We start from the raw sequence: 72,089 nt of genomic DNA, 5'->3' as shown, positions 1-72,089 counted from the left end.
TTTGCTAGAAGTAGAACTTCTTGTATTAAAAACAATCAAGCCCTGCTCAAAAAAAAATAACGCAAAAGTAACGTAACGCATTACTTTCCATAAAAACATAATTAGTTACTTTTTTAGGGAGTAACACAATATTGTAATGCATTACTTTTAAAAGTAACTTTCCCCAACACTGATCACGACCTGCACCTACTTTATTAACTTTATAAACTGGATCGCTTTATGAGCAGAGCAAACAACAAGCCCAAAGATACTTTTTAAATGTTGCTTATAAGTAGACATGGCAAACCAGCCTTCCAAACATAAACAAAACACGACAGCTCCATCAACAGTGGTTTAGATAAAATTGGCGAACATAAGTCTTAGGTCCTTGTAATATTTGTATACAAAATGCCTGAGATGCATTTTAGCACTTGTGTGTTTTTTTAATTGGATTTTGGTTAAATGCCTGAAATAAATTCTCAAGTCTTCACATTTTATTCTATGACATAAAATACACCAGTAATACCTGCTTGTGATTTTAAACTTTCAGGAAAAATATTTTAAAGGTTGAAAGAGTTGGAAGCTAAATGGCGGAGAAGTCATGTGACCATATTCAGTTTGTTTACAGCCTATGTTTAGTTGTGTACTTCTGCAAATTATATTTAAGCTTAAAAATTCATAAAAAGTTGTTAAATTTTGAACAAAACATGCAAGGATCTGTTGTTGGTCACAGAGCTTGTTTTCTGCAATAATCCAAAAGCTAATGGAAAATATTTTTCGTGAGAACCAGTGTGCTGCAAACTACGGGGGGGGGGGGGGGGGGGGGGGGGGGGGGGGGTACCAAAATGCATCATCACTGCAGTGCTCATATTTCTGCGCAGCTGTTTTTGACACCCTGCTTTGACCTGGCAGGGCTTTTTTTGTTGTTTTGCAGGTGGGGTCCTGGAAAATGAACCTGAAAAACAAGAAACCAGCTAAAAACTTGCCTTAATGAAACACTCTGTCACAACTGTTAGTAACTATTATTAATCTGTGTGAAGAAAGCTTGTGGTTTAAATAAATACAACCTGTCTGATGCTCCAAGAAAGCTCAGTAAAGCAGAAAGACAGGACGAACTCTGTGACCAATCACTGGAGGTCTGAGAGCTTGACTCAGCGGAAGACCAGGCTTATGTAAAGGGGATTTATTCAAACCTTCAGAGGGATTCAGTTTGGATCAGAGAATTGTGAAGACATACTCAAACCGAACTGCTCCTCTTTCAATAGAGGAAACCACATCTGAGAGCAGAAAGGTCATACAAACTCTTTAATCTCATGTGTGTCAGTTTAAAAAGCCATATTCTAGAATTTATTTTTGGACTTTTTCCACTTATAATGTTAGTAAAGACTGCTTGCGCCATGGTTAAATGACAAATTAGACAACCAACTAACAAAAATATGTTCTAGGACCGAATGTTCTCTAAATGTTTTGTAAAAGTTTTTGTTTCTTTGTTATATACGAACGTTAAGGGAACATTCCATTTTATCATTTTGCTGGGAAAAGTCTGGAAATGTTACTTCTGAATGTTAACAATAAACTTCTTAGCAACTAAGTTGTTTTAAGAGAGACCTATTTAACACTATACATTAAATATGGGTTATGAGTAACAGATGGGTAAATATGGGTAACAAAAATCTGAACACTTGGTAAAATGCTTGGTAGGATAGAATAAAGGCAGGATAAAATTATTGTTCCATTTTATTGACATATTAGAGTCTACATTTTTTACAGATGGGATTTTAGATCTCCATAACTCCATAAATCAGAAAATACTGTCAACAGACAGAAAAAAAAATCACAATGTTTTTGAGAATAAAATGTTATATAAATCAAGTCAGTGATATGAATAAACCCATCTGTATAAATAAAACAACAGTGTATGTAAGTGCTGAAGAGGGGATTTCTGGCTCATTTTGAGATTTCTTTTTTTTTTAAAGATATACATTGTAATTGAAATCTACAGATGCAAACACATAAAGTGTGATAAAATACACACTTAAATGTGTATTTTGGATGTTTTCTTTCCACTAGTCTGAAAGAAGCCATGTTATGGAAGCAATGAATGAAAGCAGTGCATAAAAAAACAACGATTTTGACTTTTAGTGTTTTGCCTAAAAATAAAAGACAAACCACAGATAACTCCCAAATAACTTTTCCTTCTCCAAACCAGGAAAAGAGATAAAAACATGCATGCAATTACAGCGATTAAAGAAACAAATACCCGCTTGCTCAGCAGAAACATCAGCTTATTAAGTCCAAAGAGAGATAAATCTTACTCGCACCACTCTTGACAGAAAATCTCTCACATCCCCTCTCTCTCTCTCTCTTGATCTCGCTTTCTCCATCTTTATTAACATCTTCTCCATGCTGACCCCATCACTTAAAGCCGCTGGTTTGTTTGCTGTGCACCGAGACCTGATTGATCACATTGGTATTTTAGCCTTAATTCACCTCACTTGCATCTAGATGGGAAGTCTGGCCATAACCTGGGTGCAAATTAATCACCCAGGAGGCCAAATTTACAGCTATGTGCGTTACAGGCCAAGACGAAGGATTAATTGTAAAAGGTCACAACTTGAGTGGGGAAATTCATCATGTGCCCAAACAACACACATTTGTTAACATGCATAAATGTAGGTATTTTGTAGCCTCGCGTAGCGAGTGGAATCCATGGCAGATTTCATTGGCCAAGACCCGCCCATGAGGCCATTTGATTGACATGTCAAAAAAAACAATCACAGTTCATTTCATTCAGTGTCACATTTCGGGGCTTGGAAATGTCTCCATATGGGTTTTATTTTATTTTATTTTAAAACATATTTTAAAGATTCTATGCAGCAAACTTTAAATAGTTCACATACTTTTGAAAATCCAGCGTTTAGTTGAACCTGATAATCACTTGTTGTCACAGTTGTAAACACAACGGCTTTCTTCTTTAGCAAGGGGGTTTGGCTTGTCACCATCTTTGTTTCCAGGTGGAACGTTAAAGAACGCGACACACACTTCTCCCAGAAATCCTGTATAATTCAACCAATCCAATGACGACTTTGAAACTCCTGAAGTGTTTCCACTTTTGTGTGCCATATGCATCAGACGTTCAGCCAACGGTCCGTGGGCATGATGTCTGAGGCTGAGACTAGGTATTTTGTGGTTAATGCTGGTATTTGTCTTCCATTTGTGCCTTATTTGTTATTATAGCGTTTCACATGGCAGACTTTAATAATGCTAAATGCAATCAAGATTTTGTGGTCTTGTCCAGTTACATGAAACCAGCGCCCAGAAGTCCCAGAAAATCTTTAAAATCAACATGAGAACCCATTTGCAATCCACTTTACTTCAGTAATGTGACATATTTCCAATTGAAGCCTACAGCACCTGAAGAGAGCCCATTCATCCCAATTGCTTTGTACAATTGGAACTTTTTGCTGACTTCAAATGAACAGTTAAAAGCTGCAAAAGTCACTGCAGTTACTTTATACCAGTTAAAATGGGATATTTTTTTTATTAATTAGTCTTGACAGTACATTAAGACTGTTAGCTCTGCTTCAACCTAGTAATCTGTCTTCTATAGAGTAATAACAAATAACTCAAGACATCACACACAATTTATTTCAGTTATCACATTGCTAAGCTAATGACACAACATCCATAAAAATACAGTAACACGCACAAATATTGTTCAGATAATGTCTAATCACAATTGTCTTGTTACACTTGTGGTGCTCCCAGTCAAAATGACCTACAAAACATTCAATTAAGACAGGTTTTATGTTTGTTTTTGTAACTGATAGATCGTTGGCCTCATTGATCTGAACTTTGGCAGCTGAGTTTTTGCGTCAACATTGGCAAATTATCCACAAATAATGTTGTTGTTTTTTTTTCACTCAAAAACTGGGGTACTGCTACCATCAATCAGTTCCAAAAAAGATATATCAGTTGCCTGAGATTTATAAAATGTCAACAAAAAACATTTGTCCATCAACCTGAAATCCATATCTTTTTGCTAGCATGGTCTGAAGATGATTTGGGTTGAATTTGGTGAAAATTGGACCAACGGTTTAGGAGGATTTCGAAAGAGTAGGATTTCAATGTAAATCAAAATGGTGGACAGGCGACAATTTCAGCTGATTATTGCATAATTGGTATCAATGTTCTCGGCATAAACCAAGGAATCCAACAAGCTATTAGCATTTTTTTAAATATCATTAGTTATGGTTAATGTTTTCATATTATTGGTTTATCACTTTGACCAATATATGGCACTGTTACCAAATTGATGTGGCCTGGTCAGTGTGAGGTGACAATGACATAGGTACATAAAGACTGGTGTCAATATATATTACATACAGCACCAGATGCAGTTTGGCATCATGCCATTAAATGTGTTGCTGTGGTAAATAAAAACCATTTAATCTATAAACCTGAATTCAATAATAATAAATAAAGAACCACTAAGGAACCTTTATTTTTAAGGGTCCATTTACTCTATAATCAATACTGTATCATTTATTGATTAAATTTTTACTGTATAATTTGCCCATCGTCTTTTATGAATTTTTTACTAAGGTTTTTGCAATGTATTCAGGGATCGTCTTCTCTACAAAGGATACATGTGATGCCGCATTATAAGATGTTATTTTAGAAGGAAGCATAATCATGCTGCCTACCGTTTGGAACAGGCCTCTCGTCAGGAACACGCACCCATAATGTCTTAAAATGCTGCCTACGTAAGCAGGCTTGAAACAAATCCAAAATTGCAATCGTTTTGTGCTTAATGCAAGTCTCCTATTTTATATTTTTTATTAGGAAACAGACTTTCAGTAATGCTAAAGGGTTTTTATATTGTTGCCTGACCACCATGTTAGGGAGACACAAAAAAAAACATTAAGCCTGACACTTCATTGTGAGCTGGGAAGAGGTGTTTTGTTAAAATTACGTGTGAACTCTTACCGAGGAGTAAGTATTTCATCCAAAAACCATCACAATGAAAAATGCTTCATCTAATAGCTATTAATCTCCTGATAGTCCACATAAATACCAATTTATAATATATTGCCAAGCTCAAAAGTCAATTTAATTATTTAACAGGATCAAGTTCATAATTTCCCTAGAGGAAAATTAAGTGCTCCATCTTCAAGTCACTCGGCATACGGATGTTTGTACGATGGATGTTTCTCAGGAAACTGAGAACCTACATATGTAATGCAGGATGATTTCACACTGCGGAGGCATGAGAAGAGAGAAACCCCGGCTTCAGACGCCACTATATCAGGTTACACGGCTCATGCTTTTGTCTGTGAGCGATGGAGGGTAAATTCCATGTTGACTTTCACTGTTTGATTATGTAATATTGTGTCCAAGGGTGAAATATGACTAGAGGAGTGGGAATACATGGTGGGGTTCAAAAGTCTGAGACTGCATTGAAAATATGATAAATTTCTTCCATGTAGACCTGGAAATAAACAAAAAGTATTGGAAATTTTAAAAGAAAAAGTTAAAGTTTAGGGCTGCTGTTATTAAAGCAAAAGAGAAATACATCATATATTAAGACATTCTTATTTTTCTGATTAATGATTCTAATATTTCCCTTAAATTGACTGCTGATCACATAAATTAATGGTGTTATTGGTAACTAACAAACAAACAAACAAAATAACCTTTATTAACAAATCTGAAATAGAATAAATAGATGAAAAACATAAATATCTTAAAAAAAATAGACATGTTGCATTGGCAACTGAAATAAAATAAGTTTATTTAACTTCATGTATTAAAGTATTCATTTACTAACTAAATCTAGAAAAAAAGAATTGTAAAGCTAAATAGAAATATTAACGTTTTTGTCCTTTTTAATTTGAGAAAATTTGGCAGGAAAGGCAATTAAACTGGTATATAAAAAAAAAAAATAAGAAGAAAAGTTTAAGTACTAAAAAGATTAAAAGTAAAAACTTACAAGCCAACGTTTTCTGTCAAAGTTTTTCTGTTGTAAGGTTTAATTTGAGGTCATAATGTTTTTGTTTTGCAGGATGCCCTGAAATTTGATAAATATGTTTAATAAATTGAGCTACTTAGACTGTACTTAAACATTTACATTTTAAATTGTGTTTGCCAAAGTATTTTACAACTGTAATGATAATCCACTGAGGCGAGAGTGTAGTGAATCCAAGTGCAGATTTATTAAACAAGGGTGCAATCCAAAATACAAACAAAGACTTGACTTGACTTGAAATAAACACACACCGACAGCAGGATTAATACATTCAATACACGACAAAGAAACAAAGGCTAGGACATGGCTACTTATAGTAAACTGTGAGGGTCACATGACATGAGCAAACCAATGGGGACAAGACACATGACTTAGGACAACCAATCAGAACAGGACACATTGAACAAGGGAACCAATAGCAAAGGAAGCATAACAGAAACAGGAACTGAGACTAACCTTCAAAATAAAAGACATGAAAACAAGAACATGAAAAAAACAGACCTTACAACAACACATGCTACATCGACATACAGCACCTGAATTATCAGTCTAATTAAACAACAACGCCTTCCCTCTCAGATGATTTGTGATTAAACATGATAGATAATACATCAAATGAGAGAAAGTCCCGAGGCAAAACTGTCCCAACCAAAGTCAATATTAGAAGAGTAAATTCTGTAAAGCTGAAATTACAGACATGAAAGAATTTAGTTTAGGGACCAGTTCTTATGATTAACTAACTATTAACTACAACATTTGCCTCAATAAACTCCTAAGGTAGTTGTTAAGTTTAGGTATTGGGTTGTGTTAAAGGATCTAAAATATGGTCATCATGCAGAATATCTGCTTTATAAGTATTAATAAACAGCCAATATGCTAGTAATATGCATGCTAATAAGCAACAAGTTAGTGAAAATTGGTCCCTATACTAAAGTGTTACCAAGAACCATCAACAACTCATGCAGGGAGAGAGAAATGGGAAAACACATACTAAAACTAGAAACTGGACATTCACCAGTGTTATTTTAGCATTATGTATATACTATTATTTTAATTCATATTTTGAATGAGCTTTTATTTACATTTATTCATTTATCTGACGCTTTTATCCAAAGCGACTTACAATTGCTATATATGACAGAGGTCGCACGCCTCTGGAGCAACTAGGGGTTAAGTGTCTTGCTCAGGGACACATTGGTGTCTCACAGTGGATTCGAACCCGGGTCTCTCACACCAAAGGCATGTGTCTTATCCACTGCGCCATCACCACCCGTGCGTTTATTTGTGCATTTTCAGTGTTAATTTTTACTTAGCAATCATGTTACAGGTTTTTGCCATTTTAAGAACTGTTAAATAGGTTTAATTTATTTCCGTTTTGTATTTATTTCCAGTTAATTTTACTGCTTCAACTTATTTAGTGAGCTGCCAATTTCTAATTTCCATTTAGTGTAAATTTTATCATCATCTAATATTCATATGTTATTTGAGTTATAGTTAATAATAATAGCCCCGGGGGTACACAGGTGTTACATCCGACTCTGGTGATAATTCATGTTGCCCTAAACAAGATATGGCATGACCTGTACCATCCCAAAGAAACACAACTGCTATGCTGAAATCATGCGCATCGGAGGCTGTATTTTACAAATGTGGGAGTATTTTGGTTGCTTTTTATTTTGTGATTTCACTGGAACGGAGAGTGGGCCGAAAAGCCAGTTGGAACAAATGTCTGAGAGAAAGAAAGAATCATTCCGGCCCAATTTAACCCCTGGAGACACACACACACACACACAAAACTGCTCTTTTAGATTACAGAACAAATAAACATCCTTTAAAGGGTTAGTTCACCCAAAAATGAAAATTAGCCCATGTTTTACTCACCCTCAAGGCATCCTATGTATATTACTTTCTTCTTTCAGACAAATCCAATCAGAATAATATTCAAAATTATCCTTGCTCTTCCAAGCGTTAGAATTGCAGTAGGAGGGTGTTTTTGTTCAACAGTCCAAAAGTAGTCAATAAAGTGCATCCAAACATAATAAAATGTGCCTCACACGACTCCGGGGGGTGAATAAAGGCCTCATGTAGCAAATCGACGTGTTTTTGTAAGAAAAATATCCATAAATAAAACATTATAAACACTTTTCTCTCACTTCCACTGCCGTACGTCTAGGAGTCTATTTAAAGGGAATGAATGCGATGGGGAGTTTGGTCAAACTATATGGCAGCGAGACAGCGAATAGTTGTCCTAAATCAAAGATGGCTGCGTCCGCGGAGCCAGTAAGTGTATGTGCACTATTTCATAAAAGAAAACTTTAGTCCCCTGGCTTCCATGTCAGAAAATAAAATGCTACAAAAATTTTGCCTGCCACGGGAGCAAATTCAGCAGCTTTTACATCTTGTTTGTCCAACTTTGTCAAGACAAACTCGACAGAGCTACCCCCTAAGCCCCGAAATTCAGCTGCTAGCATCTCTCCATTGTTATGCTGTTGGGAGTTTTCTGGAGGTGGTTGGGGATGGATATGGGCTGAGTAAGACCTCGGTGTGGCGGTGTGTTCATTCAGTCACAAACATCCTGCTCCGTCATGCCACCGTTTATATATGTATGCCTTTAGCCAGGCACGAAGTGATGGAAGCACATCAAGGCTTCCATGCCATTGCGGGTGTCCCGTGAGTAATTGGCCTTGTGGACGGGACACTTGTCCCCATCAGCGCTCGACCAGGCCTTCGTAATACACATGAACAAATGACCCTTTCAAAAGCAAGCGAAGCCAAACATCCAGTTAATGTAGCTGGTTAAGGCAGAATAGCCTACTTTCGCACACTTGCAAAATTATACATACATAGCATATATGATATCCACGGTTGCATTTAGTTTGCAATTTGGATTATTTTATAAATGCAGTGAGCCCCGATAAATGCAATTTCTGCTATTTCTAAAGTGCTTCTTTATAATGAACATCGCTTTCACAATACTTTACCCACTCTATAATGCCAGGAGCTCCTGTATATAGTGAACAATGAATTATCGAACCATCGATATCAACCTATTCAGTACCACCGCCATGGACAGCACCTGCTAACATCACACGAAAGAAGGTTTACCTTAAGCAACATCCTAAGGTATAGTTCGGGGAACACACCTAGGAAAGGTATACCCCTAGTTAAGGTTAGATTTAAGTATGTGCAATTCTAACAAAAATAAATTACTAACCAAAAATAAAGTATGTACTATATTCTGCAGAGTATTCAGTGAGAATTCCCTATGAGAAGCGTCAGGTTACAGGAAAACAATGCGTTTTTCTAAAAACAAATAAAAAAGTAAAACACATAAATAAATAATTTGATGCTCATTGACACTGACAAGTTATATTTACTATTAACTGACCTTCCCAAAGTTTGCGTCTCGAGAATTATCAAGGGACGTCACAAACAACCGCACTGACTTTCAAACAAACATCATTCCACTTCAGACTTCAACACATTCATCTCATCATGACGCCATTTCCTCCAGAGTGCCAGGCAGCTGTTGCAAAATTAACTTTTACTCTGGGGTTTTACAGAAGTGATGTTTAAAGGCAGAATTCATTACGATGCTGGACCCGGCGGATATGAATTATGCAACATTTAAGCAGCCATCTTTGCTGGCGATAACAGCCTGGCACAACGCTGTAAGAACGGTTCGCCCCAATGTCATGTACCCCGCTTTGGTTGTGTGGAAGATTCCAGGCGGTCAGAATCAGAATACATTAAAGGCGCAAGCTTGGCAGATATATGAATTATATATCGCTCTGGTACCGGCTGGCGCTGACAGTTTAAAAGACATACAGCTGGAATTTACCTTCACTTCCTGCACTACAGCCGTCTGCGGGTTTTTGGAGGAATGCAAAGTGAATATAAATTTACTTGCACTTGTTCAATACAGGAACCATTATATCATTCTTCCTTTATTTTATTCCTGAAAAGGAAATTGAGGTTGGCTTCTCAGGCCCTGTTTATGCCTGGTATTAAGATGTGATTTGGTCGATCAGATCACAAGTAGACAAGCTGGATCCATCAGTTTTGACCGCTTTCCTGATTTCTTTGAGGGGAGGGTCTATAGTCAAGTGAATGAAATGGCTTTTTCTGATCTTTCAAACTAATATTGCCAAATACGCTTGTGCAATTTACTTATGAATGTGAAAGAAGACAGCTGAAAACTGGAGAGCAGCAGCTTTCGTTTCTCCTGTGGTAATCTCAAACTACGATGAATGCTGTGGGTTTGTAAATCATTCAGGGCTGTGCTAGTACTTTTTACTATTTTTTTTCTCCTTCAAACCAAATTTAAGATTTCAGTCACCAAGGGCTAGCACGCTTCAGCAACACGTCCCATAATGTTTAAGAATTAGTTGAGTAGGCAGAAAGGAGGTGGTATTTGGTGGCTGTTTGAACATATTCGACCTCATCAGTGTCTACACTATTAAATCAATCCGGTGGAGTGTGTTTTGACTATCTCTGGAACAGGTCAAAAGTGGACAAGTTCTAAACATTTCAAACCCCATTTAGCCTCATCTACTTGTGATCAGATTGACAAAAAACCTAACCCTAACCTATGATTTACTCACCCTCAAGCCATCCTAGGTGTATATGACTTTCTTCTTTTAGACGAATACAGTCAGAGTTATATTTTAAAAATGCCCTGGCTCTTCCAAGCTTTATAATGGCAGTGAATAGTCATCAAGATTTTGAAGCAAAATGAAGTGCAGACCAGACCAGACCGAATTGCACTATGACGAAAATTATTCGTCAACTAAATTAACACTGTTTGCTGCTATGATCCACATTTACTGACCAACCAATAAAAATGCAACATGAAATCAACACGGCATGGCGCTAAAACATAAAAGCTCTTATGCCTTCCTCTTTCACCGCTTCCACTTTTTTTCAGCACACATAAAAACTACAACAGCTAAAGTCTGATTTATCATGCTTTTTGTTTACCACTAGTTCATGGTGATGATGTTATATTCTTCTATAGTAACGTTTTGTTTTGTGTTTTGTTTTTTCCTTTATTAATGAAAATCAAATAAAGTACAAACAAAACGGGCTTTAAATGAACAAAATTAAGACATCAAAAAAACACAGTAGCAGATACAAGGCAGACATATCTATAAGTTATATACATTGTATATCATTAATATCAATAATTAAATATAAATTAGAAATTAAGATGAAAACTATTAAAAGATAATAAATAAATAAAATAAAATAAAATCAAGACAAATAAACGCAGAAGGGGTTACAAGATATTATGAGTGACTAAATTTGTTGAAAAAATTAGCTAAATGTAATAGCTTTATTGCTGTAAGGAAGAAGCAATACTTTGAAGTTAATTTATGAAGTGAGGGAAAGAAGGGGTGCTTTTCAAAAATCTACACTTATGAATAAAGAATTTACCACAACAAATAAGGTTGTTAATTAAGTAGTGTTGCATGTTATCTTTTTTAAATACTACAAACTTAACTTGTTTATAGTTAAGAAGGTTAATATGGATATTGACATAGGACATTCTGTTATTCAAATGAGACCAAAACAGCTTTGAATGAATACAGTTGAAGAAAATATGCTCAGTGGTTTCAGTGTCACTTTCACAGAATTGGCAAGAGTTTTCCTCAATATCAAATTTTAACCTAAGGAATTATTTCGATGGATCATTCATTATTTTAAATTGAAGTTCTTTTACTTTTTGGAAGATTGGAAAAGAGAGGTAGCTCCTAATTTCTTTTAACTCCTTTGAGTCAAAATCTTTATATGGTGATGTCTGAGTTGATTTGGATAAAGTCTATTTATGAAAATACTCCTTATAAATATGTTGGTACATTGTTGATGTCTAATAGACAAAGTATCCAATCTCAGAGACGGAAGAGGAAATGTCACAGAATAATGATAAAGAATTCCTTTGAGCAATAATACTATACTTTTAGGAATGGAATTTACAACTGTATAAAAACTCTTTAGGCAGAAATCATAACTGAGTAACTGAGAATGTCACCATGGTTATCCTTCATATCCAATAAGGAAAGAATATTATATTTAAACCAACTTTCATAAAATAAAGACTTATTGCTCCAAATACAAGTCTTGTGAGGACTGAAATTGTGAGAAAAAGCTAGTTTGCAACACAACAAAACCTGTTGATGAAAGAGAGACCATTTGAGAGGTAGCTTAGACAATAAAAAATATACATTTGCGTAAAAATTCGAGACCACCTATTTTCCCAAACACTGAAGAGGACATTGTAAACCATATATGTTTTGTGAAGAAATTATCTTAACCATTGAGTTTAAGACATTGTTCAATATTTCCAAGTCAATAACATTTAGACCTCCTTCTTCAAAACTGCAAATCAAATAATTTGTTTACAAAGTGATGCCTAATTTTCCAAATAAAATAAAAAATTGTGCTGTTATATTCCTTTATTAAATGAAGAGGGATAGCAAGTGAAGAGGCTGGGTAAACAAATCAAGAGAGAAATTCAATTTTGGTAAAAAAATTTCAAAAAATTGAGACATCTTTTTGTAACTGTCACGGTTTGGTTTCGGTTTAGTTCCTTATTTGGTCGGTTTCCTGTCATTAGTTAATCATCGTTTATTCCATTCACCTGTCTTGTATTAATCATCTTGTTTCCTCATTAGTTTGTGTTCTTTATAAGCCTTGAGTTCGGTAGTCTTCTTGGTCGTGTTTTAAAGTTTTTTACATTGTTATTCCTGTTGTTGAATACGTTTACTCCATTAAAGAACCTGATTATTCAGAATCCCTCATCTTCCTGCCTTCCTGCTTCAGCATCACGTAACAGAAGACACGACCAAACCGACAAATGAGGAGGTTGCGATTAGTTGCGATTCCCCGGGGGCCAACCTTGCAGGGAACTAATCGCAACCTCCTCATCGGCCAACCCCCGCCCACAGCGAGTTTTATGGTGCAGCCCGCGGCGATGTTTGTGCCTCTGCCCGGGACGAGGTTTGTGCCGCCGCTGCCCACAGAGAAACCAAGCTCGCAGCCAGAGAGTAAGGAAAGGTCGCACACGGACGCTCACATGCCATTGGGGGTACTCATAATTTATGAGGGGATGACTTGGACTCCAGTGCCCACTTCTCCAGGGCCAGTCCCTCCAGTGCCCGCTTCTCCAGGGCCAGTCCCTCCTGTGAAAGTGCTGACAGAACGCCACCAGGAATCCACGCTGCCCGAGCAGCCCAGGATCCTGCTCCTTGCGAGTGCCCTCCAGTGCCTGCTCCTATTTCTCCGTTGGTCCCGTCCAGCTCCGCACTGCCCGAGCGCCCCCAAGAGTCCACGCTTCCAGAGCGCCCCCAAGAGCCCGCTTCTCCTAATTTGAACCTCCCCAAGGGGGGGGGGGGGGGGGGGGGGGGGGGGGGGGGCATATAGTCACGGCCTGTGTGGCCAGGCCAAGGGCCAAGGCCACAGAGCTCCCTGATCCGCCATGGCCTCCTGGAATATGGCCATGGCCTCCCGAGTCTCCTGATCTGCCCTGGAGGCTTCCATTGTCTCCTCCCTGTCCTGCCCCTGCTCCAGCCTCCAGGGCTCCTGCCCCACCCCCCCATATCTGTCACGGTTTGGTTTCTGTTTAGTTCCTGTTTGTCCTTATATATAGTCATATTATAGTATAAGTGCTGTCAAATGATTAATCGCGATTAAATCGCATCCAAAATAAAAGTTTGTTTACATATATGTTTGTATATGTATTATGTATATGTATGCATATGTATATATGTATATATAAATACAAACACATGCATTTATATATTTAAGAAAAATGTTATGTTTATATATATATATATATATATATATATATATATATATATATATTTATACATAATATAAAATAAGAATATAAATGTATAAATGTATATAAATGAATAACTTTTTCCTTCACCAGTAATAGATAATCTGCAATTCTTATAGCTTTACAGTGTTTTACTCTGTTTAGAAATTAATAGTCTACTCAGAGGCGTCATGCACTCATTATTTTTTAGGGGGCACAAGTGTGTGTGTGTGTGTGTGGGGGGGGGGGGGTTGTCATGTGACAACACGCACACATCAGCCACAATAGCACTTAAGTTTTATTTATTGTTTCCTTTTTATTCGAAACATTCCCAAACACATTAACTATCACAAAATATCTAGATTCTCACCTTTATAGTTAATGTTAGTTGATCTATAGTGGGCGATGGTCAAAGTAGCCTAATAATGTAGTCTATTATGCATAAAAACCTGTCTGTTTACTTAAGTAACAAATATGGATGTCATGCCATAACATTTTTAATACGACTGACTTTATATTTAATGTGAATTTAACATTGAAAGTTCATGTGAATAAAAGCATTGTAAGTTAGGCTATTTATCATAACACTTTCATGATTGTACAGAAAGAGAGCAAAAGAACATTACATTATCAAATAACATTTTTACTGACAGTCTAGGGTTTAAGCACTCTCAAAAATCTCATTAAAATCCCTGAAGCTGTTTACACCATGAAATGAATATCTTCATTCATACACACATCTGCATTTTGTCGTTTCTAACGAGAGAATTCGCCAGAAAGAGGTATTCAGTCAGCGAGTGAGTGAAGAAAACACCGGCATTTCAGCGATGACTCATCTGAACGCCTCTGATTGGTCATTGCATTCATAAACTCAACAGCATCATGTGTGATTGGTTATAATGCAGCGCTGTATAAACGCGTCTGTCTCTGGCTCAGCGATGGACACATCTGGATTGCACATATGGACACATTTAACCTTTCTGATCTTTCTTACAAATAAACATTGATCAATAATTATAAAAACGTGTGTGTGTGTTTTTAAATCACTTGAGAAAGAGCTACAGACAAGATGTGAAGAATTCTGCGCCTTCAGCAATTTTAGTATCCCTATTTATGCATTTCTGACAACACGAGACCAAAAGGTGGATAAAACAAACTGAGGTGATCGAAATAGATCGCTATGTACTAATGTTCTCTGAGCTGTCTTCAGTCTGAAGCAATCAGATAAACAAACCAGATAAACAACAAGCTATTGTGAACATTTAAAAGAACCAAATGAGCTCCAGATGTCGTGCTGCTCGAACTGCAAATATGGCCAAAATCGAATGGTCTGCCATAAGGTATCACAGCTGATCCCAACACAATTGTTCCTCAAGGCCTAATTCACCAAGTTGACTTCCAAATTAGTCACTTCAACATGAGCCAAAGCAAAAAAAAACTTTCTTATTCCTCCAATTCTGTTGTTGAGTGGTGAACCAGGCTCTTCTAGTTGACTGATTTTCCGCTTTGGTTCAGATTTTTTGGCCGCCCCAGCAAGTAGTGTCTGACCCAAACATCTGGTATCCTGACAGAAGTCATGGAAAACCATTTGGTGGTACCTGCATCCCATCACCAAGTTCTGCTGTTTTCAAACAAACTGATTAAATACAGAATATCTGACTCATTGTCAGGTACACTTGGATTTACATGATAGACAATATTCAGATACTGCCTGTACTGCCTACTCTTTTGAAAAAGGTACATGCTGTGTTTTGTGACCATACACAGCACTGATCTGGCAGAAGCAGAATTGCAAAAGATAGGAGTGTTTACTGTATTGCAGTGCTGAAGGGAGAATCATTAGCATTACTAATATTCATACTTGGTGTTAGAGATTTCAGCAGACCCCTAAAGGTAAAAAACAGTGTGTAGCAGAAACAGAGTTACTGTATGTCTAAGTTTATGAATGGATACGGGAGGAAGGCTGTCAGTGACCCCATAATCTATAAAGGTTCACACTAAAAACTTGCACCCATATGTAGTAAAAACGAGAAAACTTGCAGTCAGGGCCAAATTTCTTAAAAAAAATAAAATATGTGTTGGCAAAGAGAAAAAAAAAAAAAAAAGATCAAGGATTTTCCCTAAAGAATTATGCATTAAAAAGTTACTGCAGCCACATAGTTCAGGGAACTGCTGGAAAGAGTCAAATTTAATTTCTCTGCAACCTTGATGGAAGAAATGTGGAACAATAATGCTTTTTCATTAAGTCCAATACAGAATCCCTATGAAAACTTTCTTTGCTTTTTTTCCTATAAAGAAGGAAATTATATATAGTTATAATTAAGTAAATAAGTAGGCCAAGTAGCCTAAGTGTAAGTACTTGAAGGTGGACTCTTTGGAGCTAGCTATGAGGTCACCAAGGTCTGGATCTCAGTAAATTTTTCATGCTCAAAAATAAAATTTGTTGCCTGAATGACTAATTTGCTGTTTAAAACTTTTCAAGAATGTTTAGCATCCATGGAATGAAAATGATCGCGCGAGACGCTAGCCGAGTGAAGGAGGCTTGTGAGAGTTGTGAGTGAAGGAACAGGTGCAGCCGGGTTGCCAGATCCAGGTATTAAAAGCATCTTTGGACTTGTATTTTCCACATAATTTGACACTTTAGAGAGTTAATTAAGTGGGAAGTTGCAGTTTAAGGTTAGCAATATCTTTATCTTATTTGCAAAAAGATTCACTTTTTTTTTTTTTTTAAATGGGCCGGTGTTCTGCTCATTTTCGACCCCCTGCCAAATTATCCACCAAATTTTTATGCAATAAATATGATATGTTCTTCCCTCCAAAACAGAGAAAACATCTTTCACAAACATCTACATGTCTGTCTCTTTTAAAGTGTTTATTGTATATAATAAGTTGTAGGCTTTATGTAGGGGTTTGCACAATTCTTAACCCCACCCCAGACCTCACAAATTTTCATACCCATGCCTGTAAGGTTCCTAGAATCTACCCAAAAATTGCATAACTTGCTATATGCCACTCACAAAACCCTAGCAAGACCCTGGCAACCACCTTTAACAGTCATAGAAGTGATCAGCTCAACTCATATTTCTTTCACAAAATTTGAATGATCAGCGCGCATCTATTGTGTGTTCTACAGAAAAATATTTTTAAAAATTAGCTGCAAGAAGCAAGCAAATCTTTAAGCAATCATACACTCAGAACATTTTACATTTAGACATTTCCGTAATGGCTCCAGACACTTGGAAAACCAGTTTGTGTGATGGTTTTTCATTAGGAAACGCCGTGAGAGATGGTTCAATATTTAAGTGCTCTGGAACACAGAATAATGACAGATATGGATTTATCTCATAGGTTGCGAGTAGAATGCAAACCCAGGATTGCGAGAACAGCTGCCAAAATTTATCTATCAGTTTTTCCTAAACGATCCGTTTTTCACCTGCTTGTCATTTCGAGTCAAAACAGGGACACCTTTTCTCATTATTCCTAATCGTATTTTAATTGACAGGATGTGTGCGGGCATACCTAATCCAGCCCAAGCGGCACGGCAGAGATGACGCTGGCGCACAACAGATGGACGAGTGAAGCAGGATCTGGTGAAATGACAGGAGGGGTTGGAGCTGCTAATGCTAACTGTCATCGGTATTCTAATCCTAGCGTCTCCCGCTCGCATCAGGGGCTGTGCTGCTGTTTAAGGGTGGGTAAATGCGCAAAAGAAATGCACTACTACAACCACAACATGGAAACAAACCGCAACACAACAGAAACGAGCCACAACACAATGAAATTAGCACGACAGAAACAAGCCACAACACAACAAAATTAGCACAACACAATGGAAACAAGCCGCAACAACAAAACAGAAACAAGCCACAACACATTGGAAACAAGACACCACAATAAAATTGTGGATTGTGGCTTGTTTTTGTTGTGTTGTGGACTACCGGGCCACCATACATTTAATAAAAAATCTAATAAAAAATAATGAATACAAAATATAAGTTCATAAATCAATAAATGAATTAATAAATACATACAAATACAGATAAATACATAAAAGAAAATAAATATGCACATATTCTAAATATTTGTCATTGTCTTTTTATATGGCTCATCAGTGCACAGCCCATTGGAGTTCAGCAGTAGATGAAATATCCATTAAGTGTTTTGAACTATGAAAGAGCAATCTCTGAGCAGTAACATTTTCTCTGGGAATGGCCTGAAGATTTATCTGCATCAGAAAAGGGTCAAAAAATGGTCAGAGATGTTGCTTTGTGCTACTAAAACTTCACCTGAACTCACCCATAAAACAGCCTGATTTGATAGGCTACACACTGAGTCAGCTGGCAACACCAAGCATGCTCTGCTAAATAGGGTCTAATACTACTGTTCCCTGTTTTAATTAGCATTCATCTCCAAAATGAGTTCTGCTGGGAAGGCCAGACAGCCAGATACATTTGTACTAGGGACCGACTGAGTGCAGCCGCACAGCGAGATTTAAGGGCTGCGTTGAGAAAAGACGACACTTCATCAGCCTCTGACTCCCTCTGAAGGCCTGAGCCTTAATTAAAAAGAGTCAATTGTGCTTTGAATGGGGTTTAGAGCTGCAGTGGATTACTGGCACATATTTTAATGGAGGCAGTCTGTGACTCTCGCTCTAAATCCAAACAAATGCTCACACTAAGAAAGAAGAGAATCAGCCTAAAAACACTCTATACTTGCCATTTAACTACCTCTGTTTAAATCCCAGGAGAAAAAAAAAAAGACAACTTAATATACAGTACTTTATCTACATACATCTAATGTGAACTTTTATTTATATTTTTAAATGTTAATTCATAAAGAAAATGGAGGTATTGCTTCAAACTGAAAGGACTTATGACCAGCAGACTTTGCTTTTTCCCGCTTATTAAGCGTAGCTACTAAATAAAAAAAATTTATTAATTTAGATAATGTAAATAAATCAAACATTTAAATAGATACATAAATAAAAATGTGAAAAATTAAAAAAAAAATGAAAGATTAGTTAATGCAAATAATAATAATAATTAATAATTAATTAAAAAATAATATAATAAATAATAAAACATGGAAACCAAATAAAAACAAACAAACAAATTAATTAATGCATAAATCCTTACATATATACATGCATTCATACATGCATTTATACTGAATGGGTTTATGAACAGCTGACTTTATACTATCCTTCTTTGTAATCATATCTATTTAATAAAAAATAATAAAAATAAATAATAATAATAAAAATTTAAAATAAACAATATTCAAACAAACATTTTAATGCTTAATTTCAATAAATATAAAAATAGTATAATAAAAAATTATAAAAATTACGTAAATAACAGCAGATAATACATAAATATTTATTCATTAATTAAATACATAAAAATAATAAAATACTAAAAAAATAGACAACATTGATTAAATAATTAAAATAATAATAAAAAACACATACATAAGCTGTAATCATTTAATGGATTGTCAAATTCTTGCTTTATGTGAACACACACACACGTTGGTTTATGGGGACTCTCCATAGGCGTAATGGTTTTTATACTGAACAAACTGTGTGTGCTATTGCCCTACACCAACCCTACACCTAAACTTAGCCCTCACAGGAGACTTGTGCATTTTTAGATTTTCAAAAAAAACACCATTTAGTATGTTTTTTAAGCCTTTTGAATTACGGGGACATAGGCAGTGTCCTCATAAACCACCTTCATATTGTAAAACCTCTGTTATACCCATGTCATTATACAAATTTGTGTCCTCATAAACATGCACGCACGCACACACACACACACAAACAAAAAAACAAAAAAAGAAATTCCTAACAATTTAAAATTAGTTTAAATATGTAATAGAAGTATATAGTCTTAACTTTGAATAAGATCCCTGATCATTTCAGGCTGATCTTAGCAGTATAAGCATGTGTTATTAATCTGTTAGTTTTATGAATCTGTCATAATATGATATAGCTTTGCAAAGACGTTAATGGAGCAGATAAAACCACAAAGCCCACAGTTTGTAAATAATATTACTCATTTCACATGCAAAGAGGTTAGCAAGTCATAACGGAGGTCATTTACACATAGACGTCTTAAAAAAAAAAAAAAATAGAAAAAGGAGCCTGTTCAGTTCAGAGAGAGGATGCAGAGGTCATGAAAGAAAATCAAGTTCATGGTGCAAGAAACCTTGGTTACATTTTATTTTGATAGTCCACTTTAGACATTCTACTAACTATAAGTAACTACATGTCAACTAATTCTCACTGATTTGCAACTACATGTCTACTAACTCTCAGTAGGGTTTAGGGTTAGTAGAGTAAGCTGACATATACTTGCATAGTTTCTGATAGTCTGTATGTTGTATGCTGTGGACCCATCAAAATAAAGTGTTAGAAGATATTAAGCAGACAGTCTACTAATACTCTAATGACTGCTATAATTGACATGTAGTTGCAAAGTTACTTACTGTTAGTAGAATGTTTAAAGTGGACTATCGAAATGAAGTGTTACCAAAACCTTGACTAACCTTTGAGCGACTTATATAAGAAATAAAATGCTAAGAAATGCAGTGGATTTGACCCCTGCAATGTAAATACACCAGTGGGACTCCAGTTCACTGTACTCCCTTTTTTAATAAATGTAGCTTACACATTCCAGTAGTGACTCCATCAGAGGAAATGTACACGGGACAGATATAACCCACAGTTTGTTGATCCCAATCTAGTGTCAGAGTGCTGACTACAGCTAAATGTGTTTGCCATTCACATAATTTCACAATTCAGTTTCATGTACCTATATTTAAATGCGTCTTCTCTGATTCTTCATGAGCAACTGCAATTGCTCAAAACAACAAATCCATCAAGTCAAACCGCTAGTCAAAAATAACTTTGGAGCACAGCCCATCAAAACAACATACTTGACCCGACACACATGGTATACTTTGTCCATACAGCAGCAAGAAAATATATTTATATATTTTCACTATTGACATTCAGTCCTGAAGATCATATGTATCATTATTTAAAAAATATATATTTTTATGAATGCATATATGCAGTTTGAAAGTTTGGGGCAGGTGAAATATTATAAAATATTTTTAAAAGTCTCACCAAGGCTGCATTGATATATAGTAAAAACATTTATATTATGAAATATTACAATTTAAAAAGAACCATTTTCTATTTGAATACATTTTAAAATGTTATTTATTCCTGTGATGCAAAAATGAATTTTCAGCATCATTACTCCAGTCTTCAGTCACATTATCCTTCAGAAATCATTTGAATATACTGATTTTCTGCTCAAGAAAAATGTCTGATTATTAGTGTTGAAAACAGTTCTGCATCTAATGTTTCTTTGATGAATAGAAAGTCCAAAAGAACAGCATTTATTGAAAATATAAATCTTTTGTAATATTATAAATCTTCACTGACATCTTTTATCAATCCAGTACATCATTGCTGAATGGAAGTATTGATTTGAGTGTCCATTATCATATCTGTATCCTCGGTTTCAAACAAGCAGCATAATGTTGATGCCAAAGTTTTCCATTAACAAATCTACAAACAGTAAATCGTTCAGTGAGTGAACCTCTTTCATCTTCCCCTGGTCCTGGTCTCCAAGGATACCAGTGTAAAATAAACAGCATTTAAGAGTGTCCATTAACATCTCTGCCGAAATGCAAATCAACCTTTTGTTTTTACTTTTTAAAATGTTTAAATCAAGCAAGTGTGGCAGTTACAACTGAACGCACCAAATATTCCAGAGTTAAAATCCTCCAAAAATCCTCCTTCGTTGAGCTTGGTTGCTAGTTGGTTGCTTATTGTTCCAGAATTTCCTGATCTGAACCTGATATTCACATAAGGCTTGTGTTGCTTAGTATGCAGTAGTGATAGTGATGCTTGCCTCATCCAACAGCACTAACTAGCAAGAAAGATACCAATACTGCATACTGATGTTTATATATCAGTATGCATACAGCATAAAACATAAGCATAACAACTCTGTTCACTTATTATTTCAGTTTGTAGCGTTTGTTTTGCTGAAATCTTTTTTGCTTGTTGTAAAGCACATTTCAGCATTGTGCTAAATATTGTGGGTTTGGGTCTGCAGCTCAGTTTAGACTTGCTCAATATCAAGATAACAAATTAAACCTGGAAAAAAAGTTAAATGGAAGAGAACTGCAAAGAACTCTGAGTTTTAGACAAACACAATCTCGTTCAGTGGCCTGAAGCTGTATTCAACCTCAGATCAACATCAGCTGTACTCTTAAAGTTCAGTTCATTTCATGCAGATCTGGCCTGATCGATTTTCTCATATAAATGGAGAAAAGGTTTTAGAACAAAGTCTGTACCCGTCTGTATTCAGAAACTTGATAAAAACCATTTCAATTCAAGAAAGTCCACTGAGTTTACAATCAAGTGGTATCACAAGATATACAAATGCTAATAGCTACATTTTTGTACCTTATTTACCACAAAACGGTACACATTAGGACTTTAAAAGTACATATTAGTATATAAATATACATATTAGTACCTTTTGAAAGGGTACAGAGACATTTGCGCCCCTTTTTCATGAAAGTGAAGGAGTGGCTTCAATAATTCATGCTGTCTTCATCCATACACCAGGTCTTATTAGTAGTTCCTATTAGCAAAGGCAAGCATCATTATTAGTCTCTCAAACGCTGAGTTAATTATCAAATCCCTAACACTTTACTTTTTATAAACTTTGGTGCATAACCTGGGACTTTTCACTGACCTTAGCAACCACATAGCAAAACCCTGGCAACCACCCACAACACCCTAGGAGTTCAAGGCAAGTCAAATGTATTTGTATAGCACTTTTCACAATACAAATAGTTTCAAAGGAGCTTTACAGAAAATTGTGAGGTTAATGTTTATAATATTTTAAAGGGCACCTATTATGTCCCATTTTATGTTTAATATGAGTTTCAGGTGTCCCCAGAATGTGTCTGTGAGGTTTCAGCTCAATATATATATGTATATAAAATCATTTTGAAAATACCTATTTTGAGTGGAAGCAGAAATGCGCAGTTTCTGTGCATGTCTCTTTAAATGCAAATGAGCTGCTGCTCCCCACCCCCTTTTCCAGAATAGGGCTGTGCCTTTACAGCTCCTACCTCAGATATACCTCAGATACCTCATGTCGTTCCTAACCTATAAGACCTTCGTCCATCTTTGGAACACAAATTAAGATAAAGTTGTAAAATAAAGTATTTTTTTGCATCCAAAAATTATTCTTGTAGCATCGTAAAATGATGGTTCAACCACTGATGTCACATGGATTATTTTAACGATGTCCTTGCTACTATTCTGCACCTTGATCATGGTAGTATCCTTGCTGTCTACGGGAGGGTCAGAAAGCTCTCGGAATTCAGCAAAAATGTCTTAATTTGTGTTCTGAAGATAAACAAAGTTCTTACGGGTTTGGAGCAACATGAGGGTGAGTAATTAATGACAGAATTTTCATTTTTGGGTGAACTATATCCCCTTTAAACTTCTGATAAGGTGCTTCTGGTAACGCGCACAGAAAGCGGCTGTCACACAGCATGTGAGTATTAAACTAAGTTCTCTTTCAAGTCTTATTGCTCTTAAACTGTCAAATACAGATATTTACAGTTTATGTCAAAAACACACATGAGTTAAAATACTGTTGGTTATGTCTGTGAGTTAAACAGTTGGGAAAGAAATATCATGTTTATATTAGATCTGTCTATTAAGCGACAGCAGCATAATATGCAATACCTATACGGCTGTCTACGCTGTTAATATGACCCAAACAATCAAATAAAATCAGAAAATCACTCACTGCTCTGGACTGAATAACTTCTATAGCTGTAATAAGACATTTCTTACTTGATAGCATTAAATACTTTATCATGAAGATAAACATGGTGGATTGTGTGCGGCTCAATCAGGGTCCGTCAACCGTCATGGGCGGGCTTGTAAAATGTGATGTTACATTTTACGGGATTTTGCGAACAGCTTGTCCAGAGACACTGCTTATGATTTATGGGGATTAAAAAAAAATAGGAGTGGGTGGATTTTTATTATTATAGGGTGGTTGTGTACACACTGCCAACACACATTTATGTTCAAACAACATGTACAAGTGAATTTTACATAATATATATATATATATATATATATATATATATATATATATATATATATATATATATATATATATATATATATATATATATATAGCTGCATGAGATTTGAGATGACATAAACAAGATTTGCTATGCAGTATATATTGCGTTACATGAGTATACTTTATGTATGCAGGCAAAATATCACATACTTAACTACAGAAAATGTTGCATTTCCTGCAACATGCACGAGTAATTCAATTCAAATAAGTTTCATTGTTTTTCCCATGAAGCTACACACTATATGAACTTCACTTCAATCCTCTGACAGCTGCTCTCAAGGTCAGAAACACACACACATTGCACTCAGATGTATTCCAAATGTAAACACAGCGAGCATAAATTATGCATATCTTTAAAGGTCTTGCTTCTAAAATTCCTCTCTCTGCAGATTTCATCAGTGCGTTGTTATACTGCATAGCTACTGCGTATGAGCCTGTCCACCAGGGGCGTGTGCATCATTTATATGGTTTGATAAAGACCATCACACATTAGACTAGATGCATTCGAGGGTAAGAGAATTGCTGCATGCACAAAGTGTAGCCGTGTCCCAGGAATGGGATGTTTAGAGACACCCACATCTCCATCAACCCGTGCATTTCAATATCTCAATCACAGAAACGGCTCCAGGGAAATCAAAGCATTGAAATATCTTTTATATAAGATGTCTGCTTGCATCACGACCTCTGTACGTCACAGTGTTTAATGCCCTACAGGAATACAAACAACATTTTGCATATTCTCTCTAATTTGATCATTCCCCCAAATTTTACTTCATTTGCAGCCCTTACATCCCTTCATCCTGTCTCATGCTCCATGACTTTTTTCTTGCGATGAACACAGTTTAAGAAATTCTGAGCTGCTCTTTTCTATACAAGGGCAATCGGTAGTAATCACAGCTATTAAGCTCAAGACACCACAAACTCCCACATTACTATATTAGGAAGTCATGTGATACCTTTATGTAAGGAACAGAATGAAATGTAAATCTTCTCCACTGAAGCACCAAAATCTCATTCGCATTCAGATGTAATGTTATTGATGGCAAATGCTATTGATTCTGACATGTTGTAACAAAATAAGGCACAAGAATTTGAATATGCTGAAGTACGAATGAGATTTAAAGAGACTAAACTGAACTTCAATTCACTATAATAAGTGTTACATTAAAACTCTCATTCTGAGAGCACCCATTCACTGCAGAGGATCCATTGATGATCAAGAGATGTAATGCTAAATTTCTACAAATCTTATATGCAGCAAACAGCTTGTCACACATGCTCATAGTTAAAGAAATTCACTGACCTTTATGTCTCACGGAGGTCCATACTCTCCCTTATGGAATGTACATTTAAGGAAATCCAGCATAAAATCTCTGTTCATCCCATCTGCCATCCTGGAATGTTGCACACGTCCATATGAGCATTAATATTAAACCTGTCACTGGCGTGTTTTTAGAAAAGAACTTACTTTACTTTTAGTCATTTAGCAGACGCTTTTATCCAAAGCGACTTACAAATAAGAAAAAGTAACTAAAATTAAAAATTAACACTCTGTAAATACTCTATAAACACCCATTTAAGAAAATACAGAAATTAAATAAAATTGACAAATGCATACAACAACATTTCAATAGTAAACATATAAAGGAAAAAAATAAAATAAAAATCGATACTTATAGCCTTTGCCGGTGTCCCAGCCCGGTGGAGCCGCACGGTAAACTTACAGTTTGGAATTTTAAGTATGTTTATTCAAGAATTCATTTTTATGACTTGAGGGAGACTTCCAGATGAGATTCACCTGTAGGTTTGGGAAATAACATTATTTAATGTGAACCAGCTATTATAGAACAAATAAGCTACATAATGTTCATTTAGCATTCAATTTATATGTTTTGCTAGATGATGCCGTGCTGAAGAGATCACATTTAGTTGTGCATTTTAGTCGTTTTCAAAAGTTCGTAAAAATACTGCAGTCAAAAAAAAAAAAAAAAGGTACTGCAGTATTTTTCTTTCTAGGATTTCACTTTAGTAAACTTCACTGCTAGTAAACTTCACAAGTAAATACAAAGAAACAAAGAGTCAATAAATTAAGTATTTTCTTGTAAAATATGTTCTCCAATAATCTTTATTTTCAGCGTCAAAACTACCGTGTATATATATATATACATATACATACATATATATATATATATATATATATATATATATATATATATAAGTCGTGACGTATTGTCAAGTATGGTGACCCATACTCGAAATTGGTGCTCTGCGTTTAACCCATCCAAGTGCACACACACAGCAGTGAGTAGTGAACAAATGCACACACACACACACACCGTGAACACACACCCGGAGCAGTGGGCAGCCATGCTGCGGCGCCCGGGGAGCAGTTGGGAGTTCGGTGCCTTGCTCAAGGGCACCTCAGTCGTGGTATTGAGGGTGGAGAGAGCGCTGGACATTCACTCCCCCCCCCTACAATCCCTGCCGGCCGGGGACTTGAACCCGCAACCTTTCGATTACGAGTCCGACTCTCTAACCATTAGGCCACGACTTCCCCATATATATATATATATATATATATATATATATGTATATGCTGAAAAATAATTCTGGGGCAATGCAATATACTTTAAACATTTTTTAGTACCAGCGGAGACGAAGGAGGGCTCATGTGAGGAGCAGGTACTGGAGGGCACTTGCGAGGAGCAGGCACTTGTTTTAAGAGAGTTTCATCCGGAGGGCTTGCCATACTCTCTGCCGAGTAGAGTAGGCTTTGGCTTAGCCACGAAAGGCGGCGGGCTTGAGAGAGCCGTGGGTGGCAGACTTGCGTTGGCTGCTGACGGCGGCTGCCTTGCGTTGGCCACGGACGGCGGTGGGCTAGGGAGAGCCGCGGACGGCGGCTGTCTTGCGTTGGCCACGGACGGCGGTGGGCTAGGGAGAGCCGCAGACGGCGGCGTTAATTTCCCCGCGGACGGCGGGCTTGGGAGAGCCGCAGGTGGCAGACTTGCGTAGGCCGCTGACGGCGGCTGTCTTGCATTGGCCACGGACGGCGGCGGGCTAGGGAGAGCCGCGAACAGCGGCGTATATTTCCCCACGGACGGCGGGCTTGGGAGAGCCGCGGGTGGCAGACTTGCGTAGGCCGCTGACGGCGGCTGTCTTGTGTTGGCCGCGGACGGCGGCACAGACTTCGCCGCGGGCGGCACTGGGCTGAGGACCACAATATAGCTGCAGACGGTAAGCGTATGGTTAGGGCTGACCAGACGTTTTGAACCGTTGGTGCGGTATGTGGAGGTTCTTAGCGTGTGATGAGCTGGCGTGACGTGACGTAGCTACTTCAGCGGGGACTAGGCAGCGAGACGGGAATTCTTCTTTCAACAACTTCATAATTAGAACCATTAAGAAATAGAATAAGATTAATCAATTCGACTAGGGAGAAATCAGAAACGGGAAGCTCAACTCGGATAGTCTTGCTGTTCAGCCCAGCTGAAAGCACGCACCCAAAGCGGCGTCAGGCCATCTCAGCTGGTGAACACTCTCAATGAAATCCTCCACATACCGTTCCAGCTTCCGGCCAGCCTGCCGCAAGCCCCACAGCTTGTCCTCAGCCGTAACCATTTTCGGTGAAGGTCCAGTCTTCTGTTATGTAATGCTCCTCCAAGGAATACGGTAAACAGCAGGTTACGTAAATACAGGCTTTTAATGAATCAAAGCTTTCCAAAATACAAGAAATGAACATCCATATAACGTTAAGACTGGACGAAGACTAGAACAAAACTGAATGCTTATAAAGAAACGGAAACAAAGGAGTAAACGAGATGATTGATTAAACACAGGTGATTCGACTTAACGATGATAAACTGAAGAGAACTAATGAGGGAAACCGTAACAAAACCAAATTAGGGCAAACAGGAAACTGAGGAAGAACACACACGTAACAATACTATAGTGTAGTTAATTAAAAAATTTCCACTTTGCATGCATATGAACAGATGTGAATAGAGGTCTATTCAAAGTCTACTGTGACAGGACTTTTACTGTTATGGTTACGTACTAAATAAATCAAATCGCATTAAATATTTCAGGTTGACACTAAGTTCCATCTGTAATCATCATTGGTAGGAGAAATTAATAAAAACAGTAAGTGAAACAGATGACTAAACATCTGACAATCCCCTGCGGCAGATCCTAGCTCTTATCCTGGACCCTCGCTGTGGCCCTAGGCCAAGCTTCATTTGTTACAATCAACCAATGAACAATTAAGTGCTTGACACATTCATCTGAGTGCATAAGCATGTGCAATTGGCTCATTGGGAATCAATACCCGATTCTAATGCATAACACACCCCTTTATGCTTGAGCCAAAAGATTAAAAATGATGTTTATATGTCATAGACAGCACATCCGTGAGAGCCACAGAAAGAAAAAATAAAGAGCAGGATTTCAACTTTAGTACAGGGGACTTAAGGGAATAGTTCACCCAAAAATGATGAACATATACTCACCCTAAGGCCATCCAAAATGTAGATGAGTTTGTTTCTTCATCAGAGCAGATTTGGAGAAATGCAGCATTACATCACTTGCTCAGCAATGGACCATCTGCAGTGAATGGGTGCCGTCAGAATGAGAGTCCAAACATCTGATAAAAACATCACAATAATCCACAAGTAATCCACAAAACTCCAGTCCATCAATTAACAACTTGTAAAATTAAAAGCTGCATGTTTATAAGAAACAATTGCTTATTTTATTTTATTTCAAATCACATTAAGTCATGGTCTTATTTTTAAGTTTGTTGAAGCTGACATGAGGAAGGAGAAGGAGAAGTAGCTCCTTCCCTAAATAATTAACTCAGAATCCATGTTTTTTCCAGCATATTTTCCTTCTTCGCTTTTTTTTTTTTTGGCTCAATCGTACCTTTAAAAAGCATTGTAGTGTAATGTTGTTTTTTGACATGATAATATGGTAAAACCATGGTTCTGGACACTATACTGCAAATGCCATTATAACAAATAGTTAAATGCAGCAGGATTTCGGACCAATGAAACACAACTGCATAAGATATTAAAAACCCACAAAATATTAAACTTTGATGATAACCTTTCATGGAGAAAGTAAAATTTTCCCTGAAGGAAGGAACAAAACCTCTTTATTTCCAGCATTCGGGATCCCTCGTGTGCCAGAGACCGTTAAAAGAGACAGTAAATGTTAACACTCTACAAATTAAAGAAATACTTCACTGTATTATTCTCCCTCTCTGAATTGGCAGCTGCCCAACACAAACATGGGTAGAGGATATGGAGATGAGGGATACTTTAATTTCTGTTCTCGCAGACAGATGAACTCCAGGGCCGGTAGAGCTCCGCTTTGTTTCTGCGCTCGGTTGCACTCACAGCGGTGCTGGATAGAGTGTAAATGAGAAGCACCGCTGCTGTGAAACGACCCCACAGATCAACACAATGTTCTTACCCTGTATGGCATCAGGACCCCCGGACACTCGAGAGGAAACGAAAACAAGAGCCAGACAAGAGTTAGAGTCAAGGAAAATGCAAGAAAGGAAAGAAAAAGACATAGAAAGAGAGAAACAGGAGCAAAATTAATACACAGATCTGCTCATAAATTTACTCGCTCCTTACAGAATATGCAAAATGTTCATAATTTTAACAAAATAAGAGGGTTCAGAAAAATTGCATCTTATTTTTAGGACTATCCTGGATAAGTTGTTTCACATGTTTACATACTCCACTCAACTACAAGAAAAAACAACTACATTTACCCAAATTAACCAGTTCAAAGTTTTTTTTGTTTTGTTTTTTTTTTGTACCTGGGTAAAATAATTTGACTTATTTTTTATTTGTTTTTGTGCCTTTAATATGGAAGCCTGTTTCTTCGTCAGAATGAATGAATGAAATAATTTTAGTAATTACAACATTACACAATTCAGACATTTTCTGTCAATTTTGAGAGAAAAAAATTAAATTGCGAGAATTGTGATATCAGAATTGTAAGATGTAAACTCAAAATTGTGAAATATAAACTTGCAAGTTTGAGATTGGGATTTAGACGTAAACTCGGAATTGTGACATGTAAACTTGGATTTGTGAGATTGGAATTGAGACGTAAACTTGGAATTGTGAGATGTAAAGTATGCAAAGTATTACTATGTCATTCCTCAGTATGCCATATTGTTGTCATTATTAATAGAGACTTGAGCGTTCTCCCTAGCAACTACCCAGAACAACCTAGCAACATTTAAAAAAAAAAACTTTGACAAGAACACATTGCATAGCAACATTCTGGCAAATAGCCACAACAGCCTAGCACTGGTGGTGAGTAACACAGTCAAACAATGCACATCACAAAATGCAGAAGTCTATTTGGTAATTTTGCTGCGTGCAAACAGAATAATTGACTTTATTTTGAATAATTACTCTGACTCTTCCACTGTATTAAAGGACTGTTTCAATGCTGAATCCAGGCATATACAAACACAGATAAATAAACAAATAAACATACACACAATCTCGTGTTTGCAAACACAGAGCACTATTGTACAATAGTTTTATAAAACAGTTGTTCAAAATACAAAAAGGTTAGTAACACAAAGACCAAAAACATCTCAGGAACAAACTGTTCAGGCTGTCCAGAATGTTTATTGGCTTTGAGCTGAAAATCTTTTCACTCCAAGAGTGAACAAACTGAGGAATTATTAAGATGTGAAGGACATTTGTGTCAAAATATCAAACTCAGTCTGAAACCACAGCACATTGTTATTAAGGCACAGTGATATCATATTCCAAATGTGTTTTAAGTAACTGACGCCATAAACATTAAATGCATAATAACACAACTTAAATTCAAAAAATGGTGTCAAACAGGTTAAGTTCAGATGAAAAAAAGAAAGCAAAATTCCCCTAAATAACACTAATTTACCAACAGAACTAAAGATGTATTTTTTTGAGTCCTGAGTACCCTTGAACAAGGCTGAGACTGTGTGCTGATTCGGGAGCGCTTGCACAACACCTCTATACAAGTTTATTGGCATGCACCAAGTTTTTGGTTCAGAGATATTGGATGAGAACGGCACAATTTAACGGGTCAGCTCTAAAAAAAAAAAACATGCAAACAGAACCAAACCTCAACTATGATTAGCTAAACCACAAAAAATGATCTCTGATTAGCCTGCTGAGATGGATTTAATAGTTCCTGAAGCACATCAATTATTTAGAAATCCTGCCAAGAACAAGTATTTTGGGTAAGTTATGTAGGGAAGAAGCTACTTATGTCCCACAAAGTTGAGGAACTGTTGGTTTAATGTTTAGCTCAATAAAGCAGCTTCAGCAAACTTGGCCATGACTTAAAATGATTTGAAATAAAATAAAACCAGCATTTACTTCTTTCAAACATGCATCATTTTGCTTCATATGATTGATGTGGATTTCTTGAGGATTATTATGATGTTTTTATCAGCTGTTTGGACTCTCATTCTGACGGCACCCATTCACTGCAGAGGATCCATTGGTGAGCAAGTGATGTAATGCTACATTTCTCATCATTTCTCAAAACTCATCTACATCTTAGATGGACTAAGGGTGAGAAAATTTCAGCAAATTTTCATTTTTGCTTGAACTATTCTATTAATTAATTCCCTTAATAACTGTTTGTTTTTCACTCCACATCTATGCAAATCTTTAGAAAAACATAAATAATGTACATCAAAATAAGTCAAAATTTATCCAACTCAGTCTCTATCCTCTAAACTGTCTTTATTTTTGTGGTTCCGGGAAAAAGCACAGGTTGGTTTCCAGCAGAGCTGTTTCCATTGCCTGGGCCATTTACAGCAGACAAATAAAAACAGTGTTGTGTGTTTAGTGACAGTGTAAATGAGGCTGAAATGACAGAGACACACACTCAGCCGTGACCTACTGTCACGACACGGACAGACCCAGATGCACAAAACAGTAGCAGCACTTACAAACTGAATCTAAATGACAGAGAGAGCGTATGGCATGGAGACAGGTATAAACTTGCTTTTGTAAGATTCAAAGCAGCACAAAAACATTTTGAATGACTGAATGCCTATAAAAATGATCAGAATTCAGATTGCCTTATCCTGCTAAGCCTACAAAAAACACTACAATATCAGTTTCATATACAATCAATAAAGGGCTTTCGAATTTGTTCCTCCAGGTGCTCATTTCTATGTCCATGTTTAGAAGCGTAATTGAATTTACAGTCTTTGCAGTGAAGACTGGTTAGTATGCACGTATGCTTTTGCATGGAGTCATGTGCGTTCGCAAGCAACGCGTTCATTAGTATGAGTGATGGTGAGGAAGAGGAACAGGAACGTTGCATCATTTAAAGGCCTGCATGCAACTTTAGCTCATTAACCGCTGTTATATAACTCAGAGTTGCTGTATAGGCTCTGTACCAAAACCTAGCAAGCTGTCATGCTGTCTATATAGGCAGCTGTCTTCTAAAGCAGCATTCTAACAGAAATAGAAGCTTGAAAATGACCAATTCAGGCCAATTCAATTGTTTGTGAATTATCTGATGCTGACTTAAAGCGAATTTGATCACACACCTTTACATTTTAGTGACCGGAACATTCCTAACCTGGTCAAGAAGTGCAGTTTTTTTCCTGTGCAAGATGAGTCATCAAAGATGTAAATCAGCTAAAAGCTTGTGAACATTTACAGTAGAAGTACACTGGCATAAAGATTACCTTCAAGCTACAACACATGGACTATAAGCCATGGCTTTAATGGCTCTACACAGACAGCTTATTTGGTTTGAGGCTGAACGCTGCAGCAGTGTGTGTGTAATTTGACAACACCTGTCCTCTCTTACTAGATGTATGGAAAGATGATTTCAGCGCAATAATGATTACATAACCCTCTTAACATTTATGAGGCAAAAGTAGCACTCATTAGCAAAGAGATTTGAGTGTTTTATAGCATCCCTGTTAAAAATGCTGCATTAAACATCACTATCTTTCAAATAAAGTGCTTGTCCACAGCCATCAATTACAGGGTAATTGAAGGTGAAAGTTTTTGGTCTGGCTATAGCTACAAGGTCACATACTGATCAAATATTCACTATAAATCTCTTTGGATAAAAGCATCTGCCAAAAACATACAGTGCATGTATTTTTTTTATTTATGTTTTAACATTATGCATTTTTCATGAAGAAAATGCTATGTATATAATTGTCAAAATATTATTCATGGCATTATTTAAATTATATAACTGTCGTATGTACTGTAGAGAGAGAGAGAGAGTCTCTTATGAACTCTAAAAATGCATCTTCAACATGTACAATGGGTTCAGTATGTGAAATATTAGTATCCAAAATAGCCTTGAGTCTGTTCGGCTTTTCTGCCCATTTATACATGTAGGTAATCTTAAGGTAACAGCTGTGTTTTTCTTTAGAGACGTTTCTAGGGGACTCATCAGAAACTTGTTTTTCTATTATGGCTTCTGAGCTTTTATCATCAAAGCTGTTGCGGCGAGCAGAAACACTCTCAGGAATTTATCTCCGATCTTTCCATGAAAAGACTTCAAATCGCAAAGTCAGACACCAAGAGAAGCTCGAGACTCTTACAGCTTCTCAAAGGGCTTATCGCTGTTTGTGATTCACTTGGAAAGATAATAATCTAATAAGCAATGGTCTGTGACAAATTTATCTAGAAATGTAAAAAATCCCACAAATTCATCCTCTCAGAAAAGACTTCTGTCATGTAGTACATTCTCACCTTGATTACTTCCATTGCATTTGGCAGAAGTCTATCTTGAGCTTTCATTCGCATACCTAGAAGTCACATTACTCACATTATAAGACCTGGGCAAGCAGACAGTTAATTAAAATGGTGTTACGTCCTTCACATATACTACTTGATCTTCTATTCACTTCTATGAACACACAATACAGCCTCAACATATCAGGTTTCTATGTGTTGTTCCCAAGAAAAACCTCTAACATTTGGTAACATAAGCTCTTTGACTCCCTGACCTAAGACATAAAAGACACATTGTTCAGACCCCATTTATGATCACAGATTAAGCCTGGATGTGAAATGAAACAAATCCATCATTAAGGTGTTTTAACTTTAAACCATTGCTTAATTATGAGTAATTTATATTGTTGCTTTCCCCATGCAGTGACAAATCGTCTTCTTGTCCGAATCAGGAGAGAAATATGCACAGATCAAGCACTGTTTACAGTTCTAAACAAATATGTTGATGGATTTTGATGCAAGAGGGCATTTAGATGGACTTTTAACTGGAAGACACAATATTATGGATTATGGATTTATATTTTAGCTGGAAGTGACAGTTTAAAGTTAAAATGTCTTAATGATGAATTAGCTTTTTACAAACACAGAGCTTTTCACTTTACAAGAAATTAATTGATGAACTGGAGTGGTGTGGATTGCTTGTGGATTATTGCAACATTTTTATCAGCTGTTTGGACTCTCATTCTGACGGCACCCATTCACTGCAGAGGATCCATTGCTGAGCAAAAGTTGTAATGCTAAATTTCTTCAAATCTTTTCCAATGAAGAAACAAACTCATCTACATCTTGAATGGCCTGAGGGTGAGTACATTTTCAGCTAATTTTCTTTTTTAGGCGAACTATTCCTTTAAATAACCCAAGATTCATGTTGTGCAAACTATGCAGTATAATTTTCTAATACAGTTATTTAACTGACTGCTCTTTTACATCTGAAAGTGAAATGAAGATAATGGTTATCAAGCAGCAGAAAAGCATAAATGACCATAAAAATTGTTTTAAGTTTTATAAAATATTAAAGCAAAGTCCATCATTTAAATTGAAAAAACTTGCCCTCTGCCCTCAAATTTCCTTAATGTGGTCTGCATGTCCACACCTTGCACTGCCGTGCAACTATTTAAATGAGTTTTCTCCACACCCAACTATTAACTGCAGTATCAGCAAAGGAAGTCTGTGACACCCGGAGAGCGCTATCCGTTAGCATTCCCATTCATCTCAATGGCAGTCTACGTGTGTGTTTGTGAGTCAATGTGCTTATAAAAAACATCTGAAATGCCATCTCTACAGTCTCCAGATAATTAGCGTTCAGCCTGTCACACCGACCCTAGCATGAGGTGCTACCTGGGAATTTACGTCACTATCTGGTTTTCAGAATGGAGCTTACTGAATACTGCACAATGTACATATACCGTATAATACCTTTAAAAAAATAGCATGAGAAACAGAATCCATTATACAACAACAAATATGTCAAACAGTACCCTGCTGCAGTCAACATCTCAATCCAGTCTGAGCTGGTCTCTTGGGTGGTTTTAAATGGTTTTGGGGCACTTTTAAACTGGGAGGCCAGCTTAAACCAGCTAAGATCAGCCAACCAACTTAGCCTGTTAAAGGTAGCTTTTACTATGTTATTGTCAAATAAATGTTTAAATCAATGCAGAATTTGCAACATAGAAGAACATTTACACCACAAAATAACATGCATGCTTGTATATCTGTAAAACTTTCAGGTCTGTTCCTGACAATTTATCTATAATGATGTGTTTTTGACTGTATGAAGAAATACTTGATGAATTTTTAGTGTTTCTCGTTGGATACTAGTCAGTAAATCAGCCCACTTTTCTTGCATTTTTTACATTCTGAAAGTAGAGCAAATATATGCTTTAAAATGAACTTTAATACAAAACACTGGAGAAGGTTTAATACTTAATTAAAACAAACTATTTTCCATTAATACTCCATGTGGTCTATTCTCTCATTGACATTATGCAAGGAAATTAAAAAGCAAACTATTTGCATTTTAATATCTGTATATTTAATAACACAAGGCATGATGGAATGGCTCTGAGTTATTATGTTTGTGCCATACAGATCCCGTCTGTCGATGCAGACTTTCGAACCGCTTATTCAGCGAGATTTACATAGCAGTGCAGATAATAAACATTCATGCATGAATGCAGGACAAAACAACAAGACGTTCACTCAGATTCTTCAGAGACACAATGGCCTCGAGCTGAAGCTTCGTATAATTCTCTGAACCTATTGCGAAAATATTATAGTGAATACAATTAGACTGATTTGCTCAAAAAGTGCATTTAGAATTTGGATAAGCACCCGATGTAAAACTAAGCATCTGGTCCAAAACCTAGTGAACTGCCTCGAATTTAGAAGAAATGTTTCTAAAAACAGCACCTAAAGGACCCTCAGACACCCCCAATCCAGGTGTGCAAAGCTTGTTGCGTCATACCCAAAAAGACTCGGCTGTAATTGCTGCCAAATGTGCTTCAACTATAAGTACGGAGTAAAGAGTCTGAATACTGAATACATAAATGTAAATGTGATAATTCAGTTTTTTCTTTTTAATAAATCTACAGACATTCCTAAAATTCTGTTTTCACTTTGTCATTATGAGGTACGGAGTGTAGATCAATGAGAAAAAAAAAATATTTAAACAATTGTAGTATCATACAAACATAAATTTTGGAAAAAAAAAAGGAAGGGGGTCTGAATACTTTTGAATGCACTGAATATTCTCTAATACGCATAACAATATGTAGTACACACAAAAACCAGATAAAGTAGTAATTTTTTTAATTACATCTGTCTGCCATCTTAGATTTGTTCTTGCTGAGTTTATTGAAGTGCATTATGAGATTAGCTTCTACATGAATGCGGATGCTGTCTTAGAATTGAGCCAAAACAAGGTGGTGCATTCATGAATATACTGCCTTAAAATGCTGTCTACATAGGCAGCTCACTAGGTTTTGGAATAGAGAATAAATCTGAGACTGGCCATTTAGCCCGTAATGGTTTATTTTGGAAAGACTACAAATCTACAATGGTGTGCTGTTGCATCTTTCTAGTCCTCTAAGTCGAAACACTCTGGGCTCTGAGGAAATCTCCTCAGGTAGGGACAGGGCAGGGTTGTCATACCACTGTTCGGTTTGTTTCTTTGACTCTGGCTTGATGTTTGATGTGTCTGGAGTCACTACAAGCACATCTGGGTCATTAAGTCGAGCCGGGCTGCAGCACAGTGCCGTTGTTTTGGTAATGAGCTTGTCGAGCGGTTTGAGAGAGTGCATCCACTGCGGGAGAAAGTCCCAGCTGCGCAGCGTCTTCGGCAGGTGCGTGGGACTGTGGGACTGCATCAGGTTGACCAGGAGGACAAAGATGGTGAGCGCGGTGAACGGCGCACCCACGCCAACCATGGTCTGCCATCCAGCCAGAGAGATGCCGAACACGAGGCAAGGCAGCAGCAGAAAACATACCAGAAGGTAGAGCACAGCAAACCAGCGGTACTTGGCAGTGCGTTCACCCAGCGCAGATGCCATACGGATGGGCAGACGAGTGAACGGGACCGGATACCATAGTAAAATCCCAAAAATATTGAAGTAAAAATGGCACAAGGCAATCTGGAGGGAATATGAGAGTAGAAGAATAAAGGGTTACTCTTGATATTAGGTGGCCGTAACTATTATCTACAAAACACTGTTGTTGCTATTGAGGTGGGATATGGGTAAGGTTAAGAACAGGTTTGGTGGTATGGGTAGGTTTAAGGGTGGGTTAAGGTGTAAGGGATGAGTCAATAGTGTAATTATAAATGTAATTACAGAAATTAATTACAGATGTAATTACATATAGGTATTTTTAAAAAATATAAGTACAATGTAAAAGCATGTATGTATACAATAAGTACATTGTACCAAATGATTCATTTAAATGTAAGTACATAGTAGTAAAGGCCACCTAATGTAAAGTGGGTCCAAATAAAGCAAACTAGATTTTTCACTCATGTGAGTGAGGGCTATAGATATGGCTTGGGTCTGTTTTTAAATATTCAGTACTTTCAATTTTTGTCACCTGTTTAAATATTAATATTTAGTATTATCGATTTGACCGCACTGATTGGATAAGAACAAAGCTAAATTCAGTAGGATGATGAAACTATTGTCTTCTGTACACTGCAAAAAAACATTATTAGATCAAGATACATTTATTTAAAAAAAGACATTAAGTCTTGTTTTCTGAAAAATGTATCAAAATTAAGTGAGTTTAAGCTTAAAACAACAACAAACAAATCTGCCAATGAAGAAACAAAACAAAACAAAATTATTCAAAAGGAAAGCTATTTTTTTATTTATTTATATTTTGCCCCATTGGCAGACACTTTTTTCTTATTTGAATCATAAACTTGTTTTATTAAACTTATTTTCAGAAAACAAGACTTAATATCTTACGTCATTTTGCTTTTCAAGTTAAAGTATCTTGATTTAAGGATGTTTAGGTGTTTGTACTGGAAAACCAACGAGACGAAAATACCAAACAGTATTGGTTTACAGATGTCCATATGTTTATTAATGCCTCACGAAGTGGTCAGTGGATGAGACTGAATATATATATTTTTTTAAACTCTGACATAGATGTTATCTTTCTTTTTAGGAGTCAAGACAAAAATGACCATTATACTTAAAACAGCCTTAGTGACATCACATGTATCAAAATCATGTAGTGCACATGTAAACGAACATGTGAATCACACTGCATTTAGGGTTCATATAAACATCTTTCAGAATATGAAATTGGATTGGATTCATTCTGATTGAGGATAAGTCGTGCATGTAAACATACCCAATGGAAGTCTATGGGACTTTTTCTTGAGATGTAACAGTACACCTCTCTTCAACATACTGAACAGTTTCAGTTATTTATGACATGATTCATAAACAAATGATGCAGAACGAGTTAAGCTCTTGTGTTTAGGGATCTGAACAAACCCCAAATCTTCAGTATGACTAAGCAAGCACCACTAAAAATGCATTAATGAAGAAAAGTGCTATGTGTCCAGAAGATACATTTTCCTCATCATCCAGTTGGAAAAGCAAGCAGATTTGCCCTGAATTTTTGATAAGGTGTAATAAGTTTAGAAAACTGACATTTCCACTGAGTGCTCAGTAATGGCTGTGTGTCATTGTTTTACCTGGCATGCAGCAGGAAGCTTCTCTCTGGGGCTGGCGAGAGCTGCGAGGATGGCTGTGGTGGTCGTGCCAATGTTGGAACCCAAGGTCAAAGGATACGCTCTGTTGAGACTGATCACTCCAATGCCTGCAGGTGTCAGAGACGGACATAAAGGAATCAAAACGTGTTTTGTCCAAGCAATGTTATGAAGCATGTACGAAACTGTCTTTTGGTTTGAGAACCAAGACAGTTTGGATCTAGATATTTGAAACCAACTTACAAAACAGATGATAGGGTATCAGCTGTTGGTGAAACTGGACTCCACAGTTAATGAGATACAACTTAATATTTTCTAATGTTTTATGCTAAATAAGGCTATATTTAGTTTTTCAAAAATACAGTAAAAACACCAATAATGTGATACATTTTTACAATTTAAAAGAACTGTTTTCAATGTGAATATATTTTAAAATGTAATTTATTTCTGTGATGCAAAGCTGAGTTTTGAGCATCATTACTCCGCATCATTCTCATGATGCTAATTTGCTGTTCAAGAAACATCTTATGATTCTTATGATTATCAAGGTTGAAAACAGTTGTGCGCCTTCATATTTTTGCGGAAACCATTATACTTTTTTCAGAATTATTTGACAAATAGTTAAAAAAAACTGAATTGATTTCAAATAGAAATGTCTTTACTGTTGAATAATAGTATTAAATTTACTGTATACGTATATAAACACACACATAATTATACAATTTCTATGCAGCAGGGACATGTCAAAAAACAAACTACAGGGACATGTAAATGTTCTCCTGGAACGAGCTGTGAGGTTACAGGGTTTCTGTCCCTTTGTCAGCGCTGATGATCTTTTAACCCTTATTCTACTATTAATAATATGTCCAGTGATACTTCAACTCTTCAGGGGCTTTAATAAAAGATGATCTCCATAGTAACTGCAATCTCAAAGACACAGAGGCATCCCCATTGGCTGAAAAGTTAATAATTATCATAATCATTCGACAGCTGATGAATCATTTCCAGATAATGGGTGTAAATTAATGATGAAATAATTGAACGGGAAAGCACCATCATTTTGCCTGATTTCACAGAGGTGCAGTTAATATTTAATTTGAGCCAAAAGCACTATTAGCGACTAGTTCACACTCGCATTTGCTCTGCATTTGAAAACACCAGGGTGTACATCAAAAATTAAAGTTTAATCAGAACTGCTGATTATTTGTGTTCATTCATTTACAGCGAAACAAAACCGCTGAACTGTCACATGGTTTTATAACCATCTAAAATGTAATGCATCATGTAAAAAATAATAACTTTTGAACTTGGGACTTATTGCAAAAGTTGTATAGCTCCTTTGTAAGTGTTTGCACATCGAACCATGAAAACATAATCCCCTAGACAGATTTTCACAGCCGCCACAAACTTCATGTCAGTGATGTAAGTCTATAGTTTTACTTAAAAAAATGCAATAAATTTTGCTGGTTTTTGTTTACTTGACTGTTGCACGCTCATTTTTTACATTCCTGGCCTACAGTATGAAGGCATAAAAAGCCTTTTTGGACTCGGGTGGATGCATTATTAATGTGTTTCTGAGCAATCTTGTACTGCTGCCTGCTGGTCGTTTCATTCATTCGATGTCAACAATGAGCTTTTGTTGGCAGGTTCACTTCTAATACAATGACCTGTTGAAGAAGTCATTCATTAGAGATGCACCTATGAGTGGAGTCATAGCCGAGGTGAATACAGAGCTGCTCTGGATGATAAAGGTCATTCCTGCTCCCATCAACATGGCCAGATATCCTGACAGCCAGCCGAGAGGGTACGGGAAATCTATATGGAGTTAAAACATAGACACAAAAGAGACAGCTGTTGATGTACAGTAAGAGCACAGGGCTGTGTGCCTATACAAAACAAAAAATGGCAAAAGTTACAAATGAATAAGGGTGTGACGGTACACAAAAATGACCATTTGATTTGTACACTACCAGACAAACGTTTTTGAGCTTTTGAAACAGATGTTTAATGTTTTTTAAAGAATTCTCTTCTGCTCTCCAAGCCTGCATTTATTTGATCCAAAATACAGCAAAGCAGTGATATTGTGAGATTTTTTTACTATTTAAAATAACTGATTTCTATTTAAATATATTTTAAAATGTAATTTATTCCAGAATTTGTCTTCAGTGTCACATGATCCTTCGGAAATCATTTTAATATGCTGATCTGCTGCTCAAGAAACATTTATTATTATTATTATTATTATCAATATTTAAAACAGTGGAGTAATTTTTTTCAGGATTCTTTGATGAATAGAAAGATCCAAAGATCAGCATTTATCTGAAATAAAAACACTTTTGTAACTTTATACACTATACCATTGGAAGCTTGGAGTCAATACTTTTATTTTTATTTTTATTTTTTTGGGGGGGGGTTATAGAAATTAATACTTTTATTTAGCAAAGAAGCTTTAAATTGATCAAGACTTTTATAATGTTACAAAATATTTGTATTTCAGATCAATGCTGTTCTTCTTAACATTCCATTCATCTTAAAAATTCTACTCAACTGTTTTCAACCTAATAATAAATGTTTTTTGAGCAGCAAATCAGAATATTAGAATGATTTCTGAAGGATCATGTGACTGGAGTAATGATGGTAAAAAAAAATTTGCTTTGAAATCACAGAAATAAATTACATTTTAAAATATATTCAAATAGAAAACATTCAAACAGAAAATTTTTTGCTGTACTTTGGATCAAATAAATGCAAGTTTTGTGAACAGAAGAGACTTCTTAAAAAAAAAAAAAACCTACTGTTCAAAAATTTTTGTGTACTTTGGTTACTTGGTGCAGCGGGGCAAAACCAAACATAAAATTGCTTGTTTTTTTCTTATTTATTAAACAGTGGTTTGCTGAACAAACTGTGGCTCTGTCTTTAAATAAATTTCAAGCAAAAATTCAGCAAAAATTCAGTACAAATATGTGTACCATTACACCCCTACAGTAACCCCTACTGTAAATACTACAGTAAGACTTGTCATTCTCTGGCTCTTCCTCCTCATGCCCGTGGCTGCTCACCCGTGTTGATGACCCCTTCGATGACCTTTGCAACTTGACCTTTTAGGAGAGAGTTCAGCACTTTGACGATCAGCAGCAGGCAGGTGCACAGCACCATCAGAGAGCTGGCTAACAGAATGAGCCCCACCGCCAGGTCCGACAGTCCCGAGTCCACAAACAGATGCCGGCCTGTGGAAACCAGACGGAGGAGCAAGAGGGAAAAATGGAGACAAAATATAGGCATTAATGGACACAGATGCATTAAAATTAGGAGGGAGAAGGACATGCAAAAGCAACCAGGTCAGTGGTTTGTGATAAATGACTGAATAGCAAATATTAATGACTGTTTCCCTTCCAGGAACTTCGGGCTGCGTCGAAACGCATATGGGAACGCCTTCAGCGTGACCAGGCTCTGAATATGATGTGTAATCAGTCAAACAAGGGCGAGGCGTCACGGGCGGGGTGACGTCACGACCAGGAAGCATATAAGCACGTGCGGCGGAGCCGGCTTCAGCTTTTTGTCATTCAGCGAAGCGCTCTGTGTGTGTCAGTCTTATTTACTGTTGTTTGTCCTAGTTTTAAGTGGAAAGCATTCAGTATTATGCCAAAGCCAAGGGCAAGCTCAGGGGTGAAGCTTTCAGACCACGTTTTAAGTCGTGTGTGCATCCTTGCCCTCGCTATATCACGATTTGTGCGTGGTCTGCCTGGGTGCGGAGCACTCAGAATCGGTCTCCGCACCCGGAGGGCTCTCTTCGAGAAGGGAGCCTTCGCGAGCTCCCCACGCGGTGCCGGTCCCGCTGCTGCTCCCCACGCGGTGCCGGTCCCGCTGCTGGATCTGGCGCCCCGTCTCTCGGTGTGGAAGCGGTCTCTTCCCCCGAGACGAGGGCTCAATGCTTCGTCTCTCTTCCTCTGAGGAGGTTGATGTGACGAGCGTTCATGAGGTTTCGCCGCCTCTGTCACCCCAATATGATATAACTATGAGCTTTGTAAGCTGCAGTGTTTGCACAAAGAGCACAAAGAGAAAAATAAGCCGGTCCCGCTTCTGCCCGTAAAAAAAGAGAGAAAAAAGGCAGAGCGGCGGCTGCGCTCGCGTGGCTTGCAGAGAGAAAAAAAAAAAAAAAGAGAAAAAGGCTGATCTGGCTGGCGAGAGTCAGACGGGCATGTCCCTATCTCCTCCCATATCCGCCAGATCTGGTGCCCCGTCTCTCGGTTCGGAAGTGGTCTCTTCTCCCCGAGACGAGGGCTCAACGCTTCGTCTCTCTTCCTCCGAGGAGGTTGATGTGACGAGCGTTGACGAGGTTTCGCCGCCTCTCTCGCCAGAGAGCTACTTCTACACAGGAGCCTTCCGTTTTCCCCGATCTCCTCACCGAGGTGTCGAGATCGCGGGTGAAATCTTTTCGTCCCGGCCATTCGTTCCCGCGGCAACTGAATGAGCGCGGGTATGCGGCGATGCCGCGCGTTGAACAGACGCTTGCGAGCTATCTGTCTCCCTCTACGGCATCGCCTTTGAAGGCTCCTGCTCTGCTTACAACATCTTTGGTGGGCAGAGGGTATGCGCGCTCTCTAAACTCAGGTGGCTGCTGGGCGGGCGCAGCCTCCTCCGCATACCAGCTCCTCGCGCAAAAGGTCCTGACGGGCGAGCCCCAGGACCGCGGAGGGCGACCCCTACTGGGGTGGAGTGGCTTGCACCGCGGCACTCGGTGACCACTTCACCTCGGTGCCCTCCAGGGACTTGTCTGCTGACCCTGCCGCTGTTCCAGGGCACAGCCGGTCCCAGCGAGTATATTTCTCAGGTTTGTCCGCCCGGCAGCGCGGAGCTGAGAAACTCGCCTCAGCCGCCAGATTACGCGTCTCATTCCAGTGCGCTGCATCGAGACAGCGGTCTGGCCGCTTCTCTGAACCCAGAGGTCAGTCTCGAGAGACTGATTCCCTTAGAAGATCATTGGGCAGCAAGCTGCTGAATGTGTCTCTTTGGGTCCTGCCTTGCAGGGTCTGGTTCGTTCAGAGGTCCTGACGGGTGAGCCCCAGGACTACGGAGGACGACCCCTACTGGGGTGGAGCGGCTCACACCGCGGCACACGGTGGTCCGTCTCCCCTCGGGGCCCTCCGGGGATTTGTCTGTCAACCCTGCAGTTCCAGGGCACAGCAGGTCCCAGCGAGTATTAATCTCAGGTTCTTCCGCCTGTGATTTCAGCGGGCCTGAGAAAGTCGCCTCGGCCGCCAGATTACGCGTCTCCTGTCGGTGCGCCGCGACGAGGCAGCGGTCTAGCCGCTTCTCTAACACCAGAGGTCAGTCTTGAGAGACTGATTCCCTTAGTAGATCATTTGGCAGCCTAGCAGCGACTGCCGAATGTGTCTCTTTGGGTCCTGCAGACGGTAGAGGCTGGCTATTCCATCCAGTTCGATGGGCCACCTCCGCTGTTCAACGGGGTCTGTGTGACTACGGTCCGCTCCGAGCAGGCTCTGGTCTTGGAACAGGAAGTCGATACTTTGCTGAGGAAGGAAGCCATCGAGTTGGTTCCTCCTCACGAAGTCCACGCCGGCTGCTACAGCCTGTACTTCATTGTTCCAAAGAAGGATGGGGGGCTGAGGCCCATACTGGATTTGAGGCTTCTGAACCGCTCAGCCAGAAAGCTGAAGTTCAAGATGCTCACTGTCAGGCAGATCGTGTCTCAAATCAGGTCCGAGGACTGATTTGTCACGACAGACCTCAAAGATGTCTATTTCCATGTACCCATCTTTCCCTCTCACAGGGAGTTCCTGAGGTTCGCTTTCGGGGGCAAAGCGTATCAGTATCGGGTTCTTCCCCTCGGCCTAGCACTCTCGTCGTACTACTCGTCATACTAAATTATATCGACGATTGGTCGATGCTCGCTCAATTAGAGCGGGCGGCGATTCGGCATCGAGGTGTCGTTCTCGCCCACATGAAAGACTTGGGGGGTTAAGACTAAACGCCAAGGAAAGTGTGCTTTCTCCAGCTTAGAGAACCACTTATCCAGGTGTAGTGTGGGATTCGACCACGATGCAGGCTCGTTTGACCCCTGCTCGGATCGAGTCGATCCTCACGGCAGTCGAGAGAGTGTGAGAAGGCCAGCCATTCACTGTCAAGCAGTTTCAGAAACTGCTTGGGCTCATGGCAGCTGCGTCCAGTGTGATTCCTTCTGGCCTGCTGTACATGAGGCCCCTACAGTGGTGGCTCAAGACCAAGGGGGTCTCCCTGAGGGGAGACTCGCTCCGCGCTGTCAAAGTGTCACGCCGCTGTCCGTGCCTTAGACATGTGGAGGAATCCTTGGTTCTTGTCCCGGGGCCCGGTGCTGGGAGCTCCTTGTCGCCGCGTCTCGCTAGCGACAGACGCTTCCCTCACCGGTTGGGGTGCGGTCATGAGTGGCCACCCTGCCCGCGGTCTGTGGAGTGGTCGCCACCTGACGTGGCATATCAACCAGCTAGAGATCCTAGCTGTGTTCCGTGCGCTCAAGCACTTCCTCCCAGAACTAAGAGATCACCACGTGCTGGTGCGCACCGACAGCACAGCAGTGGTCTCTTACAGCAACCACCAAGGAGGTCTGCGGTCGCGCCCCTTGTATAAGCTGGCACACCAGATCCTTGTGTGGTCCCAGGGCAAGCTCCTATCACTGAGAGCTGTGCACATTCCTGGGCATCTTTATGTGGGAGCAGGAGTCCTGTCGAGACAGGGGCCGAGGCCCGGGGTATGGATGCTTCCGAGGGGTGAAGCAGATGTGGAAGGTTTTTGGCCAGGCACAGGTGGACCTCTTCGCCACTCGAGAGTCAGCGCAATGTCCCCTCTGGTTCCTCCAGCTCCTCCGGGACTGGACGCTATGGTACAGACGTGGCCGAGGCTCCGTCTGTACGCCTTCCCCCCCGATCGCTGTGCTCCCGGGAGTTCTGGCGAGAGTGCGCCGGGACGAGGTCAGTCTACCGTTGGTAGCGCCGTTCTGGCCGGGCCGAGTATGTCTCGGACCTGATATCTCTCCTCGACGGCACTCCGTGGGAAGTGCCCGTCAGGAGGGACCTCCTCTCACAGGCCGGGGGCACCGAGGTGCACCCTCACCCGGAGTTATGGAAGCTGTGGGTGTGGCCTCTGAGGGGGCACAACTCATAGCTTCCGGTCTGTCAACCGAGGTTGTCTAGACCATCCTCCAATCCAGAGCTCCCTCAACGGGGAAACTGTACGCCTTGAAGTGGAGGCTCTTCACTTCTTGGTGCGGGGACCGCCATGCTCGACCCAGTCAACTGCCCCGTTGGTGCAGTACTGGAGTTCCTGCAGGCCCGTTTCTCCGCAGGGGTAACCCATTCCACTGTTAAGGTCTACGTGGCAGCTATTTCGTCATACCACGCCCTTATTGGTGGCCAGTCAGTGGGTAGACACCCCCTAGTTACACGTTTCCTCCACAGTGCGCTGAGGCTGAGGCCTCCGGTACGATCTCGCGTCCCTACGTGGGACCTGGCTGTGGTTCTGGAGGCTCTGTGCATTGCACCTTTCGAGCCCATTCAGGAGATAACTGAGAGACTCCTCACTATCAAGACCGTTTTCTTATTGGCTATCACCTCTCTGAGGAGGGTGAGTGACCTTCAGGCCCTGACTACGGCCTCTATTCACTTTGCGCCCGGTTCGGCGAAAGTATTCCTCTACCCCCGTGTGGGGTATGTTCCGAAGGTCCCATCGGTCATTCCACAGCCGGTCGTACTGCAGGCCTTCTGTCCTCCTCCCTTCGGGGAGCCAGACCAGGAGAAGCACAACCGTATGTGTCCAGTGCGAGCACTAGACGCATACATCCACAGGTCCTCCCTGTGGAGAAAGTCGGACCAGCTGCCCGTGTGCTATGGTCCGCCTAGGAGGGGTCTTCCTGCTACGAAGCCCTCCTCTTAGTAGGTGGATTGTGGGTGCCATGGCTTTGGCATACGAGGCCTCTGAGCTCCCCCCGCCGGTGGGAGTCAGAGCGCACTCAACCCGAGGTGTGGCGGCCTCCAAGGCCTTCTGGGCAGGTGTTTCATGCAGGACATCTGCAACGCAGCTGGGTGGTCCACGCCCCTGACTTTCGTTGGGTTCTATGACCTCGACATCCGAGCCACTCCCGGCTCCTCTGTCCTTTCGTCCTGACACCAGGCAGGGACTTGTCAGTCTGGCGGCGTTGGTATCTCGTTCCCATATGCGTTTCGACGCAGCTCGAAGTTCCTGGAAGGGAACGTCTCAGGTTACATATGTAACCATGGTTCCCTGAAGGGAACGAGACGCTGCGTCGCGTTGCCACACTTCCGGCATCCCTGCCAGCGCTTGCTTCATGACTTGAAGCTGAAGCCGGCTCCGCCACACGTGCTTATATGCTTCCTGGTCATGACGTCACCCCGCCCGTGACGCCTCGCCCTTGTTTGACTGATTACACATCATATTCAGAGCCTGGTCACGCTGAAGGCGTTCCCATATGCGTTTCGACGCAGCGTCTCGTTCCCTTCAGGGAACCATGGTTACATATGTAACCTGAGATGTTTTTTCTGTGCAGAAATTAATAAATAAAAATTCAAAGTACATAAGAGACAAATACACAGAAAGAGAATAGATAGAAATAACAAAAAATAAAGGAGAAAAAATAAAGAGAAAATAATTAATACAAATAAAAAATAGAGAATAAATTTAAACAATTAAATTGTGAGGAGAAGAGAAAGAAAGAAAGAAAGAAAGAAAGAAAGAAAGAAAGAAAGAAAGAAAGAAAGAAAGAAAGAAAGAAAGAAAGAAAGAAAGAAAGAAAGAAAGTCAATAATTAATAAAGAAATATAAAAATAATTAATAAAAACAAAATAATACAAATAAATAGAAATAACAAAGAAAGAGGAAGAAAGAAATTGAATGATTAAAAAGTACATAAAATACAAAAATAAATACCAATAAATTAAAATAAATTAAAAATAAATTAAATAAATAAGGAAAAAATAATAATAATAATAATAATAATAATAATACAAAAAAAATAATTATAAATAAAAGTAAATGGCTATACTAAATGCATATACAACACACACACACACACACACAAATAAAATACATTAGATACATATTAACATTTTTCTAATTTCTTTGTTTGTTATAATGCCTATTATAACCCATCAGTCATTAGACACATGTGTGTCCCCATAAATCAACCCCCCACACACACACGCACACACACCAATCCTTGATGAAGTAATAAGAAAAATGACACCTTTCAATTTGAAAGGACACTCACATTTCTCTGTGTTGATCTGTGAGCTGATATTCTGTGTGATCCAGGTGAGATCACTATCCTTCCCACAATGCAGTTCAGTGGAGCAGTTCTGGGCGGCAGCTGCTGTCACATTCACTGAGGACTGGGAAGGGAGAAAAAGGAATATTTCCCTGAAAACTACACTGCAGAACAGAAAAGACTAAGTATTTTCTTGTGAAATATGGTCGGTTGGAGTGGATAAACATGAGAAGGTGAGACACAGTCTTGTGAACTATGACAAGATAGCGTGGAGCAGATGACAAGTGGCAGAATGACCGACAGCAGATCATCTGGAGAGGAGATGTGTTTTCTCAATAGTCTGTAAACTCCTGTAGATCCAATCCAAACACAACATGACCAGGAAAACTTTACTTTACTCAAGAAGCGTTGTTCTGACTACTAAATTTAGTCTAATGCAAAATGCAATAGGATGAGGTCTGTGAGAAACATGTCCTGGTCTCATTTCACCCCAAAACCAGAGGGAAAAAATCTGAAATTACTTTTTATAAAAATATATATATATAAAAAACAAAGGAAATAAAGCTTTCTTTATTGTAACATTGCATTACAGTTAGTTCAACAAATTATCCACCCAAATTCCCATTGTTATTTGAGAATTGCGAAATTGTGGATTGTGAAGCATTTAAACATCATATTATTTCATGCTGATTTATTAAACACAAAAAGACTGCTGTATTCTAATAATGAGAATACAGACAATAAAATTAAACATACAAGTAAACCATTTTGGTGCATTACAGTAATGAGAATTTGGATACAACATTTCAATTATTATAATGATTTTATGAGAACATGTTAAAAGGTCATAAAAATTCAACAAATATTAAAGGTCATAGGCTTCATTTTGATGCAAAACATTTCTCTCTTTCATTTTGTATTTTTAGTTATAATTTGCAGTATTATTATAGCATTTATTTATTTATTTATTCAAACATTTGTTCTGCCTGTTTCATTTATTATTTTTATTATTAATTCATAATATTATTACAGTATTTATTTTGTTTTATTTATATTTTTTATTATTTATTACTAAAACATTTGTTTAGTCTCTTTCAATTGTTTATAATATATAATATTATAATAGTATTTATTTATTTGTTTGTTTGTTCAATCATTCATTCATCCATTAATTAATTTACGCAAGCTAAAATAAAACTACATTTCAGCATATTTTTCATAGAGAAAAAACTTCGGGTTAATGAGGAAATTTATAGGTAAAAGTTCAGATAAATTCAGGATATGTGCAGATTTGGAGCATGAAAAATGTTTGTGTCAGGAGAAAGTTACCACAAAGCTGCTGGACTTGCACCAGACTTTCACGAGGCTGTGATTCCTCATGGACTCGTCGCCCAGAGCGATGCCTGTTATTACTGATTTATCCAGCTAGAAGGACGAAACGTCACAGTCAATATCACACTCTCTGTGTTACTGTGGGTGAGTACTGACAGAAATTACAGCCTGACACAAAATATTCTGGATATCTCAACACTCAAGGAAATATGATTGAGTCTAAAAACACACTGCACACACACCTGTATGATGAGTTTGGTGAAAGGTTCGGTGAGCGTCTTCAGCATTTCAGGAGCTTCTTCTCCGCTGTGCAGCTGAAAGCTGCTGACAGTAACTCTGGCCAGGTAACTCACCAGACCAGACACCACCTCCACTGGCAGCAAAACCAGCACCGACAGCCAGTTAAAACAGTCATGGATCGTCGCCCCAGCAAACGCCCTTGAGAACGAGAGCACAGGCGATCAACAACAGGTAAAAAAAAAAAACCACACAAATTCACATGATCACTATAGATTAAAAAAAATAAAAAAAATAATAATAATAAAATAACTGAATTAATAGAAATAATTAAGAAATTAAATTTAAAAAAATAATAATAATAATTAAATATGTAAAAAGTAAATAAATAGAATATAAAGAAAGAAAGAAAGAAAGAAAGAAAGAAAGAAAGAAAGAAATATAAACAAAATAATACACATCAATCAATCAATAACAAATAAAAATGAAATAAAATTTAAAAAATTAAAAATTGTTAAGTGAATAAAAATAAATAGAAATAATTAAATAAAAAGTAAATAAGCAGAAAACAAATAAATTGTGTGTGTATGTGTATATATATATATACATATGGAAATACATAAGAAAATAAAAAGAAAGAAAGAAAGAAAAATAAGACACCATGAGGGAACAAGAAGGCAAAAGGTCAGTAAATAAAACTTTTTTTTTATAATAAAAATAATAAATAAATAGAAAATGAAATAAATTAAAAAATAATTAAATAAAAAATAAATGAATAGAAAATAATAAATAAAGATGCATTTAATTGGAAGCAAAATTACACAATATATAAAGACTAGTTTTCAGAAAAACGTATAATTAATGACTTTATTCATAAAACAAGATCAAAAATCTGCCAATGGAGTGAAGAACATAAAACTAACTTTGAATTAAGTTTATTTTTCTTACCCCAATGGATTTTTCTTGTTTTAAGTATAAAATCGTTTAATTATTCAGAATTTTTTTCAGAAAACAAGACATAAGTCCCTTAAGTAATTTTGCTAGGTGATGCAAGTCATTTTAATGAAAGGTATTGCATTTTGATAACAGATTAGAAAGACAATTTGTTTTCTTAGGTGTACCATGCACTGATAAATTATTCACAGTAAGACCTATAGAACAATGTAAATGGGGACCATTTTGATTTCATGTTCACAGAAAGAAATCAATTCTGCCAAAATTAAGAATGCATTTTGAAAGGTTGTATGCCAGTTTGATTAAATAGTGATGATAACGGCGATGGTGAAAATCATTTGGTACCGTTTAAACTCGTTCCTCTCTCCTGCTTGCATCAGGGCGACGATGGTATTGGTGACAGACGTGCCGATGTTGGAGCCCATGATGATGGGAACGGCAGACTTCACTTCAAGCACTACACACACATACATCACATAGATCATAAAGCATGAGCAATGGCAGTAGTGATGCATGCTTCAGCAAATACCACTAAATATTGTCCATCTCTTCTGTTCACTGACAGCAGATACCTCGTCATTTATTTTTCATTTGTTTCCACTGACTCTTAAATCAGGCGAGCATTAGAGTCAAGTCAAATTTCCATTCATAGTATCTGAATGGGTAGTTTAGCATCAGTAATTGCAGTAACTACTGCCCCTTACGCTGTCGGGGTTTGCAGCTGTAGGGAAACATGGCTCGTATTTTAACTGAGGGCTCACAGAGCATTGCGTGAATGGACACACACACACTCCTGACATCCATCAGCTTCAATTCATTTACTCAGAGAAAAGCCAAGTCACATTCAAAGAGCTTTGTGTCACTCAAGGTTGATCTCTTCAAACCATTTCAAAAGATCAAGATTTGATTGCTGTGGGTTCAGAAACTCACCTGCATACACATATCTGTGCTCTATTTACTACATTCACACCGAGTCCAAACAGCTGATAAAAGCATCACAATAATCCACAAGTAGTCCACACCACTCCAGTCCATCAATGAATGTCTTGTGAAGTGAAAAGCTGTGTGTTTGTGAGAAACAAATCCATCATTAAGATGTTTAGTTTTTAAACCATTGCTTCTGCCAAAAATATGTTTCCATAATCCATATAACGCTTCCTGCAGTGGAAAAAGTCCATCCCCTTTTGTCCTCTTGCATCAAAATCTATCGATTTGTTTAGAACTGTTTTGGACTGTTTTTGATTGTAAATGGTGCTTGATCTGTGCATATTTCTCTCCTGATTCAAACAAGACGACTTTTTCATAGAAAGCTAAATTGTGGATTATGAACTCGTATTTCAGCCAGGAAGCAATTATTTGAAGTTAATTGATTTGTTTCTTACAAACATGCAGATTTTCACTTCACAAGACATTAATTGATGGACTGGAGTCGTGTGGATTACTTTGTGATGTTTTTAATCAGCTGTTTGGACTCTCATTCTGACGGCACCCATTCAGATACATTGATGTAATGCTAAATTTCTCCAAATCTGTTCCCATTATGATATATCTTGGATGGCCTGAGAGTGAGTAAATTTTCATTCTTGGATGAACTATTTCATTAGTGCATTTATTTTATCATGAATTATATTGTAAGCACAACAATTTGAGCAAAAGTTATGTTCAGGTCAGTTGCACTGAAAATACACACACTCAATGTCATGTGCTTTTTTTGCTTGTGGTCTCAGACTTTTGGACCCCACGGTAGCATCTATATATTAAAACCCTTTATTTTGTCAAACATAAGCTCATTAACCCATACAAAACTGCCTCATTAAATTGCCGCATCTGTTGTGACTGCATCTGAACTCTGATGTTTGTTTGGAATGAGCTCTGACAGTCACACTTCACAAGCTTCTCAGACTTTGAGGCCACTGCTGCATATGAACAAGCTAATTAGCTCATTCGTGAGAGATGCCACTTGATTAAAGCAGGAACAACATCTAGAAATAAGGCTTTCCAGCAGTAATGTGGAATAAAAAGGACACGGTTGCATCATCCAGGGCCAAGTTTCGCCAAAACGTTTCACAGATGATCACTGTGAAGAAAGCCACGAGTCGCAGCTGTTTTGTTAACAGACAACTTAAAAGGAACTTTGGATGTCATGAAGTTTTGGATCAGATGAAAAGTTAAGCTAATGTCAAAAGGCTATTAAAATAAAGCTGGCTTCAAAGGCAAGGCGCCAAGATAGTTTAATGGCCTTTAAACACAAGTCCACAAGTTATTTTACATCTGTCTGCACAAGTACATAAAACAATATCTAACTTAGAAAGACTGAATGTAGTGTGTGTGTGTGTGTGTCTGTGTGTGTGTATATTATATATGTCTGTGTAAAATATATACGTATGTATACATGTATGCATGAAAATACATGCTTATGCTCCCCAAACCTGCATTTATTTGATCAAAAAATATAGTAAAAACAATAATATTTTGACATTTTTATAATTTAAAACAACTCCTTTCCATTTAAATATATATAAAAATGTTATTTATTCCTGTGATGCAAAGCTGAGTTTTCAGCATCATTACTCCAGGCTTCAGTGTCACACGATCCTTCAGAAATCATTCTAATATGCTGATTTGCAGCTCAAGAAACATTTCTTATTATTAATGTTGAAAATAGTTACTGAACAAAGTTTTTGTATAAACCGAAATACATTTTTTAGGATTATTTGATGAATAGAAAGTCCAAAAGATCAGCATTTATTTAAAATAGAAACCTTTTTAGCATTATTAATGTCTTTAATGTCACTTTTGATCAATTTAATGCATCCTTGATGAATAACAGTTATAATTTTTTTTCCAACCCCAAAATGTTGAATAGTATGGTGCTCTTCAATTAATTAAATGTAATCAGTTGACAGCCATAATGAAAAGACATTAATCTCAGATTATTGGTTTAGTGTAGAAATCTGACTGTACTAAAAATGAGTTGTGTTTCTTACATCCAGATGAGACCAAGCTGACTATAATGGATGTGGAAGTACTGGAGCTCTGGACCAGAACCGTGACCAGAATCCCCACCATGAGTCCTGCTATGGGGTTGGATAGGATAGCATTGTCCTGGAAAATGTCTCCAGCCACTTTGCCTGACAAAAGAGCAAAGCATTTGAAGCATTTTATTTATTTTAGTGAACTAGATGTGATGTCATAATCTCAAAGAGACCAGTCCAGCCAAAAATGAACATTCTGTCATCATTTTCTCATCCATCATGTACTGTAATTGCAACAGATTCTTCCTTGGAACACAAAACTTTACACAAAGTGAAACTACTGTTGATTATTTTGATTCCATTTTTCCATCTGTCCCTATTGTTTTGTGTCCCACAGAAGAAAAAAATAAAAATAAAAAAACGTATTCAAATACGTTTGACAAGGAATGACGAGAGAATAATGAAAAATCATTGTTTTTAGGTCTTTATGGTTTGTTTTTGTACAGAAGACATGCACCACAGAGCTGCATGCTGAAGCTAATCATGCAAATCCATTTCTTCCTTGTCATAAACATACATTTAGAATTAATTAACTAAATCTTAATGCCTAACCAATGATCACAACCTTGTGAACAGGGCATTTCTTCACATGTACCAGTGTTAAGGTCTTTGAAATATGACAAACAACCCTCTTCACAGAGAAGCAGGTAATTAATAATACTTAAAAGATCACATAGGAGCTTAAATAACAAAAAAAATGTGAATTGCATGAAAATGAAAACACATCACAATTGACCCCAAAATAAAAGAAAAAGAATGTAAAAAGGCTGAAAGGTTAAAGAAAAATATCAAGTAAATATATATTATATATTCTATGATAAGAAATAAAAAACAATATATTTACTAAAAGACATGTTTTGTCTATAACAAATCAACATTTCAAATTGCCATTGCATGGTTAAAAAAAATTGGAATCTGCAAGATTTTATCATTTTACATCAAGACAAATCACACTTGACACCAAAATAAAACAAAAAGAGGGGAAATTTTAAAGCAAGTAAATATACATACTGTATATTATATATTCAATTATATGAAATAAAAGACATTTCAAAAGACATCTTTCATCTTTGATTTATCGTTATTATATGTTGTTCATCAGAAAAAATAAAAAGTTTGTATATTTGTGTATGTGCAGTTTCCATATTTATTTATAGCCTATGTAAGTAAATAAATGAAAAAAATCAATATAAATAAATCTTTCAAAATGCCATTTCAGGGTTCAAAAGTCTGGAGTCTTTAAGATTTTTAGCATTGCATGAAAACAAATCACATTTGACCCCAAAAATAAAAGAAAAAGATAAATAATTTGGGAATTTGTCTGAGAAATATGCTTAATTGGCATGACAATAAAGTGTGAAAGTAAACAAAAAAAAAAACTGAAAAATTTAAGGATTTTTTTACACCAAGTAAAATGCCAATGTGCTGGAAGAATAGATGTGGTTAAAAGTGCAAAAAGTGGAGTAAAGGTCAGTTAAAGATGAATAATTACCTCCAGCCAGTTGAAACGCAGAGCTTAGGATGTCCAGTGAACACACAAAACCATAGAGCAAGAGCAAGAGGAGAGGAATCCTCAGTAAGCTATTGAACAGTGAAGACATTTCTCCACGTCTGTCCTCACTGGTCTTTGCGGGCACTACAGAGAAGAGCAAACCTCTTTAGATACAGTCTAATACATTTTCATCTACACAATGTTCCTGTCTCAATGTTGTCGATGTGCATGTGAGTTGATTTATTAACATTGTTACTTTGTAGAGTTAAAAATAACCATTCCGGAATGCAAAAGCCTAAAAAATGCATACAGAGCATTTGACTTAGACACACAATGGACTTTGGGAAGCTGTCCTGCTTCCCAGGGTTTGGATGAAGCATGGTCAGCATCGGTGTTGGAGGTCTGGTCATGACAGCCGCTCACCAGGTCCAGAACTGTGCTGGATTTTCTGGGGTTGTGACCCCCCGCTGGGTCAGAAAGAAGAAATTAAGAAAATTTGAACACTTAAACACATCTATTCTTTCATCTCAAAAACCCACAATAGTGCTTCTGCTGTCTTTAAAATAAACGCCACTTGGTCTCATTTTTTGTAATATAATGCAACAACATGGTGATATTTTAAGTGTGATTTAAAGTGTCCAAATAGTTTATGAAGGCCTGATATGTGATATGTAGGTATACCCATATGGAAATATAATACATGACATGATGTGCCATATACAGTATGTTACCCATCATGCAATATATAACTTTTACATGCCTACATTCTCTGGGTAGAATAAAGATATGAAGTTTATAAAATGTATAAAATCCCCACAATAAAATGTATATACACATATTCTATATGAAGATTGTTTGTCAACAATATATATTTTATATAGCTTCATTAAAACGAGATATACACAACATATGTGGTTTTGTAATAAAATTTTTTAAATGTATGTCTATCTTGTATATTTACATGGATTTCATACATATTTTTACTTTATATGACAATATATTTAATATATAGAAATGTAATATATATATATATATATATATATATATATATATAGCCTATTATTATATTTGCCTTTGAAGTTTGGGGTCAGTAAAGATTTTTAAAGAAGTTATTTCTTATGCTCACAAAGGCTACATTTAATGTATTAAAAATTCTGCAAAAAAACTACTGAAATAACTGAAAATAATTACTAAAATTTAAAATAATGGTCTTCAATTTTTATAATATAAAATATTGTTTATTATTGTAATGCAAAGCTGAATTTTCAGCATCATTACTTTAGCCTTCATTGTCACATGATCCTTCAGAAATCATTCTGATGTGCTGATTTGATGCTTAAACATTATCAACATTGAAAACTTGATAGTTTCACTTGAAAAATAAATGTTTCTGACATCTTACCATTGAAGCTGATAGTTTGCTCTGCAGTGGTGATTCTGATTGGACGTGAGGACATGTTGCAGTCTGTGTAGAGATCAAAAGATATTTCATGACCATTTCCATTTGTTGCACATTGATCTTTGACTCTCAGGTGTTCAGTTTTTTCCCACCCATTTAAAAGGTTACAGTTGCAACACAGAGGATTTGCATTTTTTAATTCATATGCAAATGATAGTCTTCCACAGCATACAGATTTTGAACAACTCGAGAATGAATAGGCTACTACATAATAAAAATGTTCGTTTTGGGTAAACTACTCTAGTATTTGTTCAAACAACATCAAAATGAATAACCTGCTGCCATTTCAGATCCATTATTGTCTACTTAATTTATTTCTTATTCTTTTGCTTTTTACGTCAAGGTTACTGTCGAACACGCAGTCCGTCTGGAAAGCACTCTCAGAGGACCACATACTAATGCGTTTCAGAAAGCAGGAGCTCTTGAATGTTTGAGCAATTAAAGTGAATTACAGATTATGTTCTCGTTCAGCATGCGCGACAATGTCACAGGTGCTGCTTTGTCTGTTCGTGGCTCTCTGTGGAGGAACACACGTTTAATCTGGGTTTTAGTTAAAGCAACTGTGTGGAACTTTTATTTTACCGTGAAATATCAGTTTCAAAGTCATTCGCTGACTTATAACAAGGCGAAAAGACTCGGTGTCTTTCCCACGCTGTTCTGGGAGGATGTTTGTTGAGCGGGAAAATTCCACGAAAATGGCGGATCGCAACAAATGCTCCTGTACAGAAAAAGCCGCTTAGAAGGGATCACCCAAACATTTGTCATCATTTACTCACCCTCAAGTAGTTCCAAACCTGTATGAATTTCCCCCCAAAAAATATTTGTTTTTGAAGAATATTGGTAACCAAACAGTCGATGGACGATCTGCATTGTATGTATGTATCTATTTACTATTTATTTACTTATTTATTTAGGAAGGCAAAGGGGACCAGCCACTTTTTGGTTACAAACATTATTTAAAACTTCTGAACATTTCTGGATCAAGATAGATTTATGTCATTTATCATGACTGCTTAAAACAAAAACACATATCTGCCAAAAAAATTATCTTGTATTCACTGATTTATTTTTATTTTTTTTACCCATTGACAGATATTTTTTCTTGTTATACAAGTATTAACTAAATTGTTTCTATTTTGTTTTGTCAAAGCAAATACATCATTTCATTTTGTATTAAACTATCTGTCTTTACTTTGAAAAGTTTCCTATTATTACACATTTTTTTTCGCTGAAAGCAGTAACATTTTGTGTAGATTTCAGAACAAATTGCTCTGTACTTCTGAGCATCCCAACATGCTCAAAACAGAAATTTGGAGTGAAAATATGTGTTTCTGGAACTACTAACCAATGACAAATTTGGAAAACAGTGAACATAATCAAACTATATCACAATCAAAGTGCACTCAAGCAGTGACTTTTCTGATTATTTTAGATAAAGCCCGAAACACATTGCACAATTTTTGGCTGTCCCAGATGAAAGACTGGCAATCGCGCCGATTTCTGATTGGCCACGATTGTTTCACGATGCCAATCTTTCGTATGGGACAACCGAAAATCGTGCAATGTGTTTAGGGCTTAAATCAGGGGTAGGCAAAGTCGGTCCTGGAGTGCCGGTATCCTGTAGAGTTTAACTGCAACCCTAATCAAACAGACCTAAACAAGCTAATCAAGGTCTTCAGAATTACTAGGGCTACAGGCAGGTGAGGTTTTTTTTCACGGTTGGAGCTAAACTCTGCAGGACATCGGCACTCCAGGACCAACGTTGCCTACCCCTGAGCTAAAGCATTGTACTGTATTGTGGCACATGCATGGGCAAGACTTTGAGTTTCCCTTCCCTAAAACATATGTTTTGCAATAAACCAAGGTCTAAACATTTCACACATTTGCAGCAAACGCATGATAAACTCAAAGACACCATTTCATTCTCAGCTGTGCCACTGAAAGAGCTCTGCATTTGGAGCCTGTGCTCTCACACTGACCTGCTTTTGTATAAATGGAGCCGCACATGGCATTAAAATCTCACCCTTATCAGCACAAGAGCACAGCAAGCAACAAAATCCCAAGACGGCTTGTGCAATGCCATTCTGAGCACTGGACTGGGCTCTCCATTGTGACCCTGAGAGCCAAATATGGTTTTATTGAATGCAGTGCTGCCACAACACTGCATGAACTCAATCAGGAATACGTGCACAGCACAAAGAGTGCTCTCTTTAAAATAAATGTCACTTGTTTGTTATCTAATGCAATGACATCAAAACATTTTAAAGTGTTCAAATGTGTTTGGGGTCGCTACTGTATATACACTTAAAGAAAAAAAAAAGTGAAAAAAAAAATTTCATTCAAACATTGATGACAAATATCACAATTACAAAGAAACAGCATGTAAAACATTTAATCAAATGTAAACTCTTGAAGTAGAAAGACTGAAATAATATTTTCTTGTAAAACCTGCAAAAATAATCTGTTTGTTTTTTTTTTATATATGTGAAATTTAACAATTTCTATATCTCCATAGTGGATTGTAGTGAATATTTGGGCACTCTAGCTTTATTTGTCTACTTTGTTTTACTTCTTTTATTTTTTGTTAAATTTGTAGTAATATTATGTAATATATTAGTAATATATGCATTTTGTCATCTCTTGTATTATTTCATTTCAGTTTTAGTTATAGTACATCAAGTTAAATGAAAATGAGAATAAATAGCCTAAAATAAGTTAATTTTTTATTTTATTTTTTTACTTTTTATGGCTTCAGTTTGAGGTTGGTGCTTACAATATTTTGTTATTAATGAAACCGAAAGACTGAAACAGTGTACAGTACAGCAGACAAAAAGCAGTGAAGGTTCAATAAGAGTTACAGTGCCTGACTAATATACACAAGAAGCAGCAGGTGATTCTTCACTAATAACATTGACAGATTAATATAAAGGTCACATTAAATCATACCTTTTAGGGGTCCGGATTTGATTCCACAGTGGTTGATGAGGCTCTTAAATTGACAGTCTGTATTGTAAAGGAGGTTTATATGGGAAACCCTGTCATGAGGTGTCAATAATGACCTTCTCTGACTAATTAACTCGTGGGCCATCAGAGTTCAGTCAAACGAGCGAAGACCCAAATGCAGGATCAGTGATCCATAAACTGCTGTGTTAATAAACCACTTAAACATTAATATCAAAGTCAGATGAACAGTTCTAAAGATTCTATAAGAATACTTGTTTAAAATCTACTGTTTCCTCAGACTTTTGCATCTCTTTACTATAAAATCATGACATCTTGTGGTGAGATGCCACAATGTCAATTTTCTTTTATCTTCCTCTAAATTAGTAAAAAAGTATTAGATATCTGTCTTTAATTTAAAAATTTTGTATTTGAATATGTGTGAAATGTCTCTATTTCTCCATGGTTGGTTCCAATGTAGACACTACAGTTTTGTTTTAGTGTCACTGAGACAAATATAGTTTCTATTAATATTCAGAATTTTTATATTTTCTGTCTTCATTATAAAGTTTTAGTCATTTTGTTGTGTTCATCACATTTTTTTTTTTTGTAAATGTCTATAAAGGTTTTATTTATTTGTTTATTTATTAAGTTATTTATTTAGTTTGTTATTTTAGTACATTGTTAAACTAAATTTAAATATAAATGTTTTTCCTTTAAGTTACTAACTCTGTAAAATATTTTTTAATTGTAAAACTATTGGAGTACATTTTACCTGTTTTTCTAGAAAATATTATTTCAATCTTTCTACTTCGAAATGTTGTGTTTGGTTCAATATGATCTGCCGCTTCTTTGTAATTCAGTGTGAAATCTGAGTGAAGACACCAAATGTTTTTCAGTATTTGATAACTTTGGTGACCTCACTGTAAAATCTCATTCCATCTTCCTGTAAAGGTTACTTGGTAAACAATTACATTTTCTAGTTTACCTGACTTCCTCGATCTTGTCAACACAGGTGAACTTTTGAGACGCTGCCAGCTGGCATTAGTGCCATTACCTCAGGGCAACAAAACAAGTTTTGGTGTATAACTACTTTAGTTCAATGTTTTTGCTGATCTTCACTATCAGTTCACTAGAAAATACTGTGTTAGATTTAAATACTCAAAATAAAAAATAGAAATAAATTTACTCCAAATGGGCTTCCGTAGTTCTTAAATACGGTTGCCGCTTCTGTAAATAACCACATTCACTGTACACACACAGTTTGGTTATTTACAGAAGCGGAAACTGTATTTAAGAACTATGGAAGCCCATTTCCACCACTGAATAAAACATTTAAAAAAAAGCTTATATCACAATTCTGAAATTTTTTCACAAAATTGTGAGATATAAAACTTACAATTGCGAGTTATAAAGTAAGAATTATGATTTATAACGTCACAATATAACTCGCAATTCTGACGTTTTTTTGTTTATACAGTATCTCACAATTCTGTGAGATATCTACTATGTTCTCAGAATTGTGCCTTTATATCTCACAATTCTGACTTTGTAACTTGCAATTGTGTGTTATAAAGTAAGAATTGCGAGGTATAAACTCACAATTCTGAAAAACAAAAGTCAGAATTGCGAGTTTATATCTCACAATTAGGCTATGGCTTATTAACTCGCAATTGTGAGTTTATATCACGCAATACTGAGAAAAAAAGTCAGAATCGTGAGATAAAAAGTCGCAATTACCTTTTTTATTTTTTATTCAGTGGCGGAAACAGGCTTCCATAAAGAACTGAATTCACTCTCTGAAAAATGCAGTTTATGAGAAATTAGTTCATTAAATATGTTGTAGAAGCCTGATTAAAAGCTGTGCCTTAAAGAATTATATCACCCAAAATTTTTAATTTGGCAAAAATGTACTCACCCTCAGGCCATCCAAGCCTTTTTGTTTCTTTACTGGAACAGATTGGGGAAATTTAGCATTACATCACTTGCTCACCAACGGATCCTCTGCAGTGAATGGGTGCCGTCAGAATGAGAGTCCAAACAGCTGCTAAAAACATCACAATAATCCACAAGACTCCAGTCCATAAATTAATGTCTTGTGAAGTGAAAAGCTGTGTGTTTGTAAGAAACAAATCCAGCATCAAAACATTCTAACTATAAACCATCACTGCTGGTCAAATTACAAGACAATAATCCATAATAAAGTGAAAAGGTCCATCCCCTGTTGTCCTCTCACTTCAAAACTTCAGATGAAATAACTTTTTCACTGGAGAAAGCAATATTATGGATAGAGAACTGGTATTTTAGCCAGAAGAAATGGCTTGAAGTTATAAACATCTTAATGATGGATTTGTTTATACAAACATGCAGCTTTTTGCTTCACTAGATGTTAATTGATGTACTAGAGTGGTGTGGATTACTTGTGGATTATTGTGATGTTTTTATCAGCTGTTTAGACTGTCATTCTGACGGCACCCATTCACTGCAGAGGATCCATTGGTGAGCAAGTGATGTAATGCTACATTTCACCAAATCTAATGAAGAAACAAACTCATCTACATCCTGGATGACTTGAGGGGGAGTAAATGTCATCTTTTTTGGGGGGGTTGAAATATTACTTAACCACACCTTAACACTTGTTGATACTGGTTTAATTTTACTTTGGTCAGAAACTACATAGACTGCAAGGTTTCATGCAGCTTGTTTACAGCTCCTGTATTCTCAAATTCACTCACTTCATCACTGAACTTTAGCATGATGAGTGGTTAAAACTTTATTAGCACAAACTGTTTAACTTATGGCATGAATACTGTAAACACTTACACAACATCTTCAGCTGACTCATACAGTATGTCAGCTCTGTGATTCAGCTGATGCCAATAAATAAGTCAACGAATGAGCGTCTGACACCATTTGACTTACAGGGGCCCAAATACATGAGAAATCTAGCGTGGAGTGAAAAACGTTTGACAGACATACCATTAGACTGCAGAAACAAGCCCGCATTAAGTGTTCTTAGAAAACAATGTGCTGGAATTTTCAGAACACCAAAGAAAAAAAAAAGAGCATTTACCAAAACTAAATTGAAAAAATGACTAATTTTGATATCTGAGGGATTCGATGGAGCCCCTAAAAAGACATGATGGTTAAAAAAAATAGATTGGAGGAAAAGTTTGCCTTTACTCGTAAAACTTTTACATTCCCTCAAGAAACTGTTTGCTCACTAACTTTGCTTCCTATCACCTTTGTGACGCAAAATGCAAAAGCATTCAGTATAAAAGCACCGAAAAATAATTCTTCCATCTCATATTTTTTTCCATCACAATATCCCTTAGGGGCTCTGTAGATTTATGATGTCAGACACCCAAAATATTAATACGACTGCCAAAATGTACACATTAACAGCAGTACCTACTGGCTGTGCAGAAATTGTCCTGCCCAATTATGGTGAGGTAATTAATAAAAAATAGCAAAGATACTGTTAACTTAAACTGATTTAAATTTAACTTGTGCTTCTTTACTGTAAAAGCACACATGCCCTGATGTTCATAGTGAAAGCATGTTTATAGAATTGTTTGTGTTTATATCTGTACTGTCAGTGTGCAAAGATGCAGACTGAACGTGCTGCAAATCAACAGGTTTCATAAATCAATGTGTGTTGAGCTGTACTGAAAATCCAACAAAAAGAAGAGCTAATGCTTTAACTGTACTATACCAAACCTTGTTTATAAAACCAAGCATTTATCTTTATGTGTGTGTTTATGTGTGAGAGAAACACAGGTTAATGGCAGCATCACTTTAGCTCTTCTGTAGATGATGCTGGAGTCACATTTTCTTCTGGGCCCTCCTGAAACAGACAGAACCAAGAGATAAACACACAGTTTTATATCATGCTGGATATATTTATATTTAATTAATCTGTTCTATAGAAAATCTTTAAGAGGTAGGTGATGATAGATCATGAAACCAATTCAATGAAATAGCCTTTAAGGTAAATATGGTAAAAAAAAAAATTAAAACTAATATTAACTAATAGTTACTTACCCAGCTGATCGATTACACTGATAATTGCAAACATTTTTTGTATTACAAGTTTTCTAAAATGTTAGGTTTAAATGTGCAAATGAGGCTTTATTTAATTAAATATGCATACATTTCTAGTAAAAAAAAAAGAAATCTAAACACTGTCAAATATTATTTTATAAAGGGAATTTTGGAATTTTTTGTCACTCCATAATTCAGAAAATATTTAGAACAGACAGAAAATATATTTTCACAATTATGGGGGGATTAAAATCTTCTGAAGTGGAGATTTATGGCTCAGTATAAGAGAAAAAAAATACTAATTTTGAGAAAACATCCTTTAAAAATATGTATTGTAACTTAAATCTATACAAATAGATAAAGTGCTATAAAAGAACCACTTAACAGTGTCTCTTGGATGATTTCTTTCCACTAGTCTGAAAAAAACACTTTATGAAAAACCAAAAAGACCAAAATCTCAAATTTGACAGGTGCATGAAATAATGCAGTGTCTCCCCTTAATAAAACGAGCACATTAAATAGATCTCATAACTTTAATTTGCTAGAAATGGCCAGTTACCACAGAGAATCATTTTAACTCTTTATGACACTTTATGCAAGCATTTATAATGGAAGTAAATGGGCCATTTAGAAGTATTTACTTTATTTACTGTCATTATAAGTAAATATATTGAAAAATAAATTAATTATTGGGGAAAATATTACTTTAAAATATTTATTTTTCCTTTATATTTCATTTAAACTGTAAATGTATTTATTATGTACTTATTAATATTTATGTCGAATGCATATATATAAAGTATTTATTTTTCAAATAAATAAATAGCTATATTTTTTTCTAGTCAGAGGCATTCATTTTTCCATCCATTAAACTTTTTTTCAGGTTTTGCTATCATTATAGGAATATTTGGTCATGACAAGCACAAGGTTCAACACTCACCTTCACCTTTTCCAGCTCTGACCCTCCAGGCAGTGATTTTTGGGGGATGTGGAAGGCCTAACATTAATCAAAAGATAGTTATTCAAATAATGTTTGGGAAATGCTTTGCATAGTGGTCCTATTTCAGAACTTTGGTGCTAATAATCCTCAGCACTTTCCACACACACACACACACACAAATAAAAAATCTGCTGAAGGAGAGTACATGCATTTATATTGATACAACTATCAATTAACCTTTTTAGCTTGCTGGACTTCCTCTGTAGACTTCGACCTGCTTTTCACCGCATGTCTCTGGGGTGAAGTGGACTGCAAAGATACACCACACACAGAGAGATATTCAGCACAGTAAAATGAGCACTCAGCAAATTTTCTGTCAGCTCAGCAGAATTTACAAACCTTCTGATCCATGATTAATCGTGACCTCAGACTGAGTGTCTCAAACAGAATCTGATCTCGCAGCGTCTGTCAGACAGAGAATGGAACGATTATTATATACAAGAAGAGCGGTTTTTATAAACAGTATATGGAGCTGAAGTGTGTCGCGTCTCACTACCACTAGAGGGCACTACAGCACACTGACCAGTTAAACCTATAAAGTTTGTTAAACCTATATATATATATAGAAAAGTGTGCATGTGTTTTTTGTTGAGTATGATATTCACAAAAATTCAGGCTTTTATGGCTCATGAGTTCATGAGAAAAATAATATTTTATTTTCATTCATTTTTATTCAAAATTTGTATTCTCCCAAACGGAGCAAAAATATGGTGCAGAGCTGATATGAAGATGAAATTCTGATGCTTGTAATGCAAATCAGTAAGATTTGTATAACAGCACAGCAGACTTGCATAAAATGATAAATATCAGTCATCACGCTATATCTGGAATAATATGTCTTACTAAAATGATATTTAAATGCTTCGTTTTATGATCAAACCATATAATGCAATGTAATACAATGATTGAGAGATGAACAAATAAACATTCCTCAAAAGGAACGCTTATATTATACATTTGAGCATGATTTTTCCACAAAATGATGTCTGGATAATAAAGTAATGCAAAGTTGAAATATTACCAACAATAAAATTATTCTTGTTTAATTTATAAAAATCAGTAAAGAAAATAATAGGTTTTTAAGCAAAGCTTTGATCATACAGTATTTATAATGTAGAGGCCTTTTGCATATCAAATATGATACTGTACAGTTTTTCTGGCATAATGTCAGTGACAGCACAAAATAATTTTGACTTTCAAATTCAAATGGTGGCAAACAGGGCATTACACTTGAACAAGTTGTGTTCAACCAAGTCTCTGTCTTTCTCACACAGAACAACCTCCTGTACAGTAACCAATCTGGCTTCAGAAGTGGACATTCGACCGAAACTGCCTTGCTTTCTGTTGTTGAAGCCTTGCAAGAGCAGCTTCCAAATCTTCATTACTTATCTTGCTGGATCTGTCTGCTGCTTTTGATACAGTCAACCATCAGATCCTCTTGTCAACCCTATTAAGAAAGGGCATCTCAGGAACCGCACTCCAGTGGTTTGAGTCCTACCTCTCTGATAGGTCCTTCAAAGTTTCTTGGAGAGGTGAGGTATCCAAGTCGCAACATCTAGCTACTGGGGTGCCTCAGGGCTCAGTTCTTGGACCACTTCTCTTTTCTGTCTACATGGCATCACTAGGTTCTGCCATTCTGAAACATGGCTTTTCATATCACTGCTATGCTGATGACACTCAACTCTACCTCTCATTCCATCCTGATGATCCGACGATAGCTGCTTGCATCTCAGCGTGTCTAACAGACATTTCTTGCTGGATGATGGACCATCACCTTCAACTCAACCTAGCTAAGACAGAACTGCTTGTAGTGTCAGCTAACCCATCGCTTCATCACAATCTCACCTTCCAGTTAAGCTCATCTACCATAACTCCTTCAAAAACAGCCAGAAACCTTGGAGTTGTGATTGATGATAAGCTGAATCTCTCAGACCACATTGCTAAAACTCCCCAGTCCTGAAGATTTGCATTATACAATATTAAGAAGATCAGGCCCTTTCTCTCGGAACATGCAACACAACTCCTTGTTCAGGCTCTTGTTCTGTCCAGACTTGACTATTGCAGTGCTCTCTTGGCAGGTCTTCCAGCCAATTGTATTAAACCTCTACAATTAATCCAAAATGCCGCTGCAAGATTAATCTTTAATGAGCCGAAAAGAGCGCACGTCACGCCTCTGTTCATCGATTTGCACTGGCTACCAATAGCTGCTTGCATTAAATTCAAGGCATTAATGTTTGCCTACAGAACCACCACTGGCTCTGCACCCCTTTATCTAAATTCATTACTTCAGACTTTTATGCCCTCTTGAAGCTTGCATTCTTCAAGTGAACGATGCATTATTGTGCCATCCCAAAGACGAACAAAAACACTTTCACTGACTTTTTCATTAACTGTTCCCATCTGGTGGAATGACCTGCCCAACTCAATCCGAGCATCTTCAAGAAATGGCTAAAAACTCATCTGTTCCACCTTAACTTGACTAGCACTCTCTATTCTAATTTTATTTTATCTATATGTCTTTTTATTTAAAAAAATAAATAATAATAATAATAATAATCTGTACTGTGTTAGGCTAACTGAGACTTGTAATAGCACTTGCACGTTGTTGCTCTTTTGTTGGTTTTGATTGCTTCTTATGTCCTCATTTGTAAGACGCTTTGGATAAAAGCGTCTGCTAAATGACTAAATAAATCAATCAAATAAAAAAATTAGAAGGAGTTCACTTTAAAATACAAAAATGCTTTGGTCATACCAGCCTTATGTTAACATCTATTGTTGATTCATAAAGACTTTACTTTCATGCTATACTTTTGCATGACAGTATAAATTACTACATGGAAAAAAGCAGCTCTGACATGCAACCTAATATCTACTTTTTCACATTTCATGCCAAAAATGTGTAGCCAGAAAGCCTTGGGGGTGAATTAATGCTGATAAAAATCATCATTATCAAGTCAGCTGTTCATTAAACCCTCACAATCCACGGCGTGTTGAGCCTCTGTAGACAGTGTGCATGTGAGAAGTTCAAGTGAAAGCGATGAGCTGAGTGTGAGAGGTTAAACTCTCGATGTTCTGGTGTCATTGTGAAGAGCTCTGTGGCTCGAGAGGAGGAAGACACACTTCCTATCGATTCATCCACACCAGTGAGTCAACAACACTAAAGGTGACGTTTCTGAGCCAGAGAGACCACGATAGAGTGACACACACACACACACACACACACACACACACACGCGCACTCAGACTAGCGGATAAATGAATGATAACACAATGATCTTCATGATTCTAACATTGTTCTGTGAGCCGTACACAATGTTTCCTTTTAGCTCTCTAGGACAGAAAAACGTGGTGGGAAAGCTTTTCAAGAAGCCGCTGTGGTTTCTAGGGTGCTCAAGGTGGTTGCCAAAGTGTTGTTATTTTAACCCTCTGGGGTCTGAGGGGGTTTTGGGGCCCTGACAGTTTTGACATGCCCTGACATTTGTGCTTTTTTCAGTTTCTTAAAAACATCTTAACTGCTAGACTGATTACACTCTATTCAGCACAAACTGGGCAACAATACTATGTTAAGCAACATGTATGTACATATTTATGTTTTTGAGAAAACAAGGTTTATGTGTGGTTAAAGTACTAAGCAACCAATATTTTTTTCACTAAGTCTAAAATGTATTGCATTGGTTGGGGGTTGTACAAGAGAGCCTCAAAAGTATTTAAATTAATAAATTTTTAATAATGATAAAATATTACAAGTTCTATACAATTAATGATAACTATAAAACTCTTCACTCTAAATGTACGATCCCGGATGGACGGACTGACAGACAGATAGATCCTAAGGACCTCAGACTGGTTGCTAGAGTATTCTAGGTGGTTGCTAAGGTACTCTGGATGGTTGCTAAGGTGTTGCTATGCCGTTGCTAGGGTACTTGTGGTGGTTGCTAAGGCGGTTGCTAGAGTACCTGGGATGGTTGCTAGGGTGTTGCTATGCGGTTCCTAGGGTGCCCAGGATGGTTGCTAAAGTGTTGCTATGCGGTTGCTAAGGTACCCAGGTTGGTTGCTAGGGTGCCCTGGTTGGTTGCTAGGGTGTTGAAATAAGGTTGCTAGGGTACTCTGGGTGGTTGCTAGGGTGTTGCTATGCTGTTGCTAGGGTAATCTGAGTGGTTGCTAGGGTACTTGGGGTGGTTGCTAAGTTGTTGCTAGGGTACTTAGGGTGGATGCTAAGGTGTTGCTATGTGGTTGCTAGGATACCTGGGGTGGTTGCTAGGGTGTTGCTATGTGGTTGTTAGGGTACCCGGGTTGTTGCTAAGGTGTTGTTATGCAGTTGCTAGGATACCCAGGTTCGTTACTAGGGTACTAAAGTTTTAGAGTAGACATTTAGAATATTTATGAATTATTAATGTTATAAAATGTGTTATTTGATTTATTATTATTAATATAATTGTATTACATAATTTGTAATGTATATAATTGCATACATTAATATATAATACAATTATAAATCTATATTCTATAATTTATTCAATATATAACAAATACATTTCAAGTTATGTTATGACTGAATTATTTAAGATTATTATTATTATTAGTAATAAAAATATAATTTTATTATAGTGTGTGTGTATATATATATAAGACGGCACTTAGAGGCTTTTGCATCTTTACTCTTCATATATACACACAAATTATGTTTGTATTAATAATAATAATAATAATCTTAAATAATTAAGTCATAACTTGGAATGTATTTGTTATATATTGCAAGTATATATATATATATATATATATAAATATATATATATATATATATATATATATATATATATATATATATATGTATATAATTTATATAAGTGTATTATATATTAATGTATACAATTATATACATGAAAAATTATATAATACAATTATATTAATAATAAATCAAATACATTTTAACATTAATAATTCATTAGTTCTATTAACATTCCATTAATTCTAAAACTCTTTATATACACACTATATACTCTATACTACAATAAAATTATATTATATTATTAACTTTAAATTGCTTAAGTCATAACTTGAAATGAATGTGTTAAGTGCATAAACTATAGATATAAATCTATAGATATTTACATAGAGATTTATATAATTGTACGATGATCATTTATTAATGTATGCAATTATATAGATTACATACATTATAATAAAATAATATCACTAACATGAAAAAAGTCAATTAAAATTGAAATGTATTTCTCATATTGCATAATTGAGATTTGTAATTGTATATGTAATTTATTCAATATGATAAATACATTTCAATTTTGTTTTAGTATATTTATATAACAATTGCATTATGACTACTAATAAAAAGGTAAAATGGTACAAATAAAATCCAAATGAAAATTGAAATTATATATAACTCTGTTGAGTATTGAATATTGAGTTGAGAACCACTGATCTAATGGATGATTTTTCTCGTTTTACTGTGGGGTTTTGAACAATCCCTAACTCAAACCTCAGAAATGAGCAATAATAACAATGACACTTGACTTTAGATCCAGTTGCTCAGTTCTGTGCAAAACAAAACAGAGGCTGAAAAAAAAGAGGCTTAAAACCAATTAAGTGATTTAGACGTGAAAAGAGGGTGAGGTGAGATGTGACCTCGCACTACGCTTCAATTAAGAGGACTAATGTGAAACCTATCAGCCCGTTCTGTAATTCAAATGAGGATTTAATAATGCTGAGAGACACTATCATCTTCCTGAAGGTCGAGAAACTTATTCAAATCAGTGTTAACTCTTTAAAGACTCGTTTGAACAGCAATGCAAATTTGTGTCTCTGTACTTTCGATCAATTCAAGGTTTGTTAATATTTAGACATAAACGCATTAAAGTTGGTATGATGTTAGAAAAGAGCTAAAATGTACTACAGCACCTTGCGGTAGCATTTAAGTAACCTGGTATATAACTATCAAACATCTGATACAATTTTATATACTGAAAACAAAAGAAGATATTTTGAAGAGCAGTTGATGATAGCCATTGCCTTCCATATTCAAAATTTTTTTAATTATGGTCAATAACAAGTCAACTGTTTGGTTACCAACGTTCTTCAAAATATCTCTTTTTTTGAGTAAATGACCATTTCTTTAACATCAGTTCCAGTCATGTCAGTCATATTCTCGCGCTGTGATGATATTTCTGTGAGTCAGACCTGCAGTACATAATTAATAACACACCAACCCCTTCATTTGTTGTTCATAATAAATTATTAAAAGAAAACATTCAGTGGGGAGGACAGAAATAGACACATTATCCTCTTCCATAGACACTAAAGAGCAAGATTTGCTGTCTAACAACATTACATCAGAACCAGGGCTCTGATGTCAGGAAACAAACACCTTGTTAGTCCATGTTACTGAACACAAATCATCAGAATAGGAAGCAGTTTGAGTCAATTCGCCCTTCAGTGAACAACTGCTGCATACAAATAGACCAGTATAACACACACATCCTGGTGTTAAAGACAGGAGCACAATACACAATACTTACACAAATACAATAAAAACATACTATTAATTGTCTGATTAAATGGAAGGATGATAAAACGGAAATAGAGGAAGGCTTACCCTTCTCCTGTCTGTCTGTGAAGGTGAGCAGCCAGTGAGTGAATCCTTGTTTCACGATGCAGTGTCTCTCCATCCCTCCCTTTTTCTCTCTCTCTCTCTCTCTCTCTCTCTCTTTCACATATACACACACACGTCCCATTCATAATTTCACAGACAAGCGTACACACCCACCAGCCCAGTCACGAACACACACTACTGACGAGTGTAAGAGAATGATGAAGGAGAGACACAGAGAGATGAAGGGCTGGAAACAGTTGAACACTAAAATGCATACAAAAGGTGACCATGTTCAAGTTCAAGTTGAGCTTTATGTCATTCTGCTACATGTGTGGACATATAGTGGAACGAAATGTCATGTCTCGCAGGACCACGGTGCTACATACTAGTTAAACATAAGATAAACATCTTGGTCATCTTTTCTCCACTATTTGGAGACGAACAGACAACATTAAAAGACATAAAAGCACCGTCTTTGGAACCCGGAGTAGCCGCTGCGTCTGACCGCGCCAAGATGATCCAAGATGAATTCAAATCAATGTGTCTGTTTAAAATGTCAAAATGAAGTCTCAGGATTATTGAAAACGATGTTTAATGAAGAAAAATTAATTTAAATATATTTTCAGTTGGCGAGTAATCAAGAGCAAATGAGTGGCATTGATGCTGCTATTATAGTAAATGGGG

At 37.0% G+C, this 72,089-nt stretch overlaps 1 protein-coding gene and 1 long non-coding RNA gene across 2 annotated transcripts; both read right to left on the bottom strand.

The window, feature by feature from the left end:
- Nucleotides 1-35,834: 35,834 nt before the first annotated feature.
- On the bottom strand, nt 35,835-55,560 carry slc34a1a (solute carrier family 34 member 1a). The gene is made up of 10 exons (XM_079389957.1): nt 55,356-55,560; nt 53,816-53,959; nt 51,174-51,285; nt 49,880-50,075; nt 49,635-49,730; nt 48,309-48,429; nt 42,091-42,258; nt 40,730-40,846; nt 39,017-39,141; nt 35,835-37,451 (listed from the first exon to the last, which is right to left on the bottom strand). The coding sequence occupies exons 1-10, from the start codon at nt 55,462-55,464 to the stop codon at nt 36,873-36,875; spliced, it is 1,767 nt and encodes a 588-aa protein (XP_079246083.1). The 5' UTR covers nt 55,465-55,560; the 3' UTR covers nt 35,835-36,872.
- Nucleotides 55,561-62,388: 6,828 nt separating this feature from the next.
- Nucleotides 62,389-65,277, bottom strand: LOC306853098. The gene is made up of 4 exons (XR_013782706.1): nt 65,138-65,277; nt 64,976-65,047; nt 64,739-64,795; nt 62,389-63,601 (listed from the first exon to the last, which is right to left on the bottom strand). It is a non-coding gene; the product is annotated as an uncharacterized lncRNA (long non-coding RNA).
- Between the last annotated feature and the right edge of the window lie 6,812 nt (nt 65,278-72,089).

This window comes from Barbus barbus (assembly GCF_936440315.1).
Source record: "Barbus barbus genome assembly, chromosome: 33".
In the NCBI taxonomy this organism is placed as follows: Eukaryota; Metazoa; Chordata; class Actinopteri; order Cypriniformes; family Cyprinidae; genus Barbus; species Barbus barbus.
The sequence above is the reverse complement of the archived record's forward strand: the minus strand, read 5'-3'. Positions and strand labels throughout refer to the sequence as shown.

Excerpts from the sequence above, each read along its gene's own strand:
- slc34a1a (XM_079389957.1), bottom strand. The coding sequence starts at position 55,464 with ATGTCTTCACTGTTCAATAGCTTACTGAGGATTCCTCTCCTCTTGCTC. Across the intron at positions 51,286-53,815 it reads CAGCTTGGTCTCATCTGGAT|TGCTTGAAGTGAAGTCTGCC; the intron begins GTAAGAAACACA and ends ATGTGTGTGTAG. Across the intron at positions 49,731-49,879 it reads TCACCAAACTCATCATACAG|CTGGATAAATCAGTAATAAC; the intron begins GTGTGTGTGCAG and ends TCGTCCTTCTAG.